Source organism: Eleutherodactylus coqui, chromosome 2 (genome assembly GCF_035609145.1).
Source record: "Eleutherodactylus coqui strain aEleCoq1 chromosome 2, aEleCoq1.hap1, whole genome shotgun sequence".
Taxonomy (NCBI): domain Eukaryota; kingdom Metazoa; phylum Chordata; class Amphibia; order Anura; family Eleutherodactylidae; genus Eleutherodactylus; species Eleutherodactylus coqui.
This window is the reverse complement of record NC_089838.1, coordinates 340053152-340125240: the sequence shown is the minus strand read 5'-3', so window position 1 is coordinate 340125240 and position 72089 is coordinate 340053152. Positions and strand designations below refer to the sequence as shown.

The following is a 72089-nucleotide window of genomic DNA, read 5'->3' as shown; positions in this document are numbered from 1 at the left end:
GTTTTCATGTGTGAAAATCTGGGCAATTCAGGAAAGTGATGGGAATGACACAGTGACGGATAGGGCAGGCGAGGGGCTACATGTTGGGCTGCATCCTAAGTTCACAGGTCCCACTATTAAGCCACAATAGCGGCAAGAGTGCCCCCCCCCCTCCCAACAACTTTTACTTCTGAAAAGCGCTCATTAGCAATGCATACCTTTGCTAAGCACCACACTACCTCCAACAAAGCACAATCACTGCCTGCATGACACTCCACTGACACTTCTCCTGGGTTACATGCTGCCCAACCGCCCCCCCTCCCCCCCACAGCGCACACCAAAGTGTCCCTGGGCAGCCTTCAGCTGCCCTCATGCCACACCACGCTCATGTCTATTTAGAATTGCGTCTGCCATGACGAGGGACCGCAGGCACACACTGCAGAGGTTGGCACGGCTAGGCAGCGACCCTCTTTAAAAGTTGGGGAGCGATAGCCCACAATGCTGTACAGAAGCAATGAGAAATAGAATCCTGTGCCACCGCCATCAGGAGCTGCACACGTGGGCATAGCAATGGGGAACCTATGTGCCACACACTATTCATTCTGTCAAGGTGTCTGCATGCCCCAGTCAGACTGGTAATATGCACCTTAACAGTAACCGCGTTGGTGGTAATGTGGTGGTGACTGCGGACCTAGTAGCACGGTTGTATTTTGTTGGTTTTCGGAATGTGGCCAGGATTAAGTAGGCCGTGGCGGGGGGATGGTGGGGGGGCTCTCTTGTAGTGTCGGTAAAGGTGAAATTCTTGGACTGCCACCAGACGAACCAATGCAAAGGCATTTGCCAACAATGTTTTCCCTGTTGGAGGAGGAGGGGGATGTTTTTGAGGCACTACGTGTCCTCTCCACGTGTCCGTTCCATGTCAGCAATAGTAGCACTCAAGACAGGCCCCAGTAACAATTCTGAAGCAGCAGTATAGCGGGAGCGCAGTCTTCGTTCCATGTAAGCAATAGTAGCACTCAAGACAGGCCCCAGTAACAATTCTGAAGCAGCAGTATAGCGGGAGCGCAGTCTTCGTTCCATGTAAGCAATAGTAGCACTCAAGACAGGCCCCAGTAACAATTCTGAAGCAGCAGTATAGCGGGAGCGCAGTCTTCGTTCCATGTAAGCAATAGTAGCACTCAAGACAGGCCCCAGTAACAATTCTGAAGCAGCAGTATAGCGGGAGCGCAGTCTTCGTTCCATGTAAGCAATGGTTAATGTGGCTTAAGTGGTAACTAGGCCTGTAGGCAGCCCAGTGTAACGAAAAATTGGTTCAAGTTAAAGTTCCAACGCTTTTAAGCGCATTGAAACTTATAAAAATTGTTAAGAAAAATTATTTGAGTGAGCCTTGTGGCCCTAAGAAAAATTGCCCGTTCAGCGTGATTACGTGAGGTTTCAGGAGGAGGAGCAGGAGGAGGAGGAGGAATATTAGACACAGATTGATGAAGCAGAAATGTCCCCGTTTTGGATGGTGAGAGAGAACGTAGCTTCCATCCGCGGGTGCAGCCTACGTATTGCTTACGTATCGCTGCTGTCCGCTGGTGGAGAACAGAAGTCTGGGGAAATCCAGCCTTTGTTCATCTTGATGAGTGTTAGCCTGTCGGCACTGTCGGTTGACAAGCGGCTACGCTTATCTGTGATGATTCCCCCAGCCGCACTAAACACCCTTTCCGACAAGACACTAGCCGCAGGACAAGCAAGCACCTCAAGGGCATACAGCGCTAGTTCAGGCCACGTGTCCAGCTTCGACACCCAGTAGTTGTAGGGGGCAGAGGCGTCACCAAGGATGGTCGTGCGATCCGCTACGTACTCCCTCACCATCCTTTTACAGTGCTCCCGCCGACTCAGCCTTGACTGGGGAGCGGTGACATAGTCTTGGTGGGGAGCCATAAAGCTGGCCAGGCCCTTAAAGACTGTTGCACTGCCTGGGATGTACATGCTGCTCGATCTCCGCACCTCCCCTGCTACCTTGCCCTCGGTACTGCGCCTTCTGCCACTAGCGCTGTCGGCTGGGAATTTTACCATCAGCTTGTCCGCAAGGGTCCTGTGGTATAGCAACACTCTCGAACCCCTTTCCTCTTCGGGAATCAGAGTGGGCAGGTTCTCCTTATACCGTGGATCGAGCAGTGTGTACACCCAGTAATCCGTCGTGGCCAGAATGCGTGCAACGCGAGGGTCACGAGAAAGGCATCCTAACATGAAGTCAGCCATGTGTGCCAGGGTACCAGTACGCAACACATGGCTGTCCTCACTAGGAAGATCACTTTCAGGATCCTCCTCCTCCTCCTCCTCCTCCTCCTCCTCAGGCCATACACGCTGAAAGGATGACAGGCAATCAGCCGGTGTACCGTCAGCAGCGGCCCAAGCTGTCTCTTCCCCCTCCTCCTCATCCTCCTCTTGCTCCTCCTCCTCCTCCTGTACGCGCTGAGAAATAGACAGGAGGGTGCCCTGACTATCCAGCGGCATACTGTCTTCCCCCGCCCCCGTTTCCGAGCGCAAAGCAGCTGCCTTTATGGTTTGCAGGGAATTTCTCAAGATGCATAGCAGAGGAATGGTGACGCTAATGATTGTAGCATCGCCGCTCACCACCTGGGTAGACTCCTCAAAATTACCAAGGACATGGCAGATGTCTGCCAACCAGGCCCACTCTTCTGAAAGGAATTGAGGAGGCTGACTCCCACTGCGCCGCCCATGTTGGAGTTGGTATTCGACTATAGCTCTCCGTTGTTCATAGAGCCTGGCCAACATGTGGAGCGTAGAGTTCCACCGTGTGGGCACGTCGCACAGCAGTCGGTGCACTGGCAGCTTAAAGTGATGTTGCAGGGTGCGCAGGGTGGCAGCGTCCGTGTGGGACTTGTGGAAATGTGCGCAGAGCCGGCGCGCCTTTACGAGCAGGTCTGACAAGCGTGGGTAGCTTTTCAGAAAGCGCTGAACCACCAAATTAAAGACGTGGGCCAGGCATGGCACGTGCGTGAGGCTGACGAGCTGCAGAGCCGCCACCAGGTTACGGCCGTTGTCACACACGACCATGCCCGGTTGGAGGCTCAGCGGCGCAAGCCAGCGGTCGGTCTGCTGTGTCAGACCCTGCAGCAGTTCGTGGGCCGTGTGCCTCTTATCGCCTAAGCTGAGTAGTTTCAGCACGACCTGCTGACGCTTGCCCACCGCTGTGCTGCCACACCGCGCGACACCGACTGCTGGCGACATGCTGCTGCTAACACATCTTGATTGCGAGACAGAGGAGGAGGAGGAGGAGGAGGAGGGTGCTTTAGTGGAGGAAGCATACACCTCCGCAGATACCAGCACCGAGCTGGGGCCCGCAATTCTGGGGGTGGGTAGGACGTGAGCGGTCCCAGGCTCTGACTCTGTCCCAGCCTCCACTAAATTCACCCAATGTGCCGTCAGGGAGATGTAGTGGACCTGCCCGCCTGTGCTTGTCCACGTGTCCATAGTTAAGTGGACCGTGGCAGTAACCGCGTTGGTGAGGGCGCGTACAATGTTGCGGGAGACGTGGTCGTGCAGGGCTGGGACGGCACATCGGGAAAAGTAGTGGCGACTGGGAACTGAGTAGCGCGGGGCCGCCGCCTCCATGATACTTTTGAAGGACTCCGTTTCCACAACCCTATACGGCAGCATCTCAAGGCTGATGAATTTTGCGATGCGGACGGTTAACGTTTGAGCGTGCGGGTGCGTGGCGGCGTACTTGCGCTTGCGCTCGAACACTTGCGCAAGCGACGGCTGGACGGTGCGCTGAACTACACTGCTGGATGGGGCCGAGGACAGCGGAGATGAGGGTGTGGGTGCAGGCCATGAGGCGGTAGTGCCTGTGTCCTGAGAGGGGGGTTGCATCTCAGTGGCAGGTTGGGGCACAGGGGGAGAGGCAGGGGTGCAAACCGGAGGCGCTGAACGGCCTTCGTCCCACCTTGTGGGGTGCTTGGCCATCATATGTCTGCGCATGGTGGTGGTGGTGAGGCTGTTGGTGTTGGCTCCCCGGCTGAGCTTTGCGCAACAAAGGTTGCACACCACTGTTCGTCGGTCGTCAGGCGTCTCTGTGAAAAACTGCCAGACCTTAGAGCACCTCGGCCTCTGCAGGGTGGCATGGCGCGAGGGGGCGCTTTGGGAAACACTTGGTGGATTATTCGGTCTGGCCCTGCCTCTACCCCTGCCTCTACCCCTGGCCACCGCACTGCCTCTTGCAACCTGCCCTGCTGATGCCCTTGACTCCCCCTCTGAAGACCTGTCCTCCTGAGTAAGCGTTGCACACCAGGTGGGGTCAGTCACCTCATCGTCCTGCTGCTCTTCCTCCGAATCCTCTGTGCGCTGCTCCCTCGGACTTACTGCCCTTACTACTACCTCACTGCAAGACAACTGTGTATGATCGTCATCGTCCTCCTCACCCACAGAAAGTTGTTGAGACAGTTGGCGGAAGTCCCCAGCCTCATCCCCCGGACCCCGGGAACTTTCGAATGGTTGGGCATCAGTCACGATAAACTCCTCTGGTGGGAGAGGAACCGCTGCTGCCCAATCTGAGCAGGGGCCCGAGAACAGTTCCTGGGAGTGTTCCCGCTCCTGAGCAGGTGTCATTGTAGTGGAGTGAGGAGGCTGGGAGGAAGGAGGAGCAGCAGACAGAGGATTCGGATTTGCAGCAGTGGACGGCGCAGAACTGCGTGTTGACGATAGGTTGCTCGAAGCACTTTCTGCCATCCAGGACAGGACCTGCTCACACTGCTCATTTTCTAATAACCGTCTCCCGCGTGGACCCATTAATTGGGCGATGAATGTGGGGACGCCAGAAACGTGCCTCTCTCCTAATCCCGCAGCAGCCGGCTGCGATACACCTGGATCAGGAGCTCGGCCTGTGCCCACACCCTGACTTGGCCCTCCGCGTCCTCGGCCGCGTCCACGTCCTCTAGGCCTACCCCTACCCCTCAGCATGCTGTATTACCAGTGATTTGATTTCACAGGCAGGAAATAAATTGGCGCAAGACTGCAGGCCAAATATAATTTTTGCCCTTTTTGGAAAACGAAAGGCCCCACTGCCTCTAGTGAATGAATAATCTAAGTTTAATAACTGTGCTGTGTCCCTGCTTATGTGTCACAGAACGTGAGGGTAGCAGAGTTATTATAACTCTGGCAGAGCAGGAATTTTTTTTCCCAATTAAGGAAAGCAAATGGCGAAGCCAGCAGTAAAGCGTAGCTGGGTGCGTATGATTTAGCAATGTTTTTCACGCAGCTCACACGTGTCCACAGGCGTTAGGACGGACAGAGGCTGGACAAATAGATTTGTTTTCAGTTTTTTCCCACCAAAAGGCAGCACTGCGTATATTCAATGAACATGAGAAGTTTAATAACTGTGCTGTGTCCCTGCTTATGTGTCACAGAACGTGAGGGTAGCAGAGTTATTATAACTCTGGCAGAGCAGGAATTTTTTTTCCCAATTAAGGAAAGCAAATGGCGAAGCCAGCAGTAAAGCGTAGCTGGGTGCGTATGATTTAGCAATGTTTTTCACGCAGCTCACACGTGTCCACAGGCGTTAGGACGGACAGAGGCTGGACAAATAGATTTGTTTTCAGTTTTTTCCCACCAAAAGGCAGCACTGCGTATATTCAATGAACATGAGAAGTTTAATAACTGTGCTGTGTCCCTGCTTATGTGTCACAGAACGTGAGGGTAGCAGAGTTATTATAACTCTGGCAGAGCAGGAATTTTTTTTCCCAATTAAGGAAAGCAAATGGCGAAGCCAGCAGTAAAGCGTAGCTGGGTGTGTATGATTTAGCAATGTATTTCACGCAGCTCACACGTGTCCACAGGCGTTAGGACGGACAGAGGCTGGACAAATAGATTTGTTTTCAGTTTTTTCCCACCAAAAGGCAGCACTGCGTATATTCAATGAACATGAGAAGTTTAATAACTGTGCTGTGTCCCTGCTTATGTGTCACAGAACGTGAGGGTAGCAGAGTTATTATAACTCTGGCAGAGCAGGAATTTTTTTTCCCAATTAAGGAAAGCAAATGGCGAAGCCAGCAGTAAAGCGTAGCTGGGTGCGTATGATTTAGCAATGTTTTTCACGCAGCTCACACGTGTCCACCGCCCGTAAGGACGGACACAGGCTGGACAAATAGATTTGTTTCCACTTGTTTTTCCACCAAAAGGCAGCACTGCGTATATTCTATGAATAATAACTGTGTTATGGCCCTGCCTATACAATTCTTTCCCTGCAGTATCAATGGAGGGTGGAATGCTCTGCAGAGGCGATTTTGAGAAGCCCAAAAAAAATGCAGCACAGCTAACAGCAGCCTGAACAGTACTGCACACGGATAAATATGGCCCTAGAAAGAACCGTTGAGGTTCTTGAAGGCTACACTCACTCCTAACACTCTCCCTGCCTATGCAGCACTTCTGTCCCTAATGCCAGGTGCAACGCTCTGCAGAGCCGATTTTGAGAAAAAAAAAATGCCACTGCTAACAGCAGCCAACACACAGCTATCAGTGGCCCTAATAAGGACCTTTGGGGGGTCTTGAAGCCTACACTAACTACCAATTCTTTCCCTACAGCAGCTCCGGTATAAACAGCACTGTCCCTCATCTAACTCACCAGGCATCTGAGGCGAGCCGCGGGAGGGGCCGACTTTTATATTAGGCGAACACCTGATCTCGCCAGCCACTCACAGCAGGGGGGTGGTATAGGGCTTAAACGTTGCAGGGGGAAGTTGTAATGCCTTCCCTGTCTTTCAATTGGCCAGAAAAGCGCGCAAACGTCTCAGGGAAGTAAGTGAAAGTAACCAGAACACCGCATGGTGTTCGTTACGAATAACGAACATCCCGAACACCCTAATATTCGCACGAATATCAAGCTCGGACGAACGCGTTCGCTCATCTCTAGTCTCCATCATTCCGGGAAAGCACAAGATTAAGAATTGTTACATGATTCATGGACGGATCATAATAACCTCTCAGAATGTCTTAAAGGGATCATCAGAATGAACCATTTCTTTGAACCAATCTAAATTTCATTAACATAAGCAATTTACAATGACAGCAATCTGAGCCATCAGCAGGACGCGGGTGCCACGGCAACTGAAGAGTGCCCGCAAGGGGGCTGTTCACAACCCCCAAACTATAATCAAAGCATTTAAATGTTGCTTTCAGAATTAAAAGCAGCAGTTAAAGAGTTAACAGCCGCGATCAGCCTTTAATTAAACTATACAATTAAATAACATGTCATTTTGTGGGTTAGAAAAAGTTTAAAAAGTTATGAATTTTAAAAGTGGGTAGAAAATACTGCCCAGCAATATTTCCAGTCAAAAAAATTAAAGGCTTAAAGTTGGCGATAGAAGTCAATTATTTTTAAAGGTATTTTAATTTTTTTTTTTGGCTTGTTTATATCAGCGTTAGGGAGTTCTGCTTTCCAGCTCCATTCAGGGAGGAGGAAGATTGCACTCGAGCCGAGTGTTCAATTAGCGGCCAGCAGTCTGGCATTTTACTAGAATTTACAGGACTAAACCGCTCTGCTTGCTGCGCTATTTCTGCCTATGTTCTAGCGGACATCAGTGACAGAGGTTCTGCTGTACTATATTAATAAGCGGTAAACATGTGGTATTGCCTTAGTCATACTCACTCAAGGAATAAACATAACATATCATGTTTATGGTGCCTTGCAGGCTGTAAAAATTGCATCCCAAAAAATGGCAAAGTTTCATTTTTCTCCATTTCTCCTCACTTAAGCCTTTTTCACAGGGCCGAGAAAATTGTGCGAGTTTGAGTGTTGCGAGATGCACAAATCTTGCACGAATACAAAAACCCCATTGTTTTGAATAGGGTCGTACATAGAGATGAGCGAGCACCAAAATGCTCGGGTGCTCGTTGCTCGAGTTAAACTTTTCATAATGCTCGAGAGCTCGTTTCGAGTAACGAACCCCATTGAAGACAATGGGGGACTCGAGCATTTTTGTATGGGATCGATGCTCCGCATCGGTGATGAGTTGTGAAGCACCAGAAAACATCAGAAAGTCATGGAAACACCACAGAAACGGATAGGGAAGGGCAGGGGCAGCATGCATGGCTGCATCTGAGGTTCCCAGGTCCCACTATTGAAGCCAAAATGGGGGCAACAGTCTGGCGTGACCCCCCTAACAATTTACTTTGGACAAACCCTCATTAGCAAGGCACATGCGCTGGCATATCTTAGCTAAGCACCACACTACCTGCAACCGAGGACAATCACTGCCTGCGGGTGACATCGCTGCCTCTTCTCCTGGGTTACATGCTGCTGGGTTACAAGTGCATACTGGATGAGGAGGATCCGGAGGCACACACTGCAGAGGGTTGGCAGGGACAGACAGTGACCCTCTTTGAAAGTGTGGGCGATAGCCCACAATGCTGTTGAGAATGGATGATAAATTGACATACGATCATCATTCCAATCCCGCGCCACCTCTGTCACAAAATTGTCAGGAGCCGCAAAGGAGACTCAGGTGCCAGCACTTCTACACATCTCCACAATGCAGAAATAGTCTGTGTGGGAAGCACATGAGCGGGCCCAGGGTGAAGCTCATTCCCAGCCTCCATCTTGTGTGACCCAAGGTGCTGCGAGTTACATAGTTATTAGAAATCCATGTGTCCCCAAACAATTCATTCTGTAAGCTCAACACCACAATGGAAAGTCTTTGAGTTCCTTGGGCTCGTCTATTCTGTCGGTGCACAAAGATGGTATTACACAAGAAGAAATCAGAGCGCCCAAACATGGCAGAGTTTCACCCCGTCAAGGACCTCGGCCCACATTTTTACCCTAGTCAGTCAGTGTATTTGTGCCAGACAGGTAAAACACCGCTATGGGAAGTCTTTGGGCACCCGCAGCATAGGCGAGCCCAAGGAACTTAAAGGTGGTACGACATATAAAGAGATCAGAGCGCCCAAACATGGCAGAGTTTCACCCTGCCAAGGACCTTGGCCCATATTTCTACCCTAGTCAGTCAGTGTATTTGTGTCAGACAGGTAAAACACCACAATATGAAGTCTTTGTAACATTTTTTATAGCATAAAGAGTATAGGCGGACCCCAAAAACATTTCGGTAGCAAAAGTATAGACGGACCCCTGTAACATTTCTATAGCAAAAGTATAGGCAGACCCCTGTAACATTACTGTAGCAAGAGTATAAGTGGACCCCAGTAACATTTCTGTAGCAAAAGTATAGGAAGACCCCTATAACATTTCTGTAGCAAAAGTATAGGCGAAGCCGAGCAACATTTCTGTAGCAAGAGTATAGGCGGACCCCAGTAACATTGCTGTAGCAACAGTATAAGCAGACCCCAGTAACATTTCTGTAGCAAGAGTATAGGCGGACCCAAGTAACATTTCTGTAACAAAAGTATAGGCGAACCCCACAAACCATTCAGTAGAACTGCATAGGCGACCCCCAGTAATATTTCTGTAGCAAGATTATAGGCGGACCCCAGTAACATTTCTGTAGCAAAAGTATAGGCAGACCCCAGTAACAGTTCTATAACAAGAGTATAGGTGGACACTTGTAACATTGCTGTAGCAAAGGTATAGGTGGACCCCTGTAACATTTCTGTAGCAAAAGTATAGGTGAACCTGAGCAAGATTTCTGTAGCAAAAGTATAGGCGAACCCGAGCAACATTTCTGTAGCAAGAGTATAGGCAGGCCCCAGTAACATTTCTGTAGCAAGAGTATAGGCGGACCCCAGTAACATTTCTGTAGCACAAGTATAGATGAACCCCTGTAACATTTCCGTAGCAAGAGTATAGGCTAACCCCTCAAACCATTCAGTAGAAAAGGTATTGGCAGACCCCTGTAATATTTTGTGTAGCAAGAGTGTAGGCAAACTCCTGAAACATTGATGTACCAAGAGTGTAGGCGAAGGCCGGAAAAATTAGTTAAATAACAGTATAGGCGAGGGCCAGAAAAATTGGTGTACCAAGAGTACAAATGCACCCCTAAAAAATTGCTGAAACCAATAAACATGTTTTAAAGATATAGCTCACTGTTGCTTAATTTGTAACAGAGCCTGGAGGCAGCCCTGTGAAAAAAATTGGTTTCTGTTAAAGTATCAATACTTTTCAAGCTTTGAAAATTAAAAAACAAACAACTTTTAAACGGAGCCTTTTGGGCCGTAGAAAAATTGGCAGTTCAGCGTGATGACATGATGTTTTAGGAGGAGGACTAGGAGGAGTAATAATATCCGAGAGTGATTGACGAAGCTAATTCCCCCTTTTTTGTGGTGATAGAGGATGCATTTTTCTCCTGTTGCAGCGAAAAGAATCATTAGGTTCCGCTTCTTTTCGCCGATGCAGAAGAGAAGTCTGGGGAAATCCAGCCTTGGTTCATCTTTATGAGTGTAAGCATGCCGGCACTGGAAGTTGACAGGCGGGTACACTTATCCGTGATGATTCCCCCAGCTGCACTAAACATCCTCTCTGACAAGACACTAGCGGTAGGGCAGGCCAGTACCTCCAGGGCGTACAGCACAGGTTCGTGCCACGTGTCCAGCTTTGACACCTAATAGTTGTATGGAGCAGAGGCATCACGGAGGATGGTGGTATGATTGGTACATACTCCCTCACCATCTTTTTATAGTGCTCACTCCGACTCAGCCTTGACTGGGGAGTGGTGACACAGTCTTGCTGGGGAGCCATAAAGCTGGCAAAGGCTTTGGAGAGTGTTCCCCTGCCTGCGCTAGACATGCTGCCTGATCCCAGTGTCTCCCTTGCTACTTGGCCCTTGGAACTGCATCTTCTGCCACTAGCGCTGTCAGAAGGGAACTTTAGCATCACTTTTTCCACCAGGGCCCTGTGGTATTGCATCACTCTCGTACCCCTTTCCTCTTCAGGAATGTGAGTGGAAAGGTAATCCTTATATCGTGGGTCGAGAAGTGTGTACACCCAATAATCCGTGTTGGCCAAAATGCGTCTAACACGAGGGTCACGGGAAAGGCAGCCTAACATGAAGTTAGCCATGAGTGCCAGGGTACCAGTAAAAAACACATCGCTGTCCTCACTAGGAAGATTACTTTCAGGATCCTCCTCCTTCTCCTTTATAGCCCATACACGCTAAACAGATGAGAGGCAAGTAGCATGGGTACCCTCTGCAATGTGGCCAGCTGTCTCTTCCCCCTCCTCCTCCCCCTCCTCCAAAGCATCGTCCTTTATGCTTAGCAGCGAACTTCTCAGCAGGCAAAGCAGCGGGATAGTAACGCTAATGATTGCTGCATCGCCGTTCATCATCTGGGTAGACTCTTCAAAGTTTCCGAGGACCTGGCAGATATCTGCCATCCTTGCCCACTCCTCAGTAAAGAATTGCGTTGGCTGACTTCTACTCCGCCACCCATGTTGCAGCTGGTATTTTACTATTGCTCTACGCTGCTTGTACAGCCTGGCCAACATGTGTAGCGTAGAATTCCAGCGTGTGGGCACGTTGCACAGCAGTCGGTGCTCTGGCTGCTGAAACCAACGTTGCAGGGTCCTCAGGGTGGCAGCGTCCATGGTGGACTTGCGGAAATGCAGACGCGGCGCACCTTGCCGAGCAGGTCAGACAAGTGGGGGCAGTTTTTCAGAAACCGCTGAACCACCAGATTGAAGACGTAGGCCAGGCATGGCACGTGTGTGAGGCGGTCGAGCTGCAGAACCGTTCCCAAGGTTGGTCTGCTCTGTCAGACCCTGCAGCAGATCGGGGGCCGTGTGCCTATTGTCACCTAAGCTGATTAGTTTCAGCACGGCTTGCTGACACTTGCCCACCGCTGTGTTGCCGCGCCGCATGCTGCCAACTGCTGGCGACGTGCTCACACTTCTTAATTGAGAGGTAGAGGTGGCAGAGGAGGAGGAGGGGGAGGGTTTGGAGGAGGTGTTATAAAACGCTGCAGATGCCAGCACGGAGGTAGGGCCCCCTATTCTGGGCGTGGGTAGCGGTCCCAAGCTCTGACTCAGTCCCAGCCTTCACCAAGTTCACCCAATGTGCAGTCAGGAAGATATAGTGGCCCTGCCGCCAGTACTTGTCCATGTGTCTGTAGTTAAGTGGACTTTCTCAGTAATCGCGCTGGTGAGGGCATGATTTATGTTGCGGGAGATGTGCTGGTGTAGGGTGGGATGGCACAGCGGGAAAAATAGTGGCGACTGGGGGACGAGCAGCACAGGACCACCGCCACCATCATGTTTTTGAAAGCCTCCGTTTCCACAAGCCTGTACGGCAGTATCTCCAGGCTGAATATTTTGGCAATGTGCATGTTTAAAGCTTGCGCATGCAGGTGGGTGGTAGAGTATTTGCGCTTTTGCTCCAATGCTTGTGTTAGCGACAGCTGAACGCTGCTCTGAGAGGCATTGCTGAATGGAGTGGAGGATGGTGGAGGTGAGGGTGCGGGTGCAGGCCGGGAGGCACTATTGCCTGTGTCCTGGGAGGGGGATTGGATCTGTGTGGCAGGTTGGGGCACAGGGGAAGAGGCAGTGTTGTGACCCGGAGGCGGTGAATGGCCTTTGTCCCACCTTGTGGGGTGCTTGGCCGTCATATGCCTGTGCATGCTGGTGGTGGTGAGGCTGTAGTGGTGGCTCCCCGGTTGATCTTGGTGCGACACAGGTTGCAAACCACTGCTCATCGGTCATCCGTGCTCTCACTAAAAAACATCCACACCTTTGAACACCAAGCCACAAAGGCTTGCTGCAAGGGGGTGCTGTGGGAAACAATTGGGGGATTCTTCGCTCTTGCCCTGCTGCTGCACTTGCCTCCCCCTCTGAAGCCCTGTCCTCAGTAGGCTTAGCAAACCAGGTGGGGTCAGTCACTTCATCGTCCAGCTGCTCTTCCTCTGAATCCTCTGTGCGCTCCTCCCTCAGACTTACTGCCCTTACTACTACCTCACTGACAGACAACTGTGTCTCATCATCCTCATCCACAAAAATCTCTTGAAACAGTTGCTGGAAGTCCCCAGCTTCATCATCCGGACTCCAGGAACTTTTCAAAGGTTGGGCATTGGTCATGACAAACTCCTCAGGTGAGAGAGGAACCGTTTTTTCCCACTCATGGCAGTGCCCCGAGAACAGTTCCTGGGAGTCTGCCTGCTCAGAATATGTAATTTTCTTGAAGTGAGGAGGCTGGGAGGAAGGAGGAGCAGCAGCTAGAGGATTCAGAGTTGCAGTCCTTAGGCCGGGAGTAGTGGACTGCATAGAAGACTGGATGGTCGATACATTGATGGACGCGTTTTCTGTCATCCACGACAGGACCTGCTCGCACTGCTCTGTTTGTAATAAAGGTCTACCACGCAGACCTGTAAATTGTTATATAAAGCTGGGGAGCCCAGGAACTTGCCTCTCTCCTAATCCCGCAGCAGTCGGCTGTGATTCACCATGCCCAGGAAGTCGGCCAGTGCCCACACCCTCACTTGGACGTTCGCATCCTCGACCCTTACCCCTACTCCTCTTCATGGCGGATTAAGAATAGAGCAGGGCCCAAATAAATTACCCCACTGTACAGCACTGACAACTGTGGCTTAATTCACCGCACACAGACTTGTAGATAGCGGAGGCTCTATGCTGTGACTAGAAAAAATTAACTCGCTGTCTTGCACTGATACCTAGGGGTAATTTACCGCTAGCAGAGATTTGTAGATAATAGAGGCTGTGTGGAGTGGGAGAAGACTCTAAAGCCAGTGGATAGTGCTGGTAACTGCGACGATCTCAACCCCACCAAGGAAAGGGTATTGTGAGACACACTGCACAGCGGCAGAGCTGAAATACTTTGCAGTGGCCCCGGTAATATTACAGTACTGTTTAGCGGTGAGACCTCTGTCTAATGCACTGCAGACACAGAACGGTATAACTGAAGTCATTTGCAGTAGGCTTGGAAATGTTGGAGTGCAGTTTCATGGTGAGAGCTGGTTGTACGGCACTGCAGCCTGAGAAAGCTCTTATTGAAAGGCTGGGAACAGGCCTAGATGCATAATACAAAAATTGATGCACTACTGCTCCCAGCCAGCCACAACTATAATGCACACGGTCAGATGTAGCCCTAAGAAGGACCATTGGGTTTCTTGTACGGAGGATCAGGAGGACTGTATAACTTTCCCTATAGAAGTGGCTGTGTCCCTACACTCTGTGTAATGCACTGCAGACACAGAACGGTATAACTGAAGTCGTTTCCAGTAGGCTAGGCAATGTTAGAGTGCAGTTTCACGGTGAGAGCTGGTTGTACGGCACTACAGGCTGAGAATGCTATTACTGAAAGGCTGGGAACAGGCCTAGATGCGCAATACAAAAATTGATGCACTACTGCTCCCAGCCAGCCACAACTGTAAAGCACACGGTCAGTGCCGCTTGGTGTTCGTCTCGAGTAACGAGCATCTCGTGTACCCTAATACTCGAACGAGCATCTTGAGTATCCTAATACTCGAATGAGCATAAAGCTCAGACAATTGTGCTCGCTCATCTCTAGTACACAAAATGTGATTGTTCCTTCTTGCATCTGGTTAGAAAGAAAATGTCGCTGTCCAGTTGTGCCAACTTCTTCAGAAGATGTTTCAGTTCCATTTTTGTACGGTACATTCTGGTATCCTCCATTAGGTATAATGAAAACAAAGATATGATACATCTAATTCCCAAAGGACTGTGCCTAAAGAACCCAACTCTGCACACTTACAATATTCGTTACGCACAACGTCTTTGCTACAGGACTTCTAAGAGACTGCGGAATCACCTTATCCATGTCTTCTACAGCAGCAAGAATAAGGCCATTGTGGACATACAAAATTTAAGGAATACACTTACAGAGGACGTGAACCTGGAAATGCAACACTTTTATACAACACTACGATGCTGCCTTATTCATAACAAGGAAAAGAAACTCCAGAGACTTCGACTCAAAGCAGGCCTCTACCCAAACACGGATCAGGAGCACCCAGAGTCCAGAGCAGGCCTCTACCCAAACACGGATCAGGAGCACCCTGGGTCTGGCAGGAGGGAACAGAACCCCCAACGGGACATGGACAAAGGTAAAGTCAGCTGTGTTATTAATCTGTCATCTCACAACCCCAGTAATGTGAAGCTCTGTGTTCTCTCCAGGAGACTTTCTTTCTGTCCCACTAAAACGCTTGACAAAACAGAACTTTGTAGTGATATGGAGGAATATTTCAGAAGGTTAAGACTGAAAAAATTATTTCATGATAAAGAGGACACAGGCCTTTAAAGCACACAAACACAGGAGAAACTTGGGGCCAAAAAGAAGTCTGATTGGATCCCCCCCTCATTGCCAGAATCCCACTTTGGACAAATACATAGACTCCTTTAGGCATGTGGTCCAATCCACCATACTGGACAAGCATGGAAGTGAAACATTTAATATCAATATGCAGGAAAGAAGGGCCATCCATGCTCTTAAGAGCAACAAGGAAATCACCATTAAGCCTTCAGATAAGGGTGGTGCTATAGTCCTCATGAATACATTGGACTACAAGAAAGAAGCAGACAAACAGCTGACGGACACCAGATACTACACCAAACTGAACTCAGAAATATGTGAGGAAATTGAGAAGGGTCATCAGAAGCCTGTCTGTGGGCTCCACAAAACTTCTGGACTTGATACCGGAAAACCCCAAGGTTGGAACATTCCACATGCTTCCAAAACTACACAAAGCTGGCAACCCAGGAAGGCCGATTATCTCAGGTGGGGGAACCCTCACTGAAGGAATCTCAGGATGGGTGGAAGGCATCCTCAAACCACTGGTGAGAAACACAACCAGCTGCCTGCAAGACACCACGGTCCTACTGAACAAACTGTCAACCGTAGGTCCCCTCCCCAATGGCGCCATCCTGGCCACTATGGATGTGGAATCCTTGTATTCCAACATCCCACACGAGGATGGACTGACTGCCTGCCAGGCGCACCTTGAGGCCAATGGGGTCGCCTCTGATGCAGTGCTACAACTCACAAGATTCATTCTCACACACAATTATTTCTCCTTTGGCAAAGAGATATTCCTGCAACTCACAGGGACTGCCATGGGCAGTAAAAAGGCACCGAAATATGCCAACCTTTTTATGGCAAAACTGGAGAGGGACTTTCTGGCCTCCTGCCCCAGGAAACCATTGGCCTACTTCCGCTACATTGATGACATCATGATCATCTGGACCCACACCAAACAAGAATTAATAAAATTCCATGAAAGATTCAATGCATTCCACCCCACCATAAACCTGACATTAAGCTAATCGCATACAGAAATCAACTTTTTGGACACCACCATAAAGATTTTAAACAACTCAATACAGACATCCCTGTACCGAAAACCGATTGATCGGCCTACATACCTCAGATGGGACAGTTTTCATCCTAAACACATCAAAAGGTCCATTGTCTACAGCCAGGCCATCAGGTATAACTGGATCTGCTCCAACCCAACAGACAGAAAGGAACATTTGTACCATCTTAAAAGAACATTTATAAATCAGGGCTACCATCCCACCTCAACTGATGACCAAATCACCAGAGCCATCAGGATACCCAGGAATCAACTACTCCAATACAAGGAGAAGGAAAGAAACGATCGTGTGCTTCTAGTAGTGACCTACAATCCACAACTAGAGGTACTAAGGAAAACCGCAAATAAACTCCACCATACCCTGCACAAGGATGACCGTCTGAAAACTATATTCCCGGACCCTCCGCTTCTGTGTTACAGGCAACCTCCTAACTTGAGGAACTTTATAATCAGGAGTGCATTACCCTCTGACACACAAAAGGGAACTTATCCCTGTAATGTAAGGAGCTTTAAGACCTGCTCATATATACTGACTGCGGATAGGATACGGATCCCCAACACACAGCAGCACTAAAGATCCCAGGGACATTCACATGTTCCACGTCCAATGTTGTGTACCTGATCATGTGCAGTAAATGTCCTGTTGGGGGTCTTTATCTTGGAGAAACAGAACAGAAACTGAAAGCCAGGATGAGATCTCATCGCCACATGATTGAACACAGAAAAAGAGAATTGCCTGTGGCCGAGCACTTCTCTAACCATGGACATGACATAGGAGATATGAGAGTTTTGATATTGAAGGGTTTCAAGTCACAAAACCACAGAAGAATTTGTGAATATAAATTGATAACAACCTTTGACACGCTGAATACTGGGTTAAATTATTCCCCAGGATTTATTCGTGAATGGGAGGTGTGAGACATTTATTGCAAAGATAAGAGCCCCATCAACAGTAATTCAGGGATCATAAACTTTCACTCCCTTATCAGTGTTTAGCTAAAAATGTTTGTGTACCTCTTGTAGCATTTCTAGCCTGACGACCCCCCCCCCCCCCAACAGTAATTTAGGGACCATAAAACTTTCACTTCATTATCAGTGCCGAGACAAAAAAAAAGTTTGTTTTCTGTTGCAGAATTCCTTTTAAGTGCGAACCAATCACATCCATATCTGTGCCTTGTCATAAGTATATATATATATACACTACCGTTCAAAAGTTTGGGGTCACCCAAACAATTTTGTGTTTTCCATGAAAAGTCACACTTATTCACCACCATGCGTTGTGAAATGAATAGAAAATAGAGCCAAGACATTGACAAGGTTAGAAATAATGATTTGTATTTGAAATAACATTGTTTTTACATCAAACTTTGCTTTCGTCAAAGAATCCTCCTTTTGCAGCAATTACAGCATTGCACACCTTTGACATTCTAGCTGTTAATTTGTTGAGGTAAGCTTGTGAAATTGCACCCCACGCTTCTAGAAGCATCTCCCACAAGTTGGATTGGTTGGATGGGCACTTCTGGCGTACCATACGGTCAAGCTGCTCCCACAACAGCTCAATGGGGTTCAGATCTGGTGACTGCGCTGGCCACTCCATTACCGATAGAATACCAGCTGCCTGCTTCTGCTGTAACTAGTTCTTGCACAATTTGGAGGTGTGTTTAGGGTCATTGTCCTGTTGTAGGATGAAATTGGTTCCAATCAAGCGCTGTCCACTGGGTATGGCATGGCGTTGCAAAATGGAGTGATAGCCTTCCTTATTCAGAATCCCTTTTACCCTGTACAAATCTCCCACCTTACCAGCACCAAAGCAACCCCAGACCATCACATTACCTCCACCATGCTTAACAGATGGCGTCAGGCATTCTTCCAGAATCTTTTCATTTGTTCTGCGTCTCACAAACGTTCTTCTTTGTGATCCAAACACCTGAAACTTGGATTCATCCGTCCACAACACTTTTTTCCAGTCTTCCTCTGTCAAATGTCTGTGTTCTTTTGCCCATCTTAATCTTTTTCTTTTATTGGCCAGTCTCAGATATGGCTTTTTCTTTGCCACTCTGCCCTGAAGCCCAAAATCCCGCAGCCGCCTCTTCACTGTAGATGTTGACACGTGTTTTGCGGGTACTATTTAATGAAGATGCCAGTTGGGTACCTGTGAGGCGTCTGTTTCTCAAACTAGAGACTCTAATGTGCTTATCTTCTTGCTTAGTTGTGCAACGCGGCCTCCCACTTCTTTTTCTACTCTGGTTAGAGCCTGTTTGTGCTGTCCTCTGAAGGGAGTAGTACACACCGTTGTAGGAAATCTTCAATTTCTTAGCAATTTCTCGCATGGAATAGCCTTCATTTCAAAGAACAAGAATAGACTGTCGAGTTTCAGATGGAAGTTCTCTTTTTCTGGCCATTTTGAGCATTTAATTGACCCCACAAATGTGATGCTCCAGAAACTCAATCTGCTCACAGGAAGGTCAGTTTTGTAGCTTCTGTAACGAGCTAGACTGTTTTCAGATGTGTGAACATGATTGCACAAGGGTTTTCTAATCATCAATCAGCCTTCTGAGCCAATGAGCAAACACATTGTACCATTAGAACACTGGAGTGATAGTTGCTGGAAATGGGCCTCTATTCACCTTTGTAGATTTTGCACAAAAAACCAGGCATTTGCAGCTAGAATAGTCATTTACCACATTAGCAATGTATAGAGTGCATTTGTTTAAAGTTAGGACTAGTTTAAAGTTATCTTCATTGAAAAGTACAGTGCTTTTCCTTCAAAAATAAGGACATTTCAATGTGACCCCAAACTTTTGAACGGTAGTGTATATCCATATCTGTGCCTTGTCATAAGTATGTATGTTATAAGTGTGTATAAATATCCATGCCTCTTCAGATCCAATCCATTTAAGCCTGAAGAAGAACCCTGCGTTGGTTCGCAAGCTCGCTATTACATCATGTATTTTTGTTAACCATTAAAAGGTATCATATCTACAAGATTACGTGGTTTCTCTTGCTGGCTAACACGGTACCAGATCTTTGTTTTCATTAGTCGTACACATGAACGATTTTTTTCTCGCATTGCAGTGTGAAAAAAAATTGCGGCATGTCCTATCTTTGGGCGTTTCTTTGCATCGCATTGGCTATAGTTTTCAATGGGGCTGGCAAATCATCACAGGGCGTGCAAGGCACATGCAAGTGCAATGCAAGGTTTCCTTTTGAAAACAACTTCCCTGAACTGATGCAACAAAATGCTTCGCATCCGAGGGACATCGCACATTGGTGAGCATGATAACGGGCTGAGTTTCGCACTCACACTCGTCTGCGGGAAATTAGCCTTTTCAGTACATTATATGGTACATAAAATGGCACTATTGAAAAACACAGCTCGTCGCACAAAAATGCTCCGATGTAGCAATGTCATTGAAAAAATTTTAAAGTTATGATATCTTGAAAGTGGGGAGAAAAGAATGAAAATGTAAACCCAAAACTCATCATCATTATCATGGTTTTCATTAAAAAAAAAAGCCTAAATGACCTTTGCAAATTTGCGGCATGAACATTGGCATAGAATAAAATTTACTTACTGGCAGGAAAATCTGAAATCCTCTCGGCAGTTTCACTCCTGGAGATTCGTCCTTCAGTAAACGACATTAGAACTCTTTTTATAGAGAAATCTTACATCAGTTCCATAGTGAAGTCATGGAGGATTCGGGCTGCTCCTCTGGGAGATTCCTCTCTGAGAAGTTTAAGTTTGTTAACTTTTATAAAACTTTGAACTAAGTTTTACTTTTTGAACTGTAAATGCGAAGATTTCATTTACTCTACTCAGGATAAGTCTTAAAGACTAGAAATTTTATGCGTTTTGTTTTGCTTCCCATCAAATTATCATAACTCACTCCATTCATCAATAATAATAATCATAATCTTTATTTGTATAGCGCCAACATATTCTGTGGCGCATTCAAGTGCACAGAGGGCTCAATAGGGAAGTGTGCAAGCAGGAAATAAACATGATGGGCATAATTTGTGGGCAGGGTCTAAATCAGGCAAGTCGGTATGCTACTTTGAAGAGCTGACTCTTCAAGGCATGTCTGAAGTTCTGTGCATCAGGGATTGTCCAGATATCTTGGGATAGAAAATTTCATTCGGTCAGTGCTGCTCTGTTGAAGCAAGTATATGAGGTTTGTATTATGTTGACGTCTAGTCGAACTGTGTTGGCAGACTGGAGAGCGGAGGTTGTGTGGTGTACAGACAGGAGGGAGGTGATGTATGGTGGTGTGGTGGCATATAGAGATCTGTGGGTGAGGCCAATGAGTTTAAATTGAATTCGGTAGTGTATGAGCAGCCAGTGCAGTGACTGGCATAGTGCAGAGGCATCTGAGAAGCGTCTGGATAGGAAGATGAGTCTTGCTGCCGCATTTAGTATGGACTGGAGTGAGGAGAGTCTGGTGCGGGAAAGCCCAGTAAGCAGTGAGTTGAAGTAGTCAAGTTGGGAATGGATGAGGGTGACAACGAGTATCTTTAGCATGTCCGTGGTGAGGAATGGACAATTGCAATGTTCCTGAGGTGCAGGTGGCATGTTCTGACCAGTGATTGGAATTGGGAGGAGACGTTTAAGTCCAGTATGAACCGAGGCAGCGGGCGTGCTGTCTGGGGTCTATGGTGGTGCCGGCTACTTACATGGAGATTTGGGGAGGAAGGTCGGCTGGTAGGGGGTGGAAAAATGAGAAGGTCAGTTTTTGAGCAGTTAAGTTTAAAACAGAGGAAGAACATAGTGTTAGAGACAACGGCCAGAAAATCTGATATGTTTTGGAGGAAGGGTGCAGAGATGTCATGGGAGGAAGTGTTTAGCTGGGTGTTGTTGGCATGGAAGTGGTATTTGAGGCCAAATCTGTGGATGGCTTGTTCTATTGGGGCAGTATAGATAGAGAAGAGAAGGGGGTCAAGGACCAAGCCCTGGGGAACCCCAACAGAGATAGGAAGTGGAGAGAAGGTTGAGCCAGCAAAAAATATGCTGAAAGAGTAGTCCGAGAAATAGGAGGAGAACCAGGATAGAACAGTGTCCTTTAGGCTGATAGAGCAAAGCTTGGCAAGGATGAGGTCATGGCTGACAGATTCAAATGCAGCAGAGAGCTCATGGAGGATTAGTAGGGAGTAGTCCCCCTTCGACTTGGCCATCATCGGGTCACTTTTGTGAGGGCAATTTCAGTTGAGTGGAGGGGGTGGAAACCGAACTGGAGTGGGGCGAGGAGTGAGTTTTGTTGTAGTAATAATAATATAAATGTGTTTCTATATATATATATATATATATATATATATATATATATATATGTATATATATATACTAGCTGATATACCCGGCTTCACCGAGTTATTTTGGTACTGGTGTTTATGTGGTGTTCACACGGTAAAATCTTATGAAGTCGTGGTTACTTTAGAGATACCGGTAAAACATATGTTCACCATTTTGCATGGTTCTTTGCGTTACCCAGTAAACACCACGTGGAGGCAACCATGCGACGTTTCCTTTATATAAAATGACATCAGGAAGTGAGAGAATTAGATTCCGTACGTAACATTTGGACGCTAATTCTTTTGCATTTAGAATTGAATAATCAAGTTAGGACTAGAGATGAGCGAGCATACTCGTCCGAGCTTGATGCTTGTTCGAGTATTAGGGTGCTCGAGATGCTCGTTACTCGAGACGAGCACCACGTGGTACTCGTCTTGATCAAACGAGCACTGACCATTGAATTCAATGGAGCCGGCAATACAGCCGGCTCCATTGAAAGCAATGGGCTGCCGGCGATCGTGGGATGAATTGTCAGGAAGGGCTTAAATATATAAGCCCATCCCTGCAATTCATCCAGAAATGTGTAAAAATAAAAAATATATATATACTCACCTGGTCCCGGCAGACGGAGTTCAGCGCGGCCGGCTGCAGTCCTCCTGAACTGCTCTGAACAGCTGTGAGTAGTATTCAGCAGCCGGGGATTTAAAATTCCCGCCTGCTGAATGAGCTGCCTCTGATTGGTCACAGCCTGACCAATCAGAGGCAGCTCTCACTGACACCCATTCATGAATTCATGAATGGGTGAGTGAGTGCTGCCTCTGATTGGCTCAGGGGCAGCTCTCAGCTGAATGACAGCTCCATTGAATTCAATGGGCTAACATCGTTCTTCTCTGTGGCAGAGGAGAACGATCTTTATGCTGACAGTGGGGGGGGGGGGTCTCACTCTTGCCACTATTGTCGCTTAATAGTGGGACCTGGGAACTTGAGATGCAGCCCAACATGTAGCTCCTCGCCTCCCCTATCCGTTTCTGTGTCGTTCCCATCACTTTCTTGAATTTCCCAGATTTTCACAAATGAAAACCTTAGCGAGCATCGGTCATATACAAAAATGCTCGAGTCACCCATTGACTTCAATGGGGTTCGTTACTCGAAACGAACTCTCGAGCATCACTGAAAGTTCGACTCGAGTAACGAGCACTCAAGCATTTTGGTGCTCACTCATCTCTAGTTAGGACCCATTAACTTTTCCTATTTATGACATAGTCAATGCTCGTGCCAAATTTCAAGTTTCTATGACATCGGGAAGTAAGAGAATTAGATTACGTACATAAAATGTGGACGCTAATTCTTTTGTGCTTAGAATTGAATAATCGAGTTGGGACCCATTTAGCTTTCCAATTTTTGACATATTCAATGCCCGTGACAAATTTCAAATTTCTATGACATCGGGATGTGAGAGAATTAGATTACATACGTAAAATTTGGACGCTAATTCTTTTGTGCTTAGAATTAAATAATCGATTTGGGACCCATTAGCTTTTCCTATTTATGGCATAATCAATGTAGGTGCCAAATTTTAAGTTTCTATGACATCGGGAAATGTGAGAATTAGATTACGTACATAAAATTTGGACGCTAATTCTTTTGTGCTTAGAATTAAATAAACGAGTTGGGACCCATTAGCTTTTCCTATTTATGACATAATCTATGCTCGTGCCAAATTTCACATTTCTATGACATCAGGAAGTGAGAGAATTAGATTACGTACGTAAAATTTGGACGCTAAAGCTTTTGCGCTTAGAATTAAATAATCGAGTTGGGACCCATTAGCTTTTCCCATTTATGACATAATAATCAATGCTCGTGCCAAATTCCAAGTGAGAGAATTAGATTTTGTATGTAAAATTTGGGCGCTAATTCTTTTGCGCTAGAATTGAATAATTGAGTTGGGACCCATTAGCTTTTCCTATTTATAGCACAATCAATGCGCATGCCAAATTTCAAGTTTCTATGACATTGGGAAGTGCGAGAATTAGATTACGTACATAAAATTTGGACGCCAATTCTTTTGCGCTTAGAATTGAATAATCGTGTTGGGACCCATTAGCTTTTCCCTGCGCAGCCTTCAGCTGCCCTCATGCCACACGCTGGTTGCATAGCCACACCACCCTTATGTCTATTTATAAGTGCGTCTGCCATGAGGAGGAACTGGAGGTACACACTGCAGAGGGTTGGCAGGGCCAGGTAGCGACCCTCTTTAAAAGGGGCGGGGCGATAGCCCACAATGCTGTAGAGAATCAATGAGAAATTGACGTTCGATCTTGATTCCAATCCTGTGCCACCTCCGTCAGGAGCTGCAAACGTGGGCATGAGTTACATAGCTACGGGGAATCCATGTGCCCACACAGTATTCATTCTGTCTAGGTGTCACATAGCTCAATCCACACCGCAAGGGGAAAGCCATCTGCACTCTGCCCCCTACCCAAGTCAGTCAGTGTCTTTGTGCCAGACAGGTCAAACACCGGGATAAGAACTAAGTCTGCACCAACAGCATAGGTGGGTCCTAGGCAACCCAAGACATGAACAATAAATAAATCAGAGTGGCCAAACATGGCAGACTTGCACCGAGCCGACGACATAGGCCTTGGCCCACAGCTTCAGCAATCGTAGGCATGAAGTGGACTTTGATGCTAGTTCATCTGCGACGGGCTCATTAAATCAGTTAGCTTTCCTTTCCCCGCTCCAATGACTGGATTAGCAGGAAAAAGCTCCACAGCCCCAAACGGGCGCACTTGCACTTCCCCCGGGACATAGGCCTCAGCCCACACCTCCAGCAAACGCGGGCATGAAGCGGACTTCGATGCTAGTTCATCTGTGATGGGCTCAGTAAATCAGTTACCTTTCCTTTCACCGCTCCAATGACTGGATTAGCCAGGAAAAAGCTCCACAGCCCCAACCTGGCGCAGTTGCAGTTCCCCTCCACTCCGGGATCGCGCGCATGCGCAGTGGAGAGGTGCCCTCTGACAGGAGTCAGGACGGGCTGCGTCTCCACTGCGCATGCGCAGCACTCCGGAGTTCAGCAGGACGGACGGGCCGCCCACAGCAAGCACTGCTTGTGACATGCTTGCTGTGGGCGGTCCGTCCGTTCACCTCGGAAGTGCCTGACGGACGGACCAGAGCAGGAAGCGGTCTTTTTGACCGCTCCTGCTCTGCTTTAAAGGCACAGAAGAAGATGCCGGCTGGAGGGGACATGCCTGGCGATCGGGCCAGGCCAGGCAAGGTGAGTAAATTTTTTTTTTTTTGATGTCAGAACCCCTTTAATAGTCACAGGCAGGTACAACTCCGCTCTTAGAAGTCGGTGTGCACCCACAGCATGGGTGGGTCCCTGGAAGCCACCGACGATGCATAAATAAATCCCATTACAGTCCCCCGGATAGCTGAGCTAACGTCAGATAAAATACAGATGGGCTTCGGCCAACACTGCATGCCAGAGTCAGACTGAGCTTTTTTAAATAATAGTCACAGGCAGGTACAACTCCGCTATGGGAAGTCCGTGTGCACCCACAGCATGGGTGGCTCCCTGGAACCCACCAGCGGTACATAAATAAATCCCATTGCAGTGCCCCGGACAGCTGAACTAACGTCAGATAAAATACAGGTTGGCTTCGGCCCACACTGCATGCCAGAGTCAGACTGTTTTTTTTTAATTAATAGTCACAGGCAGGTACAACTCCACTCTGGGAAGTGTGTGTGAACCCACAGCATGGGTGGGTCCCAGGAAGCCACCAACGGTACATAAATTAATCCCACTGCAGTGCCCCGAATAGCTGAGCTAACGTGAGATAAAGTACAGGTTGGCTTCGGCCCACACTGCATGCCCTAGTCAGACTGAGTTTTTTTTATTCATAGTCACAGGCAGGTACAACTCCGCTATGTGAAGTCGGTTTGCATCTACAGCATGGGTGGCTCCCTGGAACCCACCGACGGTACATAAATAAATCCCATTGCAGTGCCCTGGACAGCTGAGCTAACGTCAGATAAAATACAGGCTGGCTTCGGCCCACACTGCATGCCAGAGTCAGACGGGGATTTTTTCATTAATAGTCACAGGCAGGTACAACTCCACTCTGGGAAGTCAGTGTGGACCCACAGCATGGGTGGGTCCCAGGAAGCCACCGACGTACATGAATAAATCTCATTGCAGTTTCCCAGATAGCTGAGCTAACATGAGATAAAGTACAGGTGGGCTTCGACCAACACTGCATGCCCTAGTCAGTCTGTTTTTTTTTTATTTAGGGCCAGATACGTAAAACACCGTGATGGGAAAACTTAGTGCACCCATGCTATGCACAGACCCCTATAATATTCCTGTAGCAAAGGTATAAGCTGACCCCACTAACAGTTATGTTGCAGAAGTCTAGGGAGACCCCTGTAACATTTCGGTAGCAGCAGTATAGGCAGAGCCCAGTATTAGTAACATTTCAGTAATAACAGTATAGACAGACCCCAGTATTAGTTCCATTTCAGTAGTAACAGTATAGACAGACCCCAGTAACATTTCAGTTGCAGCAGTATAGGCAGAGCCCAGTAACATTTTAGTAGTAACAGTATAGACAGACCCCAGTAACATTTCTGTAGCAGCAGTATAGGCATAGTCCAGTATTAGTAACATTTCAGTAGTAACAGTATTGACAGACCCCTGTAACATTTCAGTTGCAGCAGTATAGGCAGAGCCCAGTAACATTTCAGTAGTAACAGTATAGACAGACCCCAGTAAAATTTCCGTAGCAGCAGTATAGGCATAGCCCAGTATTAGTAACATTTCAGTAGTAACAGTATAGACAGACCCCAGTAACATTTCTGTAGCAGCAGTATAGGCATAGCCCAGTATTAGTAACATTTCAGTAGTAACAGTATAGACAGACCCCTGTAACATTTCAGTTGCAGTAGTATAGGCAGAGCCCAGCTACATTTCAGTAATAGCAGTATAGACAGACCCCAGTAACATTTCCGTAGCAGCAGTATAGGCAGAGCCTAGTATTAGTAACATTTCATTGGTAACAGTATAGACAGACCCTTGTAACATTTCAGTTGCAGCAGTATAGGCAGAGCCCAGTAACATTTCAGTAGTAACAGTATATACAGACCCCAGTAACATTTCAGTTGCAGCAGTATAGGCAGAGCACTGTAACATTTCAGTAGTAACAGTATAGACAGACCCAAGTAGCAATTCCATTGCAGCAGTATAGGCAGAGCCCAGTAACATTTCAGTAGTAACAGTATAGGCAGACCCCAGTAACATTCCCGTAGCAGCAGTATAGGCAGAGCCCAGTATTAGTAACATTTCAGTAGTAACAGTATGGACAGACCCCGGTAACATTTCAGTTGTAGCAGTATAGGCAGAGCCCAGTAACATTTCAGTAGTAACAGTATGGACAGACCCCAGCAACATTTCAGTAGCAGCAGTATAGGCAGAGCCCAGTATTAGTAACATTTCAGTAGTAACAGTATAGACAGGCCCCAGTAACATTTCCGTAGCAGCAGTATAGGCAGAGCCCAGTATTAGGTACATTTCAGTAGTAACAGTATAGACAGACCCCAGTAACATTTCAGTTGCAGCAGTATAGGCAGAGACCTGTAATATTTCAGTAGCAGCAGTATAGGCAGAGCCCAGTATTAGTAACATTTCAGTAGTAACAGTATAGACAGACCCCAGTATTAGTAACATTTCAGTAGTAACAGTATAGACAGACCCCAGTGACATTTCAGTTGCAGCAGTATAGGCAGAGCCCAGTAACATTTCAGTAGTAACAGTATAGACAGACCCCAGTAACATTTCCGTAGCAGCAGTATAGGCATAGCCCATTATTAGAAACATTTCAGTAGTAACAGTATAGACAGACCCAAGTAACATTTCCATAGCAGCAGTATATGCAGAGCCCAGTATTAGTAACATTTCAGTAGTAACAGTATAGACAGACCCCTGTAACATTTCAGTTGCAGCAGTATAGGCATAGCCCAGTAACATTTCAGTAGTAACAGTATAGACAGACCCCAGAAACATTTCCGTAGCAGCACTATAGACAGAGCCCAGTATTAGGTACATTTCAGTAGTAACAGTATAGACAGACCCCAGTAACATTTTAGTTGCAGAAGTATACGCAGACCCCAGAAACATTTATGTAGCAGCAGTATAGGCAGACCCCTGTAACATTTATGTAGCAGAAGTATAGGCAGACCCCTGTGACATTTCTGTAGTAACAGTATAGACAGACCCCAATAACATTTCTGTAGCAGAAGTATAGGCAGACCCCTTTAACATTTCTGCAGCTGAAGTATAGGCAGACTCCTGTAACATTAATGCAGTTACGCTTCTCTTCTTTGGCCCAAACAAGTTTCTCCGATAACTGTGGTAACACGAGAGAAAATACATGATGCACATTGCTGATCCCCTGACCCCAAGGCGCAGAACAAAAGTGGAAGCGACAACAGCTATGTGGAAAAGCTAGTATTTTCTGAGACAAGAGGGGCATTTGATAGCAATGAAAAGGATATTCTAGGTACTAAAAGTCTGAACTCCTCCTCATCTCAATCAGAAATATGGAAAGGCTTCATTCATATGTTTTCTGTTGACCATTTCAAAGTGTTAGCAATACAAGTTTCTGGCTATACCACTCATCTTTGTCAGGAATTACCAAAGATGATCACAAGTAAAGGCCTCATCAATCAGTCCAAAATCAGTCCGGGAGTATGTGGATCTCAGCTGGCCTGCTTCCACCAAGGATATGTGCCTGCTGCTCCTCTGTCCCCAGCCCTGCATGGATACTGTGTTTTATAGTCGGCTCTATTCCTACCTCAGCTGTACACTAAAAAATGTAATTATTATCAGTACCAACAAGATGGAAGCCACTATTGCTCTACCAGTCGCCTGAATGCTTCAGCTAGGAAGAATCGAATACGACCCCGGTTGTATTTAGTTGGTTTTCGGAACTGTGGCCAGGATTAAGAGGGACAGTGGGGCATTCCTATTGTGCCGGTTTAGGAGAAATTCTTGGACAGGCGCAAGACGGACCACAGCGAAAGAATTTGCCAAGAATGTTTTCATTGTTGGGAGGAGGAGGGGGAGGGTTTAAAGGATGTGGCATTACAAGGCCAAGACACCATGACCAGGACCCGCTATGGTCTGTAGTCTAGGGAGACCCCAGTAACATTTCTGTAGTTACAGTACAGACAGACCCCAGTAACATTTCCGTAGCAGCAGTATAGGCAGAGCCCAGTAACATTTCAGTAGCAGCAGTATAGGCAGGAGCCCAGTATTAGTAACATTTCAGTAGTAACAGTATAGGCAGACCCCAGTAACATTTCAGCTGCAGCAGTATAGGCAGAGCCCTGTAACATTTTCTGTAGCAGCAGTATAGGCAGAGCCCAGTATTAGTAACATTTCAGTAGTAACAGTATAGACAGACCCCAGTAACTTTTTCGTAGCAGCAGTATAGGCAGAGCCCAGTATTAGTAACATTTCAGTAGTAACAGTATAGGCAGACCCCTGTAACATTTCAGTTGTAGCAGTATAGGCAGAGCCCAGTAACATTTCAGTAGTAACAGTATAGACAGACCCCAGAAACATTTCCGTAGCAGCACTATAGACAGAGCCCAGTATTAGTAACATTTCAGTAGAAACAGTATAGACAGACCCCAGTAACATTTTAGTTGCAGAAGTATACGCAGACCCCAGAAACATTTATATAGCAGCAGTATTAGCAGACCCCTGTAAAATTTCTGCAGCTGAAGTATAGGCAGACCCCTGTAACATTTATGTAGCAGAAGTATAGGCCGACCCCTGTAGCATTACTGTGGCAGACGTATAGGCAGGCAAACCCGAGTTACATTTCTGTAGCAAGAGTGTAGGCCAACCCCTGACACATTGGTGTACCATGAGTGTATGCGAAGGCCAAAAAAATTACTTGTATTACAGTGTAGGCGAGGACCCAAAAAATTAGTGTACCAATAGTACAAATGTACCCCTGAAAAATTGCTCAACCGAGAGGGCAGGTGAAACCCATTAATCTTTTAGCTTACGGTGGCTTAATTTGTAACAGAGCCTGGAGGCAGCCCTGTTAAAAAAAATTGGTTCATGTTGAAGTTTCAATGCTTTAGTTAGAAATGTAGAAATATTGTTTGAAAAAAGTTATATGAGCCTCTTGGGCCGCAGAAAAATTGGCAGTTCAGCGTGATGACATGATGTTTCAGGAGGAGGAGCAGGAGGAGGAGGACTAATATCATTCACAGATTGACAAAGGTAAATGTCCCTTTTTTTACGGTGATATGCTTGCATCCACGGCTGCTGTGAAAAGAATGTTTAAGTAACGCTGCTCCCCGCTGGTGGGGAAGAGAAGTCTGGGGAAATCCACGCTTTGTTCATCTTTATGAGTGTTAGCATGTCGGCACTGTCAGTTGACAGGTGGGTACGCTTATCCGTGATGATTCCCCCAGCTGCACTAAACACCCTCTCTGACAAGACGCTAGCGGCAGGGAAAGCAAGCAGCTCCAGGGCATACAGCGCAAATTCGTGCCACGTGTCCAGCTTTGACACCCAGTAGTTGTACGGAGCAGAGGCATCACGGAGGACGTTGGTACGATCGGCTACATACTCCCTCACCATCTTTTTACAGTGCTCCCTCCGACTCAGCCTTGACTGGAGAGTAGTAACACAGTCTTGCTGGAGAGCCATAAAGCTGGCAAAGGCCTTGGAGAGTGTTCTCCTGCCTGCGCTGGACATGCTGCCTGATCTCCGCGCCTCTCCTGCTACTTGGCCCTCGGAACTGCGCCTTCTGCCTCTAGCGCTGTCAGATGGGAAGTTTACCATCAGTTTGTCCACCAGGGCCCTGTGGTATTGCATCACTCTCGAACCCCTTTCCTCTTTCCAGGATCCTCCTCCTCCATAGGCCATACACGCTGAACAGATGACAGGCAAGCAGCATGGGTACTCTCTGCAGCCCAGCTGTCTCTTCTCCCTCCTCCTCCTGAGGCTCCTCCGCCTCCTCCTCCTCCTGCAAAACGCATCTATGAGATATAGACATGAGGGTGCTCTGACTATCCAGCGACATACTGTCTTCCCCGTCTCCTGTTCCGACCGCAAAGCATCAGCCTTTATGCTTTACAGGGAGCTTCTCAAGAGGCATAGCAGAGGAATGGTGACGCTAATGATTGCAGCATCGCCGCTCACCATCTGGGTAGACCCCTCAAAGTTTCCTAGGACCTGGCAGGTATCTGCCATCCATGCCCACTCCTCTGTATAGAATTGAGGTGGCTGACTCCCACTACGCCGCCCATGTTGGAGTTGGTATTCCACTATAGCTCTACGCTGCTCATACAGCCTGGCCAACATGTGCAGCGTGTGGGCACGTCGCACAGCAGTGTTGCAGGGTCCGCAGGGTGGCAGCGTCCATGTTGGACTTGCGGAAATGTGCGCTGACCCAGCGCACCTTGCCGAGGAGGTCTGACAAGTGTAGGTAGTTTTTCAGAAACAGCTGAACCACCAAATTAAAGACGTGGGACAGGCATGGCACGTGCATGAGGCTGCCGAACTGCAGAGCCGCCACAAAGTTACGGCAGTTGTCACACACGACCATGCCCGGTTGGAGGCTCAGTGGTGAAAGCCAGCGGTCAGTCTGCTCTGTCCGACCATGCAACAGTTCGTGGGCCGTGTGCCTCTTCTCTTCTAAGCTGATTAGTTTCAGCACGGCCTGCTGGCGCTTGCCCACCACTGTGGTGCCGCGCCACGCGACACTGACTACTGGCGACGTGCTGCTGACACATCTTAATTGCGAGGTAGAGGTTGCGTAGGAGGAGGAGGAGGGAGAAGGTTTAGTGGAGGTGGCATACACCGCCGCAGATACCAGTACCAAGCTGGGGCCCGCTATTCTGGGAGTGGGTAGGACGTGTGCGGTCCCAGGCTCTGACTCGGTACCAGCCTCCACTAAATTCACCCAATGTGCCGTCAGGGAGATATAGTGGCCCTGCCCGCCTGTGCTTGTCCACGTGTCCGTTGCTAAGTGGTCCTTCCCAGTAACCGCGTTGGTGAGGGCGCGTACAATGTTGCGGGAGACGTGGTCGCGCAGGGCTGGGACGACACACCGTGAACACCGTGGGGTTCTTGTAGACAGGATTCCACACAACCCACTGCAGCCTGAGAACGCTATAGCTGTAATGGGGCTGCACGCCAGATATACAAAAAAATAAAATGTGCAAAACTGCTACCAGCAGCCACAACAGTAATGCACACGGTCAAATGTGGCCCTAAGAAGGACCGTTGGGCTTCTTGAGGATGCTAACAGCCTAACACTCTCCCTATTGCAGGAACAGCACCTTCCATAGTCTCTGCCAGCGTGTGTCTGAGGCGAGCAGCGGGCGGGACTGCCTTATATACTCGGCGGTCACTTGATCTCACCAGACACTCACTGCAGGGGGGTGGGATAGGGCTGGCACGTCACAGGAGGAATTTGTAATGCCTTTCCTGCATGTCTATTGGCCAGAAAATGGCGCAAAACTTTCAGGGAAGGAAATAGAATTGACTCGAGTAACAAGCATCTCGAGTACCCTAATACTCGAACGAGCATCAAGCTCGGACGAGTACGCTCGCTCATCTCTAGACATAATCAATGCTTGTGCCAAATTTCACGTTTCTATGACATCGAGAAGATAGAGCATAAGTTTCCGTGCGTAAAATTTGGACGCTAATTCTTTTGCGCTTAGAATTGAATAATCGAGTTAGGATCCATTAGCTTTTCCTATTTATGACATAATCAATGCTCGTGCCAAATTTCATGTTTCTATGACATCAGGAAGTGAGAGAATTAAATTCCGTACGTAAAATTTGGCTGCTAATTCTTTTGCGCTTATAATTTAATAATCGATTTGGGACCCAGTAACTTTTCCTATTTATGACATAATCAATGCCCGTGACAAATTTCATGTTTTTATGACATCGGGAAGTGAGAGATTTAGATTCCGTACATAAAATTTGGACGCTAATTCTTTTGCGCTAGAATTGAATAATCGAGTTGTGACGCATTAACTTTTCCTATTTATGACATAATCAATGCTCGTGCCAAATTTCAAGTTTATATTACATCGGGAAGTGAGAGAATTAGATTACGTACGTAAAATTTGGACGCTAATTCTTTTGTGCTAGAATTGAATTATTGAGTTGGGACCCATTAGATTTTCCTATTTATGACATAATCAATGCTCGTGCCAAATTTCATGTTTCTACAACATCGGGAAGTTGGATAATTAGTGGCGAGTCAGTGAGTGAGTCAGTGAGGGCTTTCGTCTTTACATATCTATCTATCTATCTATCTATCTATCTATCTATATATATATATATATATATATATATATATATATATATATATATATATATATATATATATATATTAGTAGTTCAGTACACAGAAGGGCCTGTAGAGGGCTGCAGACAGGACTTCTGGTGCGAGGGTGGAGCAGGAACTAGAAAAGGGCTATTTCCTGTCAGAATCCAGTTAGAGGGAGAGAGGACCAGCGCAGCAGTGCTCAGCTGCTGCTGGCTGGTGGCCTACCAAAGGCCAGACTCCGCCAGGGACCACAGCCCTGGACTCACCCACCCTGAGAGAGGACCAGTGCAGCAGAGCGGAGGTGCTGCAGGCTGGTGGCCAAGCAAAGGCCAGAGTCTGACAGGGACGACAACCCTGGGCTCATACCTGAGAGACTTTGGCTGGGAGAGCCAGAGAGACAGCTCAGGGGAGCTGAAGGGGACGACAACCCTAACCTCAAATACCCAGGTGGGGTGCCTATATGAGCTGTGTTTGTGATTGCGGTGATGATGATTAAACTCTGGCGGGTGCCAGATAAAGAAATCCACATCTCTGGAGTTTTCTATACGTGTGGTGCGCCATTTTCATATAAGAGAGGTCAGCGATCCTGAAGCAACCCCAACTTGCCACATATGGTGGAGAATGCGCTGGCATGATCTGGAGTGGCGCACAAAGCTGCAGTAGCAACACGTGGATGTCTGCTGGGAGCAGTGCTGCTGTATGCAGAGTTTAAAGGGCCAGGAGGCCGAGAGTGCAGTTGTGCTGGATGCCGTTTAAAGGGCCAGGAGGCCCAAGCTGCGGTTAAAGGACCAGGAGGCCGAAGTTTGCGGTTCCTGTGGGAGCAACAGAGGACCAGGCAGAGGATGTCTGTGAGGCAAGTTAGTGAACTTGGTTAGTTGTTTATTATTGACTGTGCAGTCAAGATGGCGGGTGGTGCAGGAGGCAACCAGAAAGAGCATTGCTGGGGATATTTACTGATGGACTGGTGCATGTATGGATGTCCAGTGGCAAAGTGGCCAGTAAAACCCCAGTTAGAGGTCTGTGTTGGAGGCTAACTGCAGAGGTTGGAGGGCACAACAGGTGTCCCCGCCAAAAGACTGTGACAGATATCCAGAGAAGACTCATGGAGTGGTGAGGCCACTAAAAGGACTAATAGAAAGTCATATGTGCAGGATGGCTCAGCAGAAGCTGCACAAACTAACTGGACATTTGGTGAAGATTTGTCTAAGGACTCTAATGCAGATGATGATGTGTGGTAGTTTTTGCATAACCAAATGTTTTCCTTGCAGGAGGGTGCCGGGAGAACTGCAATGTCTGCATTGGGTGAAAAGTCCAAGTGAAATCTTCTGGAATATGATTTATTTGCCTAACATCTGGTGCCCAACTTGGAAAAATTGATGAGTGATCTTTGGAAATGCGACTCCAACGCTGGGCATGCGGTTCGCCAGACATCCGCAATGGGGTAAGACTGCAGCAGATGGGTGAGTTCTGTTCTCCCCTCCCCCATTGTGCATTCCATCATGCTGCTTCCCATGGCTTGGATGAGTAATTATAATAGGAAAAAAATGTATAATATATAATAGGAAAAAAATAGGAAAGATAGGAATTTTAAGGTACATTCTTGCTGGTATTTGTGTGCATGTCAGTTCTTTGATTGGTTGGATGTGTGTATACTTGCTAAATGGTGTTTCCTTCTGGTTCCGAGTCTTCTCTACATTGTTTGTGAAGGATGATATGGTTCTTAATATTTATATGAGAGAGACAGACTTGACCGCATGAATGAATGAGGGTTAATGACCAGTGTTCAGGCTGTGATGAATGTTAAATGTGTGATTCAGATATTGACTGGGGATAAACGTTTTCCCCCCTCTCCCCCCTCTACATATGGATTTGCAGATTGTAAATTTCAAATGAAAGCATTAGGAAGCATTTGAATGGTCAGAATCAAAGGGGTGGAGCTAGATGATGTAAGAGTATGTAATGGGTCTTCCCTCTCTTGTCAACAAAGTAGGGGATGTTGAGAATCTTGGGCAGTCAGGAAAATTTTTCTTCTCTCAAATTTGCTGAGACATTATAGGCAGGATCAGATTAATAATGAATTTGCTTAAAGGATATCACATTTCCAATTTGGATAGATGTTTGAGGATTATTCTGCCCTGTTGTAAATCATGTCTCTGTTATTGCCACTGACATCCCTTTAGTTTCTCACAAGAAAAGGCTGTTGGTGGACAAGTGGGAGACTTGGTTCAAATGGGGTTTTTGAGCGGGATACATTCTTCAGAAAACACCCCTCTTTTTCAGTCAAGAAAAGACACAAAAAGGTCAGCCAGATACCTACCGCATGGTCCATGCCCTCCATAAGGGGAACCAAGTTATGGTTCTAGACTACCACCTAGTGGTCCTCACCCCTCATGACATTCAGAGCATACTCACGCAAGTGCAAGCCAAGCACTTGTCTCTAGCTTATCAGATCCAGCTACAATGTGCCCTTCTCATGCCTCCTAGTATCTCTTTTCAATGTTGTACTAACTTGAACCTGGCTACTTTTCTTCCGATTGAGTATCCCAATTCAAATGGGGGAGGGGGAGGCATAGGTGATCTAGGTATTGTAGATCAGTTATTTATTAATTATTTTGCATATTTTGAGCTTTTTGTAGATCGTACCAGGGTGAGGATTGACGACTCCACACCGGATATGCATTGGTCACACAACAAGATGTAATAAAAGCAGAAGCTCTATCTCTGCATGTCTTAGCACAAGAAGCAGAGCTGAAGGCCATCACTGAGGCATGTAGAGTGGCGGAAGGTAAGTTGGCAAACATTTATACTGATTCCCGGTATGCGCTTGGCATAGCTCATGATTATTGCCCAATATGGAAGGCCAGACAGTTTCTTACCTCAGCAGGACAGCCAATTAAGAATGGTGCAGTGGTGCAGAGTCTCATGGAGGCCCTACTTCTACCTGACAAAGTGCTCCTGGCAGTCCTCAAGATAAAGGCTTACTCCAATTCCTATACTGGAGAAGCAAGAGGCAATGACCTTGCAGAAAGCACAGCAAAGGCAGCGGCCCTCTAGCTATGGAAGACAGAAGAAAAGAAGATAGTGACAACACAAGTTATTGACAAAATCTTGGACATTGATATGCTAAGGACTTTATAGTTACAAGCCAGCAAGGAAGAAAAGGATAAGTGGAATAAAAACGGGAGCAGCAGGATGGGACAGCGTATGGCAAACAGTCAACAAAACGTGCTTACCCTGGTCCTTGCAGGGATTAGCAGACCAGCTAGGACCGATCTTCCCCATGACTTTGCAGAATAGAATGGCCTTAGATATGATCTTAGCAGAGAAAGGAGGGGTATGTAAAATGATGGGGAGACCTGCTGCATGACCAGCCCCGACAACACAGGATGAAACGGTAAAATGACTTTAGCCCTCAAAAAGCAAGAGATCTTCTTAGTAGAGCTAAAGAAAAACTCAGGTATACATGACCAATGGGATCAATACTTTAGTTGGATGAGTGGATGGCAGAGAATGCTGGCCCAGGTAGGGATAATCATACTTGTAATTCTGACTACACTGCCTGAAGAAACTCTGTGAGAAGGCTGTGGACAATGCTTCGCTGACACTGCTGAACATGGAGAGTCCAGAGGACTACGAGAAGTCCTACATCCTAAAGACTCTTACCCCTCAGCAATTATAATACCTTTAAGCCTTACGGAAAGCACCTGCCCTTTTATGCCAAGTCGGTGACTCTGGGAGCCTATGGATAAGCTATGGGTTGTCAAAAGGGCCAGAGAAAAGTTCGAGAAGGGCATATGAGGTGAGGTGGATAGGTCTTCAGAATTAGGGACAGATAAAATAGTCATTTTAAGGGGGGATTGTAATGGATTATAATAAACTAAGTAAAATGCCTATTGCTTTATTAGCTTCATGCCCGCATAGCAAAAACCCTGGCCCAGATGGTTTAAATCTTCCATACTATAAAACCTTTAGCTCAATTCTGACCGCCAGACTAACAGAGCTCTTCAATGTACTTCTGAGAGGCTCCACTTTTCCCAAACAAGCTCTAGAAGCGCATATAACCTTAATCCACAAAGAAAACAAAGATCCGGAGATATGTGGCAGCTATCGTCCGATCTCCCTGATCAATTTTGATGTCAAGCTGTGGGCCAAACTTATGGCCAAAAAGCTAGAAGATATTATCCCCCTACTAATTAACGAAGAACAGATGGGCTTTGTGCGCGGAAGGGAGGGCAGAGATAACTGTCGTAGACTGCTCCATGCAATACGCTATGCCCAAAAACACCATATCACCTAAGCCCTCGTGGGCACGGACTCTGAAAAGGCGTTGACCGGGTTGACTGGGATTATATGGGGGATGTCCTGGTTCATCTCAATATTCCCCCGGCTTTCGTCTCTTCCATCTTTTCCCTGTACTCAACACCGTACACCAGACTGAAGGTCAACGAAATTCTATCCCCACCCTTTGACATTAAAAACGGCACCCACCTTATTCATCCTGGCTCTGGAGACTCTCCTCCAGATGGTGAGACGGGACCCGGAGATCACAGGACTCACCTGGGGAGATCACTCCCTTTCCACTGCGGCTTTCGCAGACTACATAGTCTTCCTTGTAACGAATCCTGAGAGAGGCCTCCCCAGGCTGGTCGACCTTCTGAACAGCTTTGGTTTGGTGTCCAACTTTAAAATTAATTTCTCGAAATTGACAGTCTTAAACATATCTATCCCAGCAGTTCGAAACAGACATTTAAAGATAAGCTCTCCCTTTGCTTGGTCAGAATCCTTACTCCATTTCTTAGGAGTTATAATAACCAAAGAGTTACATAACCTCTACTCTGCCAACTTCCCTCCCCTGCTAGGGTTGATAAAAGATCTTCTTACGACCTACCATGCATATCCTTGTTCGGGAGGAAATATATACTAAAAACCTATGTTCTACCTATAGTACTCTACAAAATCAGGATGCTTCCAATTTATCTTCCGGTGAGCTTTTTAGAGCATTGCGCAGGGCCTTCTCCGGGTTCGTCTGGAGGCAGAGGAGACCGAGACTGGCATACAGCCTAATGATTAAGAGAGGGTCGGAGGGCGGCATAGATCTCCCGAATGTCCATGATTTTTACCGGGCCTCACACTTGGGCTAATGGATGGATTTAGTTAACTCAATTAACGACCAAATTCTCGTTTCCTTGTTGGAGGGCTCTGGGGATAATTCACTAAGGGAGGACCTCCAAAAGCAAATGCAGATCGAGTTATTATGTCAAAATTAAACAAATGTACTCGCTGTCTGATGTGTTATTTTGTTATATCCTTATACCTTCCCTTCCTCCTCCCCTCCCTCAGTCTTAACCTACCTCACCCTATGGCCGCCTGCCGACGGCCGGGTAGGATCCGGCTGTGAGAATTCTCGCAGTGGGACCCGACCCAAGCTTCTGCAGAGGGCAGCGCGGGCACTCACCTCTCCCGCGGCCCCGTCTCTTGCATGTGCCGGCTGCCGGGCATCCGGTGCATGCGCAGAGCGGGGTCGGCGGCCGGTGAGTGATGTTTCTGTGCGGGGCTCTGCAAACACCGCACAGAAATAGAGCATGCCGTGATTTGTTTGCCACGCGAGATTCACGGCCGTCTGCTAGGATTGCGTTTGTTAACGCCATCCTATGGCAGCTTCCAGGGGCGGAAATTCCGCGGGAAATCCCACCGCGGAATTTCCACCCGTCTGCAGGCAGCCTATCAGTAATACTTTTCTGTTCTACACGATTGTTGCTGATCGACAGTCAAACACTGCAGAGATGTTTTCTTTGTTATTTAGTCTTACTGGCTGATTGTACTTCGATTTCTACAAGTTTTGCTGTGGTCCTACGTGACCCTTTTGTGTTATATTTATGTCACATTTTTTTTGCTATTATATTCAATAAAAAGAAAATGTTAAAAAAAAACTTCAAGAGCTACAAGTAAAATTCACTGAAGGTGACAGATTACAGGCAGAGCTGTCCAACAAGGTGAACAGCCTGCAGGTGGAACTGAAAGCTCAGAGTTTTTGTAAGAAAAAACTTGTCGAAAGCTTGGCCTTCGTGCCAGGCTTAAAGAAATGGAAGATGAGAGGAATACATTCCTTGAGCAACTAGAAGAAGACTAAGAGAACCCTGTCAATGCAGATTTCAACATTTCATTCTCATGTGGCGTATATGAAAAGTAAGATGGAGAAGAACCCTGCACGTTTAGACTCTGTGGAAGAGCAGAAAAGAAAAATTAAAAAATAATTAAAAGCTACAAATCAATAGTAAGAAAGAATAAAAACAGCTGCTTATGACAAACTGAAAAGACTAAAAGAAGACTTCAGCAGGAATTAGAAGCTATTAGTGTGGATTGATCACCAATGCCAGATTGTGTCCAACTTGGAGAACAAACAGAAGAAATGTGAACAGTTGCTTGGTGAGGAGAAAACTATTTCTGCTAAATATGCCAACGAATGTGACTGTGCTGAAGCAGAGGCTTGAGAAAAAGAAACCAAAGCACTCTCCTTGTCAGACACCCTGGAAGAGGCCCTTGAAATGAAGGTTGAAGTAAAATGACTTAAGCAGTTGCACATGGAAATGCAAGACTTGCTTAGCACCAAGAAAGATGCTGAAAAGTGAACTCTGGTACTAGAAAAGTGCAAGAGTGTGCTCTAACAGCAAGTAGAAGGAATGAAGACCCTGTTGTAGGAGCTTAAAAAGGAGTTACAAACAGCAAAGTATGCCAGCCTGGGGGCTATAGAGGTTGTGAAAATTAAAGAAATTGCCTCTGAAAACAATAGTAGAGAAGAAGCTTTTCAGGAATTGCATGAGGTGCAGGAGCAGCTAAAGAATTGCAAAAGAGAGCTGAAAGGCACTAAGGCATCCAGAGGCGACATGAGGGATCACTTTACAGATGGTGATAAAAAAAAAAAAACTGGCTGCCACTCTGGAACAGATGAGAGATGACATTTTGCAAGTTGAAAATTACAAACTAAGAACATATGAAGCAGAAAGAGCTGGAAGAAATAGGTCAAAAAGACGAGTTCAGCCAAAAGCAAAGGGAATTGTTAGCCAAAATGAGAGCTTGGAGCAAAAGTATATTGGAGAACTACAAGAAAAGGAAAATCTATTGATAGCGATCCAAGAGAGATGTTTATCTGTAAAACATGAAGCATTAAAGTAGAAAATGAGCGAAGTTCATGTTGAAGTTCCTACTGTGTGTGATGTAGACAATAAAGAAAATATTATGAAGGTCGTTGAGACAGTGCTAGATAGTGAGGGGGTTCTCAGTTTTGTAGAACATGAAGAAAATTGTAGAGATCCTGGAGCATGGAACTTTGACCCTAGACGGTTAGGTCCCATTATAAGGCCTATGGCCTTGATCAGAGGGAGGAGGAAATGTGGAAAGGCAGTACACAGAATGGCCTGCAGAGGGCTGTAAAATAGGCATTTTGTGTGCCAATCAGCAGGGACAGCTGTATGGGTGGGTCTGGAGGAGTTAAATCCTCCAGACACACTGAGAACTAGGGCTGATGCTGAGTGAGGCTGGAAGCCACAATCCTGACAGGGGCTGATGACCAAAAGGATGACACCCTGCTTGGGTATTAAATATGATGGACTTTGTGTTTGAGGCCTGATGGCAGCTGGTGCGAGTTAACCGGTGTTCTTAAGCGGCCAGGGATGTTTATGATAAGTGTGTGTACTATTACTAACAACAATACAAAGATTGTTACTTTTGATGTCTGTTATATTACTAAAATAAATGGACTTCCTGAGTTTTACCACCAATTGTGGCCTGGATGTGGGTTATTGAGGTGCAACCACCAATCTAGATCCATGGACAAATGGCGTTACCAAGATCTCAATACCCCCTAAGTCGTCATGATAGTTATTAGAGAGCCCCCCTTGTTACCACCTAGTGCTGTATGTACAAAATGTACAAAAATAAAAAATTGATGGCACAAAAAGAGGATACAGTCCATCTATCCCGCCGTTATTTTATTTCCTTTTTTTCTCTCCTAGGATAGACCCATGCTTGTTCCTGGCAGCTTGAATTCATTTATTGTTGATTTTCCAACTATGTGCACTAGAAGTTTCTTCCAATCATTTACTAGTTTCAGTATAAAAATATTTAAGTTGCAAAGTCCTCATCAATGGACAGAAGAAGCAGGGAACCATGCTGCTCCCTGCTGCTCTCATTGTTAGGATGTCAGGTCAGCAGGAAGTGTAGAAGCACGGCTCTCCTACTTATATCAATGGGAATGAAGCTGTAATTCCTCCTACTTCGACTGACCATTGATTATGACATGCAGTGGGCCAGATGATCAGCTGATGATGGGGGTCCCGAGTGCGGACCTCCATCCATCAACTACTGTTAACCTCTCCAGGGGATAGGGTATAAGTTAAAAGAGACCAGAACACCCCTTTAAGTATTCCTTAATAAGTTTTGTTATTTAGACTTGCTACCATTTTTGTAGCCAGTCTTTGGACTCGTTCTATTTTATCAATATCTTTCTGAAGATGAGGTCTCCAGAACTGACCCCATTATTCCAGATGTGGTTTCACCTGAGCTTTATACAGCAGAATCACAATGTAAGCCCATTTGCACTACTAGTGGTTACAGACAAAGTGGTGACTGGCAGTTGAAAAAGGCAGATGCAGGGGTTTTATTAGAGATAGATCAGAGGACATTGGGTTTATAGGCAGAGCTTTTATATAATATCACAGATCTTCATAAACCTTGAACAGAAACTTTGTATGAAATGGAAATGCATTAACTAAAATCCATAACTACAGTCACTACTGTACTTTTATGTTGTATGCCAGAAGTCCTGCATATGTAAATCCCAGATAAAAAGTCACATTCTCATTCCCGTAAGGCACAGAAGAGTTATTTATGGGGACAATTTCAATCCTTTCTTTTATGCAGTGTCCCATTGCGTAAATCTTCCCATTCTCAGCAAAACCTGGCACGGTTCTAAGGAGTTTTTGTGCACTATCTAACTTTCCCACGTCTAAATAATCAGACTTTAATCTCCACTCATTCACTGGTCCTTCCATATGTTTCTCTACGGTGCTTCTGTGGAGCAGTTTATGAAGACCATAATTATGTCCCAAGAAGAAGAGGACATTGGTGCGTTTTTTGCGAACAGGGATGTTCTTGATCCTGATGTTATGCAAGCGACGAATGTTCTGAAGAGCAAAGCTCAGAATCCTGTCTTTGGCCGCATCAGGCACCTTGTCTATAATGTCATCTTTCCAGTAGAGAAGCAAAAGCAATAGATACGCGCTTGAAGGAAAAGACTTCCTGGGGTTTTGGAATCTATTGCAAAGATCCCGTAATTGCTGAAAAGTTAACAGTTTGGGATAGTCGGGAGCTACACAGGCCAATGCTATTTGGCTCATTATGTAATTGATTAAGTCAATATCATCCAAGTTTTTACCTGGTAAACATTTTGTGTAAAGTTCGACTATGTTTGAAAGTTTTGTGATCGAGTTACTGTGATCTGAAATCATTGACAGAATTGTTGTGATGCTCCCGCCTCCCAGTCCATAAATGTTCATCCTCTGAATCAGTTTACTGATAGAATTATTAATGTTATCTTCCCCATTTTCACTTGGAAGCAAAAGGTGTGAACTAAAAAACTCTGCAAACACCTTAATTTTCCGCAGCAGCCATTTTCGAGGCGAGTTGACTTGTTCTTCCCCCCTATTCTTCTGTTCCTTGTCATCACTTTTATCAGTTTGGAAGTAACTCAGATCCTCTGAAATCCACTCCAGTGCATTGTAGATATTTTGGTGTAGACCTTTTAAATAGTTGTGATACTGCAACCAGGGTTTCTTGATGGCTTCTGGAATATAATCAGTTAAGAGATAGTGCAGAAGTTCATGGCTTTTATCTTTTTTATTCTGACGGAAAATTTCAAACGTCGACAACAACTTTAATAAACGACATCCGACTTCCACTTCGCCAAAATATCCAGAATTGTTCATGGTCTCAGATTCATCTCTCGCTGCTTTTTGTGCTGCGCGAAAGCACTGCATGGCTTTTAGAGCATGTTCGAAAAACTTTGGGAAGTCTTCCAGTGGCACAACATTATTACTCTTATCAAGTAAAAAGCTGAAGCGCTTTTTATATACTTGTCCTTCAGTGTCCAAAATAAAGGAATCATTAGGCAGCTGTGACCTAGCAGTCTCTGCCCAGTATTTAGCGGCATCAAACTTATCATATTTATAATGCAGTCTAGCAAGCTGCTGGGCCAGAAATGGATCTTTCTCAAATCGTTCATAAGCAACTTTTAACAGGTCAATGGCTTTTTCTTGATTTTCTTCTTTTTCACAGACATGTTCAATAAGAGGAGACAGAAATGAATCAACACTGTCACCCCTGCTAATTTTACGTCGCCGAAAAAGCAAGTCTCTAACAAATCCAAGAAACTCCTCTCTACCAAAACGGTGATGGAAAAGAACATCTTCCTGGAGCAGGGCCATAGCAATTTGACTTTGTGGATTATCAGGGAGCTGCTTTAAGATTTCTTGTGCCACATATGGATGTATGATATGAATGCAGGTTATAGAAGTTACTGGGTCAACTCTTTCTATGAAGATTAGTTTAGCTTGTTCACTAAGGCAACTATTGAAATTGCACTGCCTTAGTCCACTTACAGCTGCTGTATGCGCAGCAAGACCCATAAACGCTTCACAGTGGGACATGGAGATGTAAGAGTTTTGTATGTAGCAGTTAAGTAAAGCCACATATCTCATGAGACGGGTTACATTGGAAGAGTGGTCAACATTCTCCATGACGTTATGAACAAAGTTTGTCACGTATTCTTCTACAAACTCTTGACTCATTAAAATAAATGTTATAATTGACTCAGGAGAGAACTGCTTCTTAAGTTTCTCTGCTTTTGTAGTAAACTTTATTTTTTCACCCTTACTAAGCTTGTGAGTAATTGCAACAGTCTCTAATGCAGAAAACCTGGAGAGATTTTCTGGGGCATTTGCCCTTTTGCAACTTAAAAGGATGAAGCATAATTTTGAGGGTGTAATCTTCTTAGACACCATTACTTTGGTTAGCTCATCCCTTAGGTCATCGATGTACTCATCATCACAGTCTTCAATGAGCAGCAGGACCGGGTGGCAGAGGTTGATGTCTTTCTCTTCATATTCTCTGAAATTCACGGCATGTTCACATGCAGTCATGATGAGAAATGAGGATTTCAACACAGCACATCTTAACTCTTTCCGTTTCTTCCAAAGAATTTGACGTGCGACTGTACTTCCACCACTACCTGGTTGGTGGGCAATTTTTATTCTTGCAACAGGAAGCCTCATTCGATTTCCATATAGAATCTCGTTTAAAATGTTATGAACATCTGTACAAGCTTCTCTCTCTATAAAAGCTTCACATTTCCCTTGTTCTGCAAGCCAAAAGTGCTTCCAGTTGACTTTCCCACCTCTGTAGAATGTTGTTTCAATCTCTTCGATTTGCTCCTTATTCAGATCTTCCAGGTTTATGTTATCACATTCATTAGTGCACAGAACTTCCAGTGAATGCATTCTCTCTTCATCTGGGGTGGTGAGGACGCACACCCCCTTTGTTGAAACAGATAACTGTCTAGTAGAAGAAGATAGAGGCAGAAGATTTTGGACAGTTGCATCAATATGACTGAGCTGCATTCCCACAATGCTCCTCTTATCTAGGATCTCCATATTGCAGGAAGTCTGTGCCTGGTTGGACCACTTCTCATAGTCTTCTTTGTTTTCTGAGATGCATATTATATGGTCCATACCATTTAATTCTGTGTAAAACTCATGGAACGTATCAATAATTGGTTTCTCCACAGAAGAAAGCAAAAGAAACACAACAATGTAGTACCCCTTAGGAAGAATTTCATCACAGATGAAAGTAATGGCCTTCTTTAAAAGCTTTCTCTTTGTTCGGACCCAGGTGCTTTCATCGCATGGCTTATCCCCACCCCGATAATTGCTGCGACCATTACAAAATATCCAGCTGGTTTGGTTGAACAGGGACAGTTTGTTTTTAAGATCTCCTGTACTCATTCTGCTTTCATTGGAGTAACTCTCCAAGGAATGGATGTTAATTGCATGATGCTCTTTATATTTAGAGCACAGCCCCTTATCATCTGAGCTTGGGTCAAAGTCAAAAACACATAATATATCCATACGCATTAAGAAATGTACATGCATCAGCTGATCCTCTGTGCACTGATTTGTAACAAGTATGTATCTCAGAGACTCATTGATGTATTTTTTACCATCAGTCAGCAGGACAGAGATTTTCCTCCCTAAATCTTCTATGGTGGGCATATCACAAGTAACGTTCTGTTCCGCCTTCTCCCTTGCTTCATCTAAATTTTGAAGTTTCTGGATAAACACCACCAAGTCTTCCTCGGGGACCGGCACAGATTTTGCACCAATTCTCCGGTAGTAGGTTTTCTTTTCCTGAATTCTTTTGTTGGTTTTATCATTGAACTTTGGTAAACTTGCTTGAAAAGCATGTCCTTTCACATTGGCTGAATCAGACACAACGTCCACCTCAACCACAAAGCATTGATCTTCACAATCATTACCTACAACCTCAATAAATTTGGGGGTGCGAATACAAGCCCTAGCAGCATCACTGTGATTAAAACATTTCTCAATACAGTCCAGTGCATCAACGTACCAGTCCTGATCCTTCACCAATATGCCCATTACCTGCCCATGCTTATAACATTGGTCTTGCTTGCTATCCATCACCCCAAAATGTATTGTACCATTAGTCCTCACATTCATGCAAGCAGAAGCAAATTTGATCACTTCATAAGCAAATTTTGCCTGAAGTTTCTCACGGTGCAGCTTAGATGCATCAATTAACGACTTGAATTCATGACATGGTGCCATGAGGTCTTCTACTCCAGATTCTGGAGGAAGGATATGGCCCTTCACATACTTAAAGATTCCAACTTCCTTATCAAAGGGTCTAAACTTTGTCATAGAAATTGACTGTGATTTGTGTGCAGGTCTAGATTTGTCTTTTTCCTTTGTACCTGCTGAGCGATTTTGTGTCTTGTCCAAAGACAATGCCTCTTCTGAAATTAGATGTTCCTCTTCAGTATCAGGGTGACTTTCACTAGGTTGGATAGTGGATGCTGATGTTTCAGAATGGATGGTGGCTCCCATTCCCTGTGTAGCTTGATGTCCTGCATCATCTTGCGCAGGAAGGTCTGGGAGTGATAGTTTGGCTGGGTTTTTCCTGCTTCTTGGTTGAGGTGAAGGAACTTTGTCTTTCTTTAGTAACTCATTTCTTTCTTCAATAAGCAGTTGTATTTGTCCTTGTTTCATGCCAAGCCTTTTCAAAAACTCATCATTTATTTTTTTCAGAGCTGGTCCGGTTACTTCTTCATCAAACAGTTTATCAATATATTCTGTCTTGATGTGTATGGAGCGCAGCCACTCTCGAACATGATCTTCTGTCCAGTCATCCAGAGGTCTCACTCTGTAATCTGTAAGAAAAACATTCAGTCAGCAGTGATTCAACGAACACATTAACTTCTTTGTTATAACTTCCCTTGTCTCGTCTGCTCATTAATCCCTGCCTCCTTCCTGAGTGACAGTACAACACAGGCCTCATCTCTGAGACTCAGAAGAGTTTCTGTACTTTCTGAACTTTATAATTACCACGGTATGGGTAGCCATCCTTTTAACCCCTTATCGTCACAACTCTCTCTTTTTTTTTCATGTTTGTTTTTTCTCCCCCATTTTAAAAAATCATAACTCCTTTATTTATTCATCGACATCACTGTATGATGTCTTGTTTTTTGCGTGACGAGTTGTTTTTTTCAATAGTACTATTTAAAGTACCATATAATGTACTGAAAAACATTAGAAAAATTCTAAGTGGCGTAAAATGGCAAAAAAAACTGAGCTTCAGCCATTTTTCGGTGTGATTTATTTCTACGGCACACAAACTGCAACAAAAACGACATGAAAGCTTTATTCTAGGATTCAGTACGATTACTACGATACCAATCCTATGTAGTTTTCTTTTTTTTTTTGAGTATTTTCTGCCACCATCTTCTGTGCTCAATATCTTTCTGTCAACATAGTTGTGCGAGGGCCTTTTTTTTGTATTGTTATTTTATAATTTAGATTCTTTGATTGTAAATATAGCAAAAGCTTTTTTTTTTTTTTAAACTTTGATTCCTTCTTTTTTCAACAATTGGTAAAACTTTATTGTTCTTATCTTTACTTCTCTTTTTAGTCCCCAGATGGGAAAACAACTTGTGATGCTTTGATCTCTCCTGCAGTATGATGGAATGCCACACCATTACATTATACTGCGATTAGGCAGGCAATCTATTGAGCCATCTCACAGGGATGAATTTCTAGGCATTCTGCCAAAACAGCAAAAACAGAAGGCTCCTGGCTGCCATGACATCGGCATGGCTCCCTGCAATCTCAACGTGGAAGGGCGGTACGGGACCCCCGGAAATCGGGGATTTAAATGCCGCTGTCAGAATTAATGGGGGCATTTAAATGGTTAATAGCTCAGCTTGGCCACGCAATTTCCTTTCATACATACCCAGACTCTGCAGGACGTAACTGGACATCCTATAGTGGGAAGGGGTTGAAGAGGCAGACAAACTGCCTGCAGCAAGCATCGGCTGATCTTACAATTTGATTGGCGCTCGTATTTTTTCATTTTGAAATCACGATGAGAGGCCATTAGAGTGGCATGTGTGTTGGAGTGGCATGTGTTATTTTTTGTCAAAGTGTTTTTTTGGCTAAGTGTATTGCAGTTATATCATGGCAGTTAGGGATATTACTGTAGCCTTTGTGCTCCTGATAGCTGAACAACTAACAACCAACACCCATATTCCGTAAATTCCAAACACATCAGCCCTTCACTCCTTCCTCATTGCCCTCCATCTACATCAGCCCCTCTCTGCTTCCCTCAGTGCCTTCCAGGTGCATCAGCCCCTGTCTGCGTCCCACAGTGCCCTCCATACACATCAGCCCCTCTTTACTTCCCTCACTGCCCTCCATTTACATCAGCCTCTCTCTTCTTCCCTCAGTGCCCTCCATACACACATCATCTCCGCTCTGTTTCCCTCAGTGCCCTCCATACACACATCATCTCCGCTCTGCTTCCGACAGTGCCCTCCATACACAACAGCCCCTCGCTACTTCCCTCAGTGCCCTCCATACACATCAGCGCCTCTCTGCTTCCCTCAGTGCCCTCCATAAACATCAGCCCCTCTCTGCTTCCCTCACTGCCCTCCATACACATCAGACCCTCTCTGCTTTCCTAAGCGCCCTCCATCAACATAAGCACCTGTCTGCTTCCCTCAGTGCCCTCTATACACATCATCCCCTCTCTACTTCCCTCACTGCCCTCCATACACATCAGCCCCTCTCTACTTTCCTCAGTGCTCTCCGTACACACACTATCCCAACTCTGCTTCCGACAGTGCCCTCCATAAACATCAGCCCCTTTCTGCTACCCTTAGTGCCCTTTATCCATATCAGTCCCTGTCTGCTTCCCTAAGTGTCCTCCATCAACATTAACCCTTGTCTGCCCTCTATCCACATCGGCCCCTCTGTGCTTCCCTCACCGCCCTCCATACAAATCAGCCCCTCTCTGCTTCCCTCAGTGCCCTCCATGCACCTCAGCCCCTCTCTACTTTCCTCACTGCCCTCCATGCACATCATCCCCTCTCTACTTTCCTCACTGCCCTCCATGCACATCATCCCCTCTCTACTTCCCTCAGTGCCGTCCATACACACATCATCCCCGCTCTGCTTCCAGCAGTGCCCTCCATACACATCAGCCCCTGTCTGCTTTCCTCAGTGCCCTCTATGCACATCAGCCCCTCTCGACTTTCCTCAGTGCCCTCCATACACAGATTATTCCCATTCTGCTTCCGACAGTGCCCTCCATAAACATCAAACCTTCTCTGCTTCCCTCACTGCCCTCCACAAACATCAGCCCTTCTCTGCTTCCCTTAGTGCCCTTTATCCACATCAGTCCCTGTGTGCTTCCCTCAGCACCCTCCATCCACATTAACCCCTGTCTGCTTCCCTCACTGCCCTCCATACACATCAGCCCCTCTCTGCTTCCCTCACTGCCCTCCATACACATCAGCGCCTCTCTGCTTTCCTCAGTGCCCTCCATCAACATCAGCGCCTGTCTGCTTCCCTCACTGCCCTCCATACACATCAGCGCCTCTCTGCTTTCCTCACTGCCCTCCATACACATCAGCCCCTCTCTGCTTCCCTCACTGCCCTCCATACACATCAGCGCCTCTCTGCTTTCCTCAGTGCCCTCCATCAACATCAGCGCCTGTCTACTTCCCTCAGTGCCCTCTATACACATCATCCCCTCTCTATTTTCCTCACTGCCCTCCATACACATCAGCCCCTCTCTGCTTCCCACAGTGCCCTCCATACACATCAGCCCCTCTCTGCTTCCCTCAGTGCCCTCTATACACATCATCCCCTCTCTGCTTCACTCAGTACAGTTCATCTGCATTAGCCCCTTTCTACTCCCTCTAAGTGCCCTCCATACACAGATTATTCCCACTCTGCTTCCCTCAGTGCCCTCCATCAACATAAGCGCCTGTCTGCTTCCCTCAGTGCCCTCTATACACCTCATCCCCTCTCTACTTCCCTCACTGCCGTCCATACACATCAGCCCCCCTCTGCTTCCCTCAGTGCCCTCCATACACATCAGCCCCTCTCTACTTTCCTCAGTGCCCTCCGTACACACACTATCCCCACTCTGCTTCCGACAGTGCCCTCCATAAACATCAGCCCCTCTCTGCTTCACTTAGAGCCGTTTATCCACATCAGTCCCCGTCTGCTTCCCTAAGTGTCCTCCATCAACATTAACCCTTGTCTGCCCTCCATCCACATTGGCCCCTCTGTGCTTCCCTCACCGCCCTCCATACAAATCAGCCCCTCTCTGCTTCCCTCAGTGCCCTACATGCACCTCAGCCCCTCTCTACTTTCCTCACTGCCCTCCATGCACATCAGCCCCTCTCTACTTCCCTCAGTGCCGTCCATACACACATCATCCCCGCTCTGCTTCCAACACTGCCCTCCATACACATCAGCCCCTCTCTGCTTCCCTCAGTGCCCTTCATGCACCTCAGCCCCTCTCTGCTTTCCTGAATGCCCTCCATACACATCAGCCCCTGTCTGCTTTCCTCAGTGCCCTCCATACACATCAGCCCCTGTCTGCTTTCCTCAGTGCCCTCCATGCAGATCCGCCCCTCTCTGTTTCCCTCAGTGCCCTCCATACACAGATTATTCCCACTCTGCTTCCGACAGTGCCCTCCATAAACATCAAACCCTCTCTGCTTCCCTCACTGCCCTCCACAAACATCAGCCCTTCTCTGCTTCCCTTAGAGCCCTTTATCCACATCAGTCCCTATGTGCTTCCCTCAGCGTCCTCCATCCACATTAACCCCTCTCTGCTTCCCTCACTGCCCTCCATACACATCAGCGCCTCTCTGCTTTCCTCAGTGCCCTCCATCAACATCAGTGCCCGTCTGCTTCCCTCAGTGCCCTCTATATACATCAGCCCCTCTTTACTTCCCTCAGTGCCCTCCATGCACATCAGCTACTGTCTGCTTCCCTCAGTGCCCTCCATACACATCATCCCCTCTCTGCTTCACTCAATGCAGTTCATCCCCATTAGCCCCTCTCTACTCCTCTAAGTGCCCTCCATACACATCAGCCCCTCTCTGCTTCCCTCCGTGCCCTTTATGCACATCAGGCCCTCTCTACTTTCCTCAGTGCCCTCCATACACACATTTTTCCGCTCTGCTTCCGACAGTGCCCTCCATGCACATTAGCCCCTCTCTGCTTCCGTCAGTGCCCGTCATACACATCAGCCCCTCTCTGCTTCCCTCAGTGCCCGTCAGACACATCAGCCCCTCTGCTTCCCCCAGTTTCCTCCATCCACATCAGCCCCTCTCTGCTTCCCTCAGTGCCCTCCATACACATTAGCCCCTCTCTGCTTCCCCCAGTTTCCTCCATCCACATCAGCCCTTCTCTGCTTCCCTCACTGCCCCCCATCCACATCAGCCTTTCTGTGCTTCCCTCAGTGCCCTCCATACACATTAGCCCCTCTCTGCTTCCCCCAGTTTCCTCCATCCACATCAGCCCTTCTCTGCTTCCCTCACTGCCCCCCATCCACATCAGCCCCTCTCTGCTTCCCTCAGTGCCCTCCATACACATTAGCCCCTCTCTGCTTCTCCCAGTTCCCTCCATCCACATCAGCCCCTCTCTGCTTCCCTCAGTGCCCTCCATACACATCAGCCCCTCTCTGCTTCCCTTATCCTTGCACAGCTCACTTGAACTCCTCGCTTTCTAAATGGCCTCAAATCTTCTGACTCTACTGAGAAACAGAAAAGCTGCTTCCACAAATCTCTGAACCATTAGCTCCCTCTCTCTATCCTCCTTCTACTACCTGTGGAGGAACGTCTCTCCTAACCCCATCCCACCTACCCTGTTTCCCTGAAAATAAGACATACCCTGAAAATAAGACAAAGCATGATTTTCCTGAATTTTTGAGTATGCAAAATGATTTTTTAGGCTTTTTGAGGATTCTTGAAATATAAGCCCTACTCTAAAATTAAGCCCTGCTAACAGTTAATTTAAAAAAGTTAATTTAAATAGTGTCCAGGCAGCTATACATGTAAAAAAGTTCAACCTTTTTGAACAAAAATTAATATAAGACAATGTCTTATTTTCGGGGAAACACGGTATTATACTAGTGATAACTTATCTTCCCCTGTAAGAAACCCCTCTGATCCAGTTACCATTCACTGTTCACTGTCACCTGTAAATGTGCTCTCTGAAACGTCAGTCAGTGGGAAATAGTCGTATCTGTCTATATTCAGTGGAGAATCTCTCTCCCGCACCTGCATATATACAGAAGAACCCTAAAATAATCTCTATTGATACACGTTAAAAACATTGGGCTTAGAAAAATCCACAATGTGTGAGGGCAAGACATACAAAAACAGACAAGACACGTGTGCCCTTCCTTTGCACAATATTACGAAAAGGTGGTTCAAACAGAGTTCAAATGATGATTTCAGATGTACGTTATATCAAAAACATATATATATAAAATCTGCAAGAACCTCCCACAGAAAGTAGATAAAAATAGGAGATCAGAGGGTCTCCAGTATCTAATTTCGAGCCTAGGAAATTTATGGGGTATTGACTGTCGCAGTTCAATAATGGTATAATATGTTACAGTCTAATACTTATTCCCCCTCTAGGTTGATTTACTGGATAGACTACCTCTACTTCTATGGAGCCATTAGCCTATGTAGGCAAACAGGTTATGCCCTCTGTACCTGCAGGCGAGGATCTCCCTGGCGTACCTGCAGGCGAGGATCTCCCTGGCGTACCTGCAGGCGAGGATCTCCCTGGCGTACCTGCAGGCGAGGATCTCCCTGGCGTACCTGCAGGCGAGGATCTCCCTGGCGTACCTGCAGGCGAGGATCTCCCTGGCGTACCTGCAGGCGAGGATCTCCCTGGCGTACCTGCAGGCGAGGATCTCCCTCCCATACCTGCAGGCGAGGATCTCCCTCCCATACCTGCAGGTGAGGATCTCCCTCCCATACCTGCAGGTGAGGATCTCCCTCCCGTTCCTGCGTGTATACAGTATAGAGCAGAATCTCTTTTCTGTATAGACAACAGAATATTAAATGCTACAACCTAAATATAACAGATTAGAGAAACAGAAAATGTTTCTCTATCTGGTTTAAATGTATCAAAATACGCTTTGATCCATCTATATCATCCATAAACAGTGCATTACCCACACAGTCATATACTGAGATATGCATGCATGTTATATATGATACATGTTATATATGAACCAGCAGTGGAGTACGAATATTATAATGTAATAGTTGGGAATCTATATTTAACCCCTTAACGCCACAGGGCATAACTGTACGTCCTGGCAAGGTGGTACTCAGCGCAACAGGATGTACATTTACATCCTGCGCATAGCGCAAGCTCAGATCCCACACTATGCGGGAGCGAGAGATGGCTGTCACCGATAGCCGGCCTCCCCCTGCAACAGTGGGGATGCATCAGGACAGCAAACCCCACTGTTAACCTCTTCCCTGCCATGATCTATGTAGATCGCGGCATGTAAAGGGTTCACAGAGGCAGGGCGCTTCCTGTGACGTCATTGGACTCTCGCTGCAGGCGTCCTGATTTGCCAATGCCTATGATCGCTAATACAAGCTATAAGGCATTGTAGGACAGATGTCCTGCAATGCTTTATTATAGCGATCATATATGTAATGGTACAAGTCCCCTACAGGGACATTAAAAGTATAAAAAAAATATAAATAATTGAAAAAAAGAGAAAAAAAAACAACAACCCGTTTCTGTTTTCACCCATATTAGCAGAATTACTATTTTAAAATGTAAATCGCACATATTTGGTATTGTCGTATCCATAACAACACGTACAATAGATTGAATGTGCTTCTTATTCTGCAAGGCAAAAAGCGTTAAAAAAAACCTTTTAAAAACTGCAGCAAAATGCTTATTTTTTTCGTTGTGACCCCCAAAAAACGCAATAGAAATAATCAAAAAAGCCATATGTACCTAAAAGTAAGACCAATAAAAGCTACAGCTCGTCTCACAAAAAGAAGCCCTCACAGAGCTCTGTCCAGGGTAAAATAAAAAAGTTATAGGACTGTGAATGCAGCGATTAAAAAAAAATAATTTCCAAAAAAAGGGTTTTTATTGTGGAAAAGTGGAAAAACCTAAAACAAAGTAAAAATGTAGGTATCGTTGTAACCATACCGACCCGCAGAAAAAGTGTATTCTTTCATTTATGCTACATGAATAACGCTGTGAAAAAAAAAAAAAAAAAAAATCTCTGGCAGAATTGATGTGTTTTCTCTCCCTACTATATTATAAAATGTAATAAAAGCTTTACAATATAGTCTATTTACCTAAAAACGGCACCAATAAAAACTAGTTTGCCACACAAAAAAGTAAGCCCTCATACGGCCGCGTCAATGGAAAACTAAAAGAGTGATAGCTTTAAAAAAATGGAGATGAAAATCCACCAAAAATTGTTGTTTCCTTGAGCCCAAAATAGGCAGTGCCCTCAAGGGGTTAAAAGAGGTAGCGCAGGATTAAGGGATATCCGTATGTCACCTAAAGTGGGCTTTAGTTGGAAAATCTGGAAGTGAGGGCAGAACCACCAGAAATGAAGAAGAATTCGGTCTGCTCAGCCCCATCTCCAGCAACAATCAGAAGCGAGGAGGTTTGGTTTAGTTTCCGGGGTTGCGGACGGTATGGTAATTTATGGGGATTTTCTAGTGCATCTGAATACCAATGAAATGGGGAAATAACTATTTAACCATTTGTCTCCTGTTGTTGGTAAATGTCAGTTTGAAATATATGAGAGATTAGAATTTGGTAACTTACCCAAATGCCTTTATTACCTCCAATTTCAAAAGAATGTTGATTCTGTTGGGACTGGGGATTTTTTGTAAAAGGTGTCATATTTGAAAGTATTTGAATAAGTCTTTTCTAGGCACATTGAACAGGTTTAAGAGCTCTGGAAAATAATCTCATCTGTCCATAACTGTAAAATCTGGGTCATTCCCAAGCTTTTCCAGTTGGAGAGATCAAGATCCTCTATTGCAGTAGCAAGCGTATCTATAATTGTATTGCAACCCGCTGCTCATCGGCCTCCCCCGCACCAGACTCTCTCCTCCCCAATCAATACTATATATGGCAGCTAGACTTATATTCCTATCCAGCTGCTTCTCAAACACCTCTGCACTATGCCAGTCCATCCATTATGGAACCAAATTCAAACTTATCACCCTCACTCACAAAGCTCTCTAAGGCACTGTGGCACCGTACAGCACCTCCCTCCTGTCCATACACCACCCATCCCGCACACTTCGATATGCCAACACAATTAGATTGAACACCCCTCTAATTCGACCCTCACATGCTTGTCTCCAGAACCTCTCCATAGCAACACCGGTCCTCGGGAATGCACTACCCCAAAACATCCAGACAATTCACGGAACTTGTGACACGCCTTAAAAATGCACCTCTTCAGGGAGGCATGTCAAATCCCCTGATCTAATCCCCCCCCCCGCCACAATATTCCCCTCCCTATGGCTCCCTACACTCTCCACCTTGCCTATCATACACATTTTCTGCCCCTATACCTCCTTATCACCCCCTCTTCATTTTGTTTCTTAATGACTAAATACAATTTGTAATCTACGTACTGTTTGTGCTCCCCAATGCCCCATCTCCTGCCCCTCTACCTCCTGTATCACCCCCACTCAGGCTGAGCCAATCAGAGGCAGGTCTGACTCACACCCCCTTCACACCCACTGCCGGCCTCGCTGAACTCCGTCTGCCGGGACAAGGTAAGTATATATATTTTTTTTATTTTTACACATTTCAGGATGAATTGCAGGGAAGGGCTTCTATATTTAAGCCCTTCCCGACAATTCATCCCGCGCACGCCGGCAGCCCATTGCTTTCAGTGGAACCGGCTATAAGCATGTAACCCAGAAGAAGTGGCAGCGGAGTGTCATGCAGGCAGTGATTGTGATTTGTTGGAGGTAGTGTGGTGCTTAGCTAAGGTATGCATTGCTAATGAGGGCTTTTCAGAAGTAAAAATTGTTGGGAGGGGGGGGCACTCTTGCTGGTATTGTGGCTTAATAGTGGGACCTGGGAACTTGAGATGCAGCCCAACATGTAGCCCCTCGCCTGCCCTATCCGTTGCTGTGTCGTTCCCATCACTTTCTTGAATTGCCCAGATTTTCACAAATGAAAACCTTAGCGAGCATCGGCCATATACAAAAATGCTCGGGTCGCCCATTGACTTCAATGGGGTTCGTTACTCGAAAAGAACCCTCGAGCATCGCGATAATTTCGGCCCGAGAACCGAGCACCCGAGCATTTTGGTGCTCGCTCATCTCTAAAAGCTACCCTTGTTTCTGAGACAGTATGTTATGCAGAGCTGTTCAGTAGCCAGTTGTATTGTTACTCAGGGAGTTATAATTGTTTAGTTAGTTATGCAGCACTATGTGTAGCAGCCATTTTACCATGTGCCTTCATGTCACTGTTATGTAATGTTATGTAATGTTTCCTATGCATCATACTTATGTCAATTATATGTATTCTTATAGTTTTAGCAATCATTATCATCATCATCAATGCACATTCGTATGCTATGATCTGTTAACCACTAAACCTGTCAGATTAAGAAGAACAGTTTGCTTATTTGGAAGACAGAAATGGTTAAACTGAATGTCAGACTGCACACCGTGTGAACGTGTAAGAAGACAGAACACGCTCCTTGCCGATGTTCCCACTCCCTGTACCAAATCTAATTCTCCAACTTCCCAGTGTTGTACAAACTTGAAATTTCCCACAAACATTCTTTAGGTCCTAAGTAAGAAAAGTTAAGGCAGTGATTTCCAACAGGGGTGCCGTAAGAGGCTGCCAGGGGTGCGCGGCTCTCCGGCTGGAAATCACGTCGGTAGTCGTGTATTACGTCGCCACCAGAGGTTAGGAGTGGGGATATAATACACCAGCCATGACATTTGCTGATGCCCCCAGCTTGTGATAGGCTGTGGGCGCTCTCAGTTAAATGTGTTCCGGCCCCCTGCTGCCCTTTCTGCTGAATGTCCCCATGCCGGTCCTCTTGCCCCTCCCTTTGCCGCTGCTGCCTTCACTCTCCCCTGGCTGGCCATGGCTTAAAACCACGGCGCTCCTGCCAATAGTGGTCCCCAGTCCTCTGCCTTCTCTGCTGTGCACTGTAGACTATCGGAGCTCTTGCTGCTGCTGGCCTCACTGACCCGCACCCCTCTGGCTGCGCGATCGGTGCAGTAGCGCTGCCACTGTCAGCAGCACAGCCCCACCTTGGAGCTGTGTGTTCTCCTCAGCTCTCCTCTGTCCCGGCTGCAGGGCGTCCTGGCTGCTGACACTCGATCCTGGCGACAGCGTTGCCGTGTGTGTGTGTGGAGGGGGGGGGGTTATGAAGAAGTTTGTGCCCCTGCTGGAGGGTGGAGGCTACCATTGCTTTTACTATTAGGCTTACATTATTAGGTGTAAACAGCTAATAATGTAAGCCTAAGGCCCCCTGCACACGGGCGAAAATTCTGCGGCGGTATTTCCCGCAAACTTTCCGCCCCTGCGCGCCTGCATAGGATTGCATTACAAAATTTCGTGAAAATACAGCATGTTCTATTTCTCTGCAAGACCCGCACAGAAATGTCACTCCCGGCGGCCCGGCTCTGCTCTGCTCATACGCTGGCTGGCAGCTGGCACATTACAGAGCCGGAGCCACGGGAGAAGGTGAGACCCGCACTGGTCCCTGCAGGGGTGCGGGTTGGGTCCCGCTGCGAGATTTCTCGCAGGGGATCCGACCCAGCCGTCTGCAGGTGGTATTACACTCAAACTACCCCAAGCCCTAACCCACCAGAATGGGCACAAACTCCCTCCACGCTGCTGTCAGCCTTTGACCTTTGCTGCCTGTAATTACTTGGGTGAGAACGCTCTGACTACTAGGGCAGCAATAGGGCGTTGCTCTGACTACTAGGGGAAGCAATAGGGGGTCGCTCTGACTGCTGGGGCAGATGTAGGGGGTCGCTCTGACTGCTGGGGCAGCAGTAGGGGGTCGCTCTGACTGCTGGGGCAGCAGTAGGGGGTCGCTCTGACTGCTGGGGCAGCAGTAGAGGGTCGCTCTGACTACTGGGGCAGCAGTAGGGGGTCACCTATCACTGCTGTGGCTGCAATAATTACTACCGAGGCCACTGTGGGGGTCGCCATTACCACCGGGGCTTCCAATAGAGGAGGGGTCGCCATTACCACCGGGGCCACCAATAGAGGTGGGGTCACCATTACACCGGGGCCACCAATAGAGGGGGGGTCGCCATTACTACCGGGGCAGGTAATAAAGGGGGTCACTACTACTACTGGGGCCACCAACATGGGGAGGGGGGGACACTATTACTACACAGGGCGGATTAGTTGTGAAACCCATAGTAGCAGCAGCAGCAAAGTGGATGAGATTTTGAAAATCATCCACACGGTGTGGAAACAATCTGTACAAAACCTGTGTGGACGCTGACATGTGGTGTAGGATTTAATTCCACAACATGTTAATTTTAAATATAATGTATATGAATAGCCCACCCAGCGCTCCAGCGTTCCTCCCTGTGTGTTTTTTTTTAAACAGCCCTGTCCTTTTTCTAACGATGGAGGTGAAAATACTGTCGTAATAAGCCACCCCCTAACCACGCCCCAAACACACCCTAACCACACCCCCTTTTGGTAGGGGTGCCGCGCCGTAAAAATTTTTTCCCAGGGGTGCTCCAAGGCTGAAATGGTTGGGAAACACTGAGTTAAGGGGTTGAAACTTGATTATTCAAAAGTGCAAAAGTAAGTGACCCCCATACATCTGTACCACTCATACTTGAAATTTGGCATGGCCATTGATTAGATCCTAAATAGGAAAAGGAAAGGGGGCTTAACTTGAATATTTAATGCTAAGTGCAAAAGTATTGGCAACCCTATTTAATCTATCTAATCTAATTCTCTAACTTCCCAATGCCGTATAAATTTTGAATAGGAAATGTATAGGGGGCACAACTTGATTATTTTATTCTAAGTGCAAAAGTAAGTGACCCCCTATGTAATGCACCTAATAACACACATATTCTTTATGTCCTAAATAGGATAAATAAAGGTGTCACAACATGAATAGTCATTTCTTTGTGTGAAAATCCGTGATACATGAGAAAACATAAGGCCTAGGGGAAATGATCTGTATACAGAGGGGAATCTACCTCTATTTGTATATACTGAGAATATAATTGACCTCTGTGTGTATATACTAAGGAGAAGCTAATGCTCCTTTATTTGTATATACTGAGGAGAACATAATGCTCCTCTATGTGAATATCTACTGAGGAGAACCTAATGCTCCTCTATGTGTATATAGCGAGGAGAATCCAATGCTCCTCTATGTGTAAATACTGAGGAGAATGTAATGCTCCTCTATGTGTATATACTGAGGGGAATCTAATGCTCCTCTATGTGTATATACTGAGGAGAATCTAATGCTCCTCTATGTGTATATACTGAGGAGAATCTAATGCTCCTCTATGTGTATATACTGAGGAGAATCTAATGCTCCTCCATGTGTATATACTGAGGAGAATCTAATGCTCCTCTATGTGAATATATACTGAGGAGAATCTACGTCTCCTCTATGTGTATATACTGAGGAGAATCTACCTCACCTCTGTGCGCATATACTGAGGAGAATCTACCTCACCTCTGTGCGTATATACCGAGGAGAATCTACCTCACCTCTGTGCGTATATACTGAGGAGAATCTACCTCACCTCTGTGCATATATGCTGAGGAGAATCTACCTCACCTCTGTGCGTATATGCTGAGGAGAATCTACCTCACCTCTGTGCGTATATGCTGAGGAGAATCTACCTCACCTGTATGTGTATATACTGAGGAGAATCTGCCTCACCTCTATGTGTATATACTGAAGAGAATCTACCTCACCTCTTTGTGCATATATGCTGAGGAGAATCTACCTCACCTCTGTGCGTATATGCTGAGGAGAATCTACCTCACCTCTGTGCGTATATACTAAGGAGAATCTATCTCACCTCTATGTGTATATACTGAGGAGAATCTACCTCACCTCTGTGCGTAAATACAGAGGAGAATCTACCTCACCTCTGTGCGTATATACTGAGGAGAATCTACCTCACCGCTATGTGTATATACTGAGGAGAATCTACCTCACCTCTGTGCGTATATGCTGAGGAGAATCTACCTCACCTCTGTGCGTATATGCTGAGGAGAATCTACCTCACCTCTGTGCGTATATGCTGAGGAGAATCTACCTCACCTCTGTGTGTGTATATACTGAGGAGAATCTACCTCACCTCTACGTGTATATACTGAGGGGAATCTACCTCCCCTCTGTGTGTATATACTGAGGAGAATCTACCTTACCTCTGTGCGTATATACTGAGGAGAATCTACCTCACCTCTGTGCGTATATACTGAGGAGAATCTACCTCATCTCTGTGCGTATATAGTGAGAAGAATCTACCTCACCTCTGTGTGTATATACTGAGGAGAATCTACCTCACCTCTGTGCGTATATACTGAGGAGAATCTACCTCACCTCTATGTGTATATACTGAGGAGAATCTACCTCACCTCAGTGTGTATATACTGTGTAGAATCTACCTCCTCTCTATGTGTATATACTGAAGAAAATATAACTAACCTCTGCGTGTATATACTGAGGAGAATCTACCTCACCCCTGTGTGCATATACTGAGTAGATTCTACCTCACCTCTGTGAGCATATACTGAGTAGATTCTACCTCACCTTTGTATGTATATTTTGAGGAGAATCTACCTCCCCTCTATGTGTATAAATTGAATTGAATGGGAGGGTGGCACATTCTGCAGTGGGACATTGGTACATGCAGTCTGAGGAGAATCTAACACTCCTCTATGTGTATACATATTTTATTCCTCGGTTTCTCTGAAGTAACCTCAACTTCATAAAATTTTCCATCTGAACAACAGGTAAACACCTGTATCAAATTAACTTGGGCAAAGCCGGGTATATCAGCTAGTACTGTATAGGTATATACAGAGAGTCGATCATATCCACAAGGCGGGTTCGGTTTGCAGTGAACATGGTATGATGGTGTCTCCCACCTAATAAGTCATACTGCAAACACTTGCTTATCAGATACAGTTTTACCCTTTCCTTTCACCACATTTTCTTTGTGTGTCTTAACATATTAGTGACAAAGCCTGTTTATGCCTTAATGACCAGGCCAAATTTTGGAAATCTGCCATGTGTCACTTTAACATAGAATAACTCCTTAAAGGTTTTACATATCCAAGTGATTCTGATATTGTTTTTTCACCACATGTTGTACTTCATTTAGGTGGTAAAAGTAGACCATTAATTTTTTTTAATATTTACTAAAGGCGCCAAAACTAGGAAAATTCTGAAAAAAATTGTCTTTTTTTTTACATTTAAAACTGCAATATCCCAAATATGTGCAAACATACTGTCAAAATTTGATGAGATATAGATTTCCATCCATTTATTCTGGACGCACATTGAAAAAAACATTTTGCTTTCCTACACCAAGCAAGCTTGCAAAGGATCAGAGTTGTGAATGATGGATACTCCCATAAATGACCCTATTTTAAAAAATACACATCTTAATGTGACCCTGGCATCTCCCCTCAACCTCCGATCCATCACACCTCTAGGAATCTCCAGTCCGTCCGCACCCAACATTTCGCTGAGACCATCCAGTCCTCCCGGTCCCTTATCTCTCTTCTCCCCTGCCCTTACCTGGCAGCCGAACACAACCAAAGCTGTGCCCTGGATGAAGCAGCACTACCCATGACCCGAATTGTCAACCTCAGACCACGGCAACCTTGGCTCACGTCCCAAACGCGCTTCATCCAGCGGTGCTCTAGGTGCACCAAGCGGCTGTGGAGAAAATCAAAGCTGCCCGTAGACTTCCTCCTCTTCAAATTCATGCCTAAAACTTGTAAGCAAGCCCTTTACTATGTCAAACAAGTTTATTTTACCTCCCTTGTCTCCTCACTATCCCACAACCCCAAATGACTCTTTGGGACCTTCTACTCCCTCATTAGCCCCAAATAACAGAGCCCCATGACGGATCTGACTGCTGGAGAACTAGCCGCCTATTTCAAATTTAAAAAATTGACAACATCCGGAAAGAAATCTCCAAAAAACTGCATGGCTAGCCCTGATCCCAGTCTCCTCAGCACTGCATCCAGCACCTACTCACTTTCTATGTTAGCACCAACGACAGAGGAAGAAGTCTACAGGCTGCTTTCCACTGCGCGCCCCACCACCTGCACTAACAACCCTCTCCACTCTCACCTCCTCTGCTCCCTTTCCCCAGCTCACATTACTCACCTCCCTACAATCTGCAACTTCTCACTAACCTCTGGCACCTTCCCCTCCTCATTTAAACACTCCAACGTCCCTGAAGATTCGGGTGCCGCTGCGGCTGACAGGTGAGTCGCAGCGGGGAGCAGGGGAGAGCGGGCGGGAGAGAGGGAGAGAAAGATCTCCCCTCCGTTCCTCCCCGCTCTTCCCTGCAGCTCCCCGCTCCGTACCGGCACCCGAATCTTCAGGGACGAGCACAGCGATACTCGGATAAAGCAAATTACTCGAGCGAGTAGTGCTTTTCGGAGTACGCTCGCTCATCCCTAATTATAATTATTATTCCCTGAGGGGGGTCAGGGTATTTTGACCCCACAGTTTCTTTTCAGGTATTAATGCAATTTCGAGGAGAAAAAAATATTTTTTTAAAATATGTCATTTAAAAGACCGTGTCTCTTTTTTCTCTTTTTTAAGGTGGACATGAACATAACCATTGTGGCCCTAATATTATGCCCATATGCACAACGGGGCCCAAACAGAAAGGAGCATTAAACTTCAACTGTGTTTTGAGTTGGATAATGGCGATCACGTGACAGTGACCGTGCCTCTCGGTCACTGCTCTAGCAGCCAGGAGCAAGGAAATTTTAAGTTTCTTGAGTCCTCTCCAACTTTTGCGCTTGGGTTCACCACTTTGTCAATGAGCGCATGCGTCAAAGTTGGGGAAAGGTCTGCGGATAAAGATCCCATCAGGGAACATCGCCAGAGGCCTTAGGTAAGTAATTTCATCCCCCCTCATGGATCGGATCCATGATGGGAGGTGAAACTAACTTTTTCTTTACTTTTACGTGATCACCATTTTCTATTGAAATCTCCAGGCTTTTTCTAGGGCATGTCCGCGCCAACCCTAACATATCAGCGATACAGACAGGAGGGTCTGTGCACAAGGTGGCGGCGTATGTGGATGATTTATTGTTCTTTCTATCAGCGCCGCCTGTCTCACTGCCCAACTTAATAGCCGAGCTTAGAAAATATGCCCAATTGTCCAACTTCAAAATAAATTACCAAAATTCTGCTGCACTAAATATTTCCCTACCTCAATCCTTAGTAGCACACCTGAAAGAGTCCTTCTCATTTCGTTGGGTCACAGAACACATAAAATACCTAGGTATGCACCTAACCGCACATACGAAGATCTTTACTTAGCTGATTATCCGGGTTTACTAGGGAAGATTAAAACTGACCTGAACGCCTGGACGAACGGGTTATTTTTGTGGTTTGGTAGATGTTCGATTTTTAAAATGAACATTCTACCAAGACTTCTTTATCTTTTTCAGGCCCTTCCAGTCCATATACCATTAACATTTTTTAGACACCTGAATTCCCTAATGAACCAATTTATCTGGGCAGATAAACCCACTCGAATAGCTCGGGCCACATTGGTAAGGCCTACAATGGAGGGGGGTCTGGGTCTTTCAGACATAAGGGCATACCACCAAGCCTCCAAATTACAGAGGGTGGGTGGATTGGCACAGACACAGGGATGCCAAACAAATGGTGTCTGTGGAGGGGGGAGCCTCATCTGTGCTCTTAATAGCGCTACCCTGGTTACAAGATAACCTGCCCCTTGAGATCAAAGATCACCCCCCAATCGGTCCCACTATAAAGACTACTCTCGGGGTCTTTCAGAGAAAGGATCTCTCACCGGCCCCCTTTTCACTATTCCCAATTTTGGGAAACCCCTCCTTTCCACCGGGATTAGAGAACGGTGGTTTCAATACATGACTGGACAACAAAAAATTCAGGGCTATTGATTTTATACAAGAGGAAGATTGGCTCTCAGTCGAATCCCTAGCCAATGTCACAGTTCCAGCCCCTTTCAACGTGGCAAATTCTTCAACTCCAACATTTCCTTACATCCCTTCCCCAACCCCGAGGTTTCATCTGCCCAAAGACCCAATTTGAACAGTTATGTCTAGGAAAAGACCCATCTAGACACACACTTTCACATATCTATAATCTATTGAATGCCGAGCCTGACTCGATAGCCCCCTTATTCATACGGACTGGGAAAGAGAACTGTCAATCACACTCACAGAAGAGCAGAGACATAGGATTTACACATTCACACATATATCTTCTATCTCTAGCAAAGACCAGGAATCAGGTTTCAAGATCCTTACGCGCTGGTACAGGGTTCCCTCTCGCTTGCACATGATGTTCCCTTCCGTTTCCCCTGAGTGTTAGAGGTGTGGAGGAAAACAAGGTACAATGCTACAGATATTTTGGGAATGTCCAATGTTGGCCAGTTTCTGGTCTGAAGTATGGCGGATTACCTCCAAATTAACAAGCTTCATTCTACCAAAATCACCCTTGCTGTTCCTGCTGCATCTTAATGACATATCTGTGTCCACATATAAAAAGTCTGTGGTACGCCATCTGGTAAGCGCAGCAAGAGCATGTGTTCCTAGGCTATGGCGGCAGAATGTGTTTCTCTCAATTCTTTGGAATTCCGTAACAAATACAACTCATAAGAGCACTAGAGAGCAGAATTACGCCCTTAGTACTGTTCAGAAAGGGATGCTGCAGTACGACAAGGTCCTGCCAAATAATATGTGGACAAATGCTAGACTATGCATTAAGATGTACTCTTCCTCCCCTCTATTCCATTCCTTTTTAGATTCCTGTCCTCTTCTCCTTTTTTTTTTTCTCTTTTCCTATGGTTTGTTTTTTTTCTATTTTACGCTGTTCTGTTACGCCACAGTCATCCTGCGGCCCGGGATGACCGCTCCAGGTTGTCAGCTACCTCAGTAACCAAGAGCATGGAGCGGTCACGTCCACAGCTTGCAGGATTTTAATTCCATTAGGGCGCCCACCCACTGGCGTTTTTTTTCCCTGCGAAATTCGCAGCATTTTTTTCTCTGCAGGGGTCTATGGGACTTGTAATGTTAAAATCGCGATCGCGCAAAATGGCGATTTCGCGCGATCGCGATTTTAACATTACAAGTCCCATAGACCCCTGCAGAGAAAAAAATGCTGCGAATTTCGCAGGGAAAAAAAACGCCAGTGGGTGGGCGCCCTTAGGGAGAATGTTTTTATGTCCCTGGGGATTAAAGCCCAGCAAGCTAGGATGTAAGAAGGCAATGGGGTGGTTACTTAAGGGTTAATAATTCTGTTTTTACTGCAGATTGTAGACTGAAGATCTACCTGCCGTTCAGCGAGGCAGGACGTTTCTGCACATTTTTGGTGGATGTTTTTGCACATGTAAAATATCTGCTTGCTGAACACAGATAATAGTCCCCATTGATTTCTATGGGTTCGCTCTCATGAGCAGGTTTTGCGCACAAAAAAGTAGGACCTGCCAAGGAGAGGCATGTAAATACACAAGGGGAAGCATGAAACACTGCAAAATGCTGAGGAAAACAAAAAACACATCAGGACCTCTGTAGGCTAAATAGCCTTTAATCCATGGAAAGAGAGTGTCACACGTGTGTGATAACTGGCCCTGCATGTGCAAAAAGTACAGTACTGTGCGCCTCAAATACCTCGCTCTTGCACAAGTACGTTGCACTGTGGCAAGCATGTTTGCGCATACAGTCATCTGAATAAACCCGGAGTAGTGGAGGGCTCTGCAATCGTGTGCAGCTCCTGTGTAGAGCGACGTGAAGGAGGGTCCCTGTAGGCTCAAGCCTTCCTGGTCTGAGCTCCATAACAAGATGAACTTGGACAGTGAAGAAGAGCACTAGAAGCTACGGGCCCACAACCGCCCCATGTGTACAGCACTCATCCTCCATCCCTGCAGCCAGCGGGCCCACAACCATCCCTTGTGTACAGCACTCATCCTCCATCCCTGCAGCCAGCGGGCCCACAACCCTCAATTGTGTACAACGCTCACCCTCCATCTCTGCAGCCAGCGAGCACAGAGCTCCTCTCTCAGGACGGCCTTCTTCACTCATCCCCTCTCTAGTCCCATCTCCCCTCCTTCACTTCCTCTTACATCACAGAAGGAAAACGAAACTAAAGCCTTATGCTGGACTTTATGCCGCCCCTCCCTTCCATATCTGCTGCGTTCTTCTCCACACCCTGCATGCTTGTGAACTGTTATGTAGCGCTGCATCCCGAATAAGAAAACTCCACTCCCTCTATGGTGACTAATACCCCAGGGGCGAATCCACCACCGCTTGTAATCTGCACAATTATCATTAACCCATAACGATGCTGCTTGTTTCCTCCCCTTTCTAAAGATCATAACTCTTATTTATCCACAGATGTCGCTGTCTGAGAGTTGTTGTTTTTTGCGGGACGAGTTGTATTTTTCAGTGGCCTTATGTATTCTATATATATAAAATTGAATATATGTGTGTCTGTGTGTGTGTTTGTTTGTCCTTTATGCGCATCATTGCCACTAATTTTCTCACTTCCCAATGTCATAGAAATTTGAAATTTGGCACGAGCATTGATTATGTCATAAATAGGAAAAGCTAATGGGTCCCAACTCGATTATTCAATTCTAAGCGCAAAAGAATTAGCGTCCAAATTTTACGTACAGAATCTAATTCCCTCACTTCCCGATGTCATAGATACTTGAAATTTGGCACGAGCATTGATTATGTCATAAATAGGAAAAGTTAATGGGTCCCAATCTGATTATTTAATTCTAAGCGCAAAAGAATTAGCGTCAGAATTTTACGTACGGAATCTAATTTCCTCACTTCCCAATGTCATAGAAACTTGAAATTTGACACGAGCATTGATTGTGTCATAAATAGGAAAAGTTAATGGGTCCCAACCCGATTATTTAATTCTAAGCGCAAAAGAATTAGCGTCCAAATTTTACGTGCGGAATCTAATTCTCTCACTTCCCGATGTAATTTGGCACGAGTATTGATTATGTCATAAATAGGAAAGGTTAATAGGTCCCAACTCGATTATTCAATTCTAAGCGCAATAAAATTAGCGTCCACATGTTACGTACGGAATTTAATTCCATCACTTCCCAATGTCATAGAAACTTGAAATTTGGCACGAGCATTGATTATGTCATCAATAGGAAAAACTAATGGGTCCCAAATCGATTATTCAATTCTACGCGCAAAAAAAATTAGCGTCCAAATTTTACGTGCGGAATCTAATTTTCTCACTTCACGATGTCATAGAAACATGAAATTTGGCACGAGCATTGATTATGTCATAAATAGTAAAAGTTAATGGGTCCCAACTCGATTATTCAATTCTAAGCGCAAAAGAATTAGCGTCCAAATTTTACGTACAGAATCTAATTCTCTCACTTCCCGATGTCATAGATACTTGAAATTTGGCACGAGCATTGATTGTGTCATAAATAGGAAAAGTTAATGGGTCCCAATCTGATTATTTAATTCTAAGCGCAAAAGAATTAGCGTCAGAATTTTACGTACGGAATCTAATTTTCTCACTTCCCAATGTCATAGAAACTTGAAATTTGGCACGAGCATTGATTATGTCATAAATAGGAAAAGTTAATTGGTCCCAACTCGATTATTCAATTCTATGCGCCAAAGAATTAGCATCAAAATTTAACGTACGTTATTTAATTTTCTCATTTCCCGATGTCATAGAAACATGAAATTTGTCATGAGCATTGATTATGTCATCATAATTAAGCACCTACCCACTAGCGGGTTTTTTTTTAACGCTGCTATATCACTGCGTTTTTTTAATGCACATGTCAATAGGACTTTCTAATGTTAAAATTGCATCGCACAAAAATGACAAATTTGTGCTTTTAAAAAAACGCTGCGATATTGCAATGTTAAAAAAAAAAAAAACGCACGTGGGTAGGAGCCCTTAGGCAGACATTTCTTAAGTAACGTTAGGAAAATAAATGAGTTAGTTAGGAACGTTATCTCTTTTGACCCAAAACCCGATCCAGGGTGACCAAAGACATGTGAAACTATCTCTAGTGCCCATTTCACAGACTAGTACTTCCTCAAAATGGAAGATTTGTTCAACCCTGCCAATCCAAATAGATATTTGAGGAGTTTAGCTGCTGAGATTAATATTGCCGGTAGACTTTTATTTGAAGGTTAAAATTAGATTGTAGGTTGCTAAATCAGGATCTCCTCAGGCGTGAAGGAAAAGGAAGGGCCACACATTGTGTTAATGAGGTTAGTGATAGAATACTAGAAGAGTTTAATTCTGGGACAGTGCCACCAGATGTTTAGATGGGTTCCATTCTCTGTCTCGTATCTCCAGCAACTGTCAGAAATCTCTGCATTCACTTTTGAGATGGCTGAAGCTGTCCTGAATCTGTTCATAGTGATCTGAGTACCCTAATTGTGCCCTTTATGATGGGGCTCAGTGATTTCAGTTTGCCCAGAGGAGGGCCGTCTGCCCAAAGAGGAATCTGATTATGCTTTTTCAGTAAGAGCCTGTCCATATCAAGAGTGGGTAAGGCTAAATCAGTATCAACCAGAGAGATCCACCTGGCGATGTGGATTGCTATATGATATAAATGATGATTTGGCAGACCGGCTCCTCTCTGGGGTCTTTTCTGAATTAGATAGGAAAAGCCTATTCAGCGTGCGAAACCTCGCGTACGAACTGGGCAGGTGTCTGGAGCAGAGCAGGTAGTCACTAACCTTGTCACGGGGCAGTAACACACCTGGGCCAGTAGGTCCGCAGGAGCATGGCTCACTGAGGAGTGGGGTTGCTAATATAAAATATAGTCACTTGTGACGCCAGCACCTTTGTTAGTGTAAATGAAATAAAGACGTGATAGCAAATTTAAAGGTACAAAAATGTCCTGTGCTTCTTGTGTCGGTTCGTGAGGTAGATTTTCTTCACAGCAATTACAAAGGAGTATAAGATTTCACTGTACAAACATAGAACTTCAAAATGGCCACTGACACCGAGTGTAAAAAGTGATCCCAAAATGGCGGCCAGTAGTTATCTGATCTCGCTTATAGTGAGGCACTGTTCTGAGATGATTAAGAATGACTCGAGAAACCTACAGAAATGTTACAGGGGTCTGCCTATACTTCTGCTACAGAAATGTTATAGGGGTCTGTCTATACTTTTACTACAGAAATGTTACTGGGGTCTGCTTATACTTCTGCTACAGAAATGTTATAGGGGTCTGTCTATACTGTTACTACAGAAATGTTACTGGGATCTGCCTATACTTCTGCTACAGAAATGTTACAAGGGTCTGTCTATACTGTTACTACAGAAATGTTACTGGGGTCTGTCTATACTTTTGCTACAGAAATGTTACAGGGGTCTGCCTATACTTTTACTACAGAAATGTTTCTGGGGTCTGCCTAAACTTCTGCTACAGAAATGTTAGAAGGGTCTGCCTATACTTTTACTACAGAAATGTTACTGGGGTCTGCCTATACTTCTGCTACAGAAATGTTAGTGGGGTCTGTTTATACCTTTTCTACAGGAATGTTACAGGGGTCTGTCTATATTATGGGTGCACTAAGTCTTCCCATTGCGGTGTTTTACCTATCTGGCACAAATACACTGACTGACTAGGGCAGAAATGGGGGCCGAGGCCAAGGTCGTTGGCTGGGTGTAACTCCCCCATGGTTCGGCACTCTGATTTCTTCCTGTGTAATACCATATTTGTGCACTGACAGCATAGGCGAGCCAAAGGAACTCAAAGACTTCCCCTTGCAGTGTTGAGCTATGTTTGGGCACTGTAATTTCTTCAGGTTTATTACTGTCTTTGGGTACCTTTGGCTCGCCTATGCTGTTGGTGCACAAAGGCCTCCCATAGTGGTGTTTTACCTGTCTGGCACAAATACACTGACTGACTTGGGTAGGGTGCAGAGTGCAGATGGCTTTCCCCTTGCGTTGTCGATTGAGATATCCGACACCTACACAGAATGAATAGTGTGTGGACACATGGATTTCCCATTGCTATGTAACTCGCGGCACCTTGGGTCATACAAGGTGTTTGCTGGGACAGAGCCTGACCGAGGGCCTGCTCACATACGTCCCACACAGACTATAGCGGGTCCTGGTCATGGTTTCTTGGCCTTGTAGTGCCACCTCCTCCTCCTGCTTGGGATCAGCACTGGGCAACATTTTCTCTCGTGTTACCACAGTTAATTGTGACACTGGTTTGGGCCAAACAAAAGGAGCGTTACTGCATTCATGAGACGTTCACAGCTGTACTAGCATCGGAGTCCGCATTATGCCTCTGATTGCCGAGGGTGTGTGCAGAGGCCTATGTCCTAGGGAAAATGCAACTCTGCCTGGAACTTGTTCCTGGTTAATCCAGTCTTTGTAGCGGTGAAAGCAACCGCAACTAATTAAATGAGATGTTTACTTCTGTACTAGCATCGTAGTCCGCTTTATGCCCACAATTGCTGAGGGTGTGTGCAGAGGCTGAGGTCCTGAGGGAAATGCAACTGCACCAGGTGGGGCCCGTTAACTTGTTCCTGGTTAATCCAGTCTTTGTAGCGGTGAAAGGAACCGCAACTAATTAAATGAGACACTCACTGCTGTACTAGCATCGGAGTCCGCTTTATGCCCACAATTGCTGAGGGTGTGTGCAGAGGCCGAGGTCCTCGGCAGAGTGAAAGTCTGCCATGTTTGGGCACTTTAATTGCTTCATGTTTAATACTTTCCTTAGGTTCCTTTGGCTCGCCTATGCTGTGAGTGCACAAACACTTCCCATAGCAGTGTTTTACCTGTCTGACACTAATACACTGACTGACTAGGGCAGAAAAGTAGGCCAAGGTCCTTCGCAGGGTGAAACTCTGCCATGTTTGGGCGCTCTTATTTCTTCTTGTGTAATACCATCTTTGAGAACAGACAGCATAGGCAAGCCCAAGGAACTCAAAGACTTTCCATTGCGGTGTTGAGCTATCTAACACCTACACAGAATGAATTCTATGGGGACACATGGATTTCCCATTGCTATGTAACTCGTGGCACTTTGGGTCAAACAAGATGGAGCCCTGGGACCAAGCCTGACCCTGGGCCCGCTAATGTGCTTCCCACACAGAGTATTGCTGTATTGTAGAGATGTGTAGAAGTTCTGGCACCTGAGTCCCCTTTATGCCCGCATTTGCGGCTCCTGACAATTTTGCGACGGAGGTGTCACGTGATAGGAATGATGATCGTACGTCAATTTATCATCGATTCTCAACAGCATTGTGGGCTATCGCCCCCCCTCCCTTTCAAAGAGGGTCACTGCCTGACCCTGCCAACCCTCTGCAGTGTGTGCCTCTGGTTCCTCCTCATCGCAGTCGCACTTATAAATAGACATGAGGGTGGTGGTGTAGCTATAAAGCGAGCATGTGGCATGAGGCAGGGAAACTTTTGTGTGCGCTGTGGACGCAGGATCGTGTGGGGGGTTGGGCAGCATGTAACCCAGGAGAAGAGGCAGCGGTATCACCCGCAGGCAGTGATTGTCCTTGGTTGCAGGTAGTGTGGTTCTTAGCTAAAGTGTGCCTTGCTAATGAGGGTTTGACCGAAGTAAAAATTGTTAGGAGGGTGACACCAAATTCTTGACCCCATTGTGGCTTAATAGTGGGACCTGGGAGCCTCAGGTACAGCCATGCATGCTGCCCCTGCCCTTCCCTATCCGTTTCTGTGGTGTTTCCATGACTTTCTGATGTTTTCTGGTGTTTGACCAGTCATGACCTATGCGGAGCATCTGTCCCATACAAAAATGCTCGAGTCGCCCATTGACTTTAATGGGGTTCGCTACTCGAAACGAGCTCTCGAGCATTGCGAAAAGTTCGACTCGAGCACCTGAGCATTTTGGTTCTCGCTCATCTTTAGTCTACACTAAAGATGAGCGAACACCAAAATGTTCGGGTTCGCGTTATTCGAAACGAACTTCCCGCGATGTTCGGGTGTTCGTTTCGAATAACGAACCCCATTGAAGTCAATGAGCGACCGGAACATTTTTGTATTTCGCCGATGCTCGCTAAGGTTTTCATGTGTGAAAATCTTGGCAATTCAAGAAAATGATGGGAACGACACAGCAAGTTCTCCTCTGCCACAGCTGTAACAGCTGTGGCAGAGAAGAACGATGTTAGCCCATTGAATTCAATGGAGCCGTCAATACAGCCGACTCCACTGAATGCAATGGGCTGCCGGCGATCGCGGGATGAATTGTCGGAAAGGGGTTAACTATATAA

At 46.0% G+C, this 72089-nt stretch overlaps 1 protein-coding gene across 1 annotated transcript; it reads right to left on the bottom strand.

The window, feature by feature from the left end:
* Positions 1 to 41563: 41563 nt before the first annotated feature.
* LOC136613062 (sterile alpha motif domain-containing protein 9-like) lies at positions 41564 to 65913 on the bottom strand. The gene is made up of 2 exons (XM_066593892.1): positions 65843 to 65913; positions 41564 to 46432 (listed from the first exon to the last, which is right to left on the bottom strand). The coding sequence occupies exons 1-2, from the start codon at positions 65901 to 65903 to the stop codon at positions 41721 to 41723; spliced, it is 4773 nt and encodes a 1590-aa protein (XP_066449989.1). The 5' UTR covers positions 65904 to 65913; the 3' UTR covers positions 41564 to 41720.
* Between the last annotated feature and the right edge of the window lie 6176 nt (positions 65914 to 72089).

Bases quoted from the DNA above. Each gene is read 5' to 3' on its own strand.
- LOC136613062 (XM_066593892.1), bottom strand. From the start codon at position 65,903: ATGAGTGAAGAAGGCCGTCCTGAGAGAGGAGCTCTGTGCTCGCTGGCT. The intron at 46,433-65,842 runs GTGAGCGTTGTA...TTTTTCTTACAG, and splicing joins GCTGGCTGCAGAGATGGAGG to ATTACAGAGTGAGACCTCTG.